The sequence below is a fragment of the Seriola aureovittata genome, chromosome 21, assembly GCF_021018895.1.
Source record: "Seriola aureovittata isolate HTS-2021-v1 ecotype China chromosome 21, ASM2101889v1, whole genome shotgun sequence".
Lineage (NCBI taxonomy): Eukaryota > Metazoa > Chordata > Actinopteri > Carangiformes > Carangidae > Seriola > Seriola aureovittata.
The window spans coordinates 13862064-13932858 of record NC_079384.1 but is presented as its reverse complement, the minus strand read 5'-3'; the positions used below and the strand labels follow the sequence as shown (position 1 = coordinate 13932858).

The window sequence follows — 70795 nt, the reverse complement described above, 5'->3', positions numbered from 1 at the left end:
TTTAGAGATGGACAGTCCCATTCTTTAATGTTTGCATTTTCAAATTCAAATTCAGATAAGCCTAATTGGCATGACGGATCAGAAACCTATATTGCCAACGCAGTACAGAAAATTATAAACATTGACAGATGATTGATAAATGATTATACAATAATTTGCAAATATCAACAATAATATTAAATACAATATAATAAAAGGCATTTTTTACAGATGTAATCACTATCACTCTCAAATTCAAGTTTGCTTTAGTGACATGATTGTAGGTCAGTATTATCAAAGCAGTTTGTAAGATATAATGTAGTCCAAAAAAGCAGTGGTGGAGGAAGTTTTCAAGTACAAATAGCAGTACTCCTATATAAAAAGTCCTGCATTGAAAATGTCACTTAAGCAAAAGTAAGCAATAGCAAAATTTACTTAAAGTATCAAAAGGAAGAGTACTTGCCCCTTATGTTTATGTTACATTATTAGATCACACAGTTTTGGTCTCAACATTGGTAGTGATGCAACAACTCCGCTACCCCTCCAAAACAAAGAGATTGGCTTTCTAATGCCATCAATCAAATGCTTTATTAAAACATGAGATCTTAATTTACATTCAAAAATGCCCATTGACAAATGTAATGTATGTACGGGTTATATATATCATACTATAATATAATAATATAATATCATATATTGACACAGGCCTATATATCTAGCTACATGTATTTTAGTATGTTTATATTATAGGTTTATACTACAGATATATGTTACATAAATATATATCAATCCCAAAGCCTGTGACTATATGTTCATTATATACAGTACATAAATAGAAAAGATAAACATGTGTGGTTACATTTAATAAGAAATTATTATTAAAATCATATACAATCCTATAGAATTTTAATAAGCATGTTGTTTTAATAAAGTCGAATTTTTATGTGTTATAATGACATATATATGGCATATTTGTCCCTATATCAATAGTGTTGTTAACATATATGTCATTGTATAGTAAAGTATAAAAATGTCAGAGTATTATAAGGCAAAAACACATTGTAGCATGATCAGAAAATAGCAATAATATCACAGTATAGTAAAGCATAAAAAGTAATAAAAACAGCACAATATAGTAAGACATAAAAAGTCATAAAAACGTCATAGTATAGCAAGGCATAAAAACGTCATAGTATTATAAGGCATAAAAAATAATGAATACATAATAGTATAGCAAGACAAAAAGTCATAAAAACGTCATAGTATAGTAAGGCATAAAAAGTCATTAAAACGGCATAGTATAGTAAGGCATAAAAAGTCATAAAAAAATCATAGTATAGTAAGGCATAAAAAGTAATAAAAACGGCATAATATAGTAAGGCATAAAAAGTCATAAAAACGGCATAGTATAGGAAGGCATAAAAAGTCATAAAAACATCATAGTATAGTAAGGCATAAAAAGTCATAAAAACGGCATAATATAGTAAGGCATAAAAACCATAAAAATGGCATAGTATAGTAGGGCATAAAACGTCATAAAAATGGCATAGTATATAGTAAGGAATAAAAAGTCATAAAAACGTCATAGTATAACAAGACATAAAAAGTCATAAAAACGTCATAGTATAACAAGACATAAAAAGTCATAAAAACGTCATAGTATAACAAGACATAAAAAGTCATAAAAACGTCATAGTATAACAAGACATAAAAAGTCATAAAAACGTCATAGTATAACAAGACATAAAAAGTCATAAAAACGGCATAATATAGTAAGGCATAAAACGTCATAGTATAGTAAGGCATAAAAAGTCATAAAAACGTCATAGTATAACAAGAGATAAAAAATTATAAAAACGGCATAGTATAGTAAGGCATAAAAAGTCATAAAAACGGCATAGTATAGTAAGGCATAAAAAGTCATAAAAACGACATAGTATAGTAAGGCATAAAAAGTCGTAAGGTCATAGTATAGTAAGGCATAAAAAGTCATAAAAACGGCATAGTATAGTAAGGCATAAAAAATCATAAAAACGGCATGGTATAGTGAGGCATAAAAAGTCAGAGTATTGTAAGGCATAAAAAGTCATAAAAACGTCATTGTATAGGAAGGCATAAAAATTCATAGTATAGCAAGACATAAAAAGTCATAAAAGTGGCATAGTATAGTAAGGCATAAAAAGGCATAAAAAGTCAGAGTATTGTAAGGCATAAAAAGTCATAAAAACGTCATAGTATAGTAAGGCATAAAAAGTCATAAAAACAGCATAGTATAGTAAGGCATTAAAAGTCATAAAAACGGCATAGTATAGCAAGATATAAAAAGTCATAAAAAATGCATAGTATAGTGAGGCATAAAAAGTCATAAAAAGTCATAAAAATGGCATAGTATAGTAAGGCATGAAAAGTCATAAAGACTTCATAGTATAGTAAGGAATAAAAAGTCATAAAAACATCATAGTATAGTAAGGCATAAAAAGTCATAAAAACGGCATAGTATAGAAAGGCATAAAAATCATAAAAATGGCATAGTATAGTAAGGCATAAAACGTCATAAAAATGGCATAGTTTAGTAAGGCATAAAACGTCATAGTATAACAAGACATAAAAAGGCATAAAAACGTCATAGTATAGTAAGGCATAAAAAGTCATTAAAACGGTATAGTATAGTAAGGCATAAATAATCATAAAAACGACATAGTATAGGAAGGCATAAAAAATCATAAAAATATCATAGTATAGTAAGGCATGAAAAGTCATAGTATAGAAAGACATAAAAAGTCATAAAAACGTCATTGTATAGTAAGGCATGAAAAGTCATAAAAAGTCATAGTATAGTAAGGCATAAAAATCATAAAAATGGCATAGTATAGTAGGGCATAAAAACGTCGTAAAAATGGCATAGTTTAGTAAGGCATAAAAAGTCATAAAAACGTCATAGTATAGTAAGGCATAAAAAGTCATAAAAACGACATAGTATAGTAAGGCATAATAACTCATAGTATAGCAAGACATAAAAAGTCATAAACACATCATAGTATAGTAAGGCATAAAAAGTCATAAAAGTGGCATAGTATAGTAAGGCATAAAAAGTCATAAAAACGTCATGTATAGTAAGGCATAAAAAGTCATAAAAGTGGCATAGTATAGTAAGGCATGAAAAGTCATAAAAACGTCATAGTATAGTAAGGCATAAAAAATCATAAAAACGGCATGGTATAGTGAGGCATAAAAAGTCATAAAAATGGCATGGTTTAGTAAGGCATAAAATGTCATAGTATAACAAGACATGAAAAGTCATAAAAACATCATAGTATAGCAAGGCATAAAAAGTCATAAAAATGGCATAGTATAATAAGGCATAAAAATTCATAATAATGGCATAGTATAGTAAGGCATAAAACGTCATAAAAATGGCATAGTATAGTAAGGCATAAAAATCATAAAAATGCATAGTATAGTAAGGCATAAAAAGTCATAAAAACGTCATAGTATAGTAAGGCATAAAAAGTCATTAAAACGGCATAGTATAGTAAAGCATAAAAAGTCATAAAAACGGCATAGTATAGTAAGGCATAAAACGTCAAAAATGGCATAGTTTAGTAAGGCATAAAAAGTCATAGTATAACAAAACATAAAAAGTCATAAGAGCGTCATAGTATAGTAAGGCATAAAAACGTCATAGTATAGTAAGGCATAAAAAGTCATTAAAACGGTATAGTATAGTAAGGCATAAATAATCATAAAAACGACATACTATAGGAAGGCATAAAAAATCATAAAAATATCATAGTATAGTAAGGCATGAAAAGTCATAGTATAGAAAGACATAAAAAGTCATAAAAACGTCATTGTATAGTAAGGCATGAAAAGTCATAAAAAGTCATAGTATAGTAAGGCATAAAAATCATAAAAATGGCATAGTATAGTAGGGCATAAAACGTCGTAAAAATGGCATAGTTTAGTAAGGCATAAAAAGTCATAAAAACGTCATAGTATAGTAAGGCATAAAAAGTCATAAAAACGACATAGTATAGTGAGGCATAATAACTCATAGTATAGCAAGACATAAAAAGTCATAAACACATCATAGTATAGTAAGGCATAAAAAGTCATAAAAGTGGCATAGTATAGTAAGGCATAAAAAGTCATAAAAACGTCATGTATAGTAAGGCATAAAAAGTCATAAAAGTGGCATAGTATAGTGAGGCATAAAAAGTCATAGTATAGCAAGGCATAAAAAGTCATAAAAACGTCATAGTATAGTAAGGCATAAAAAATCATAAAAACGGCATGGTATAGTGAGGCATAAAAAGTCATAAAAATGGCATGGTTTAGTAAGGCATAAAATGTCATAGTATAACAAGGCATAAAAAGCCATAAAAAACATCATAGTATAGTTAGGCATAAAAAGCCATAAAAAAAAATCAATACATATAGCAAAGCATAAAAAGTAATAAAATGGCAAATTATAGTAAAGCATTAAAGGTCATAGTATAGTAAGGCATAAAAATTCATAAGAAGGTCATAGTATTATAAGGCATAAAAAGGCATAAAAAGTCAAAAAAACGTCATAGTATAGTAAGGCATAAAAAGTCATAAAACGGCATAGTATAGTAAGGCATAAAAAGGTCATAGTATAGTTAGGCATAAAAAGTCATAAAAAGGTCATTGTATACTAAGGCATAAAAGGTCATAGTATAGTAAGTCATAAAAAGTCATAGTATAGCAAGGCATAAAAATTCATAAAAACGTCATAGTATAGTAAAGCATAAAAAGTCATAAAAAACATCCATACATATAGTAAAGAATAAAAAGTCATAAAAAGGTCATAGTATAGTAAGTCATAAAAAGGTCATAGTATACTAAGGCATAAAAAGTCATAAAAAGGTCATAGTATACTAAGGCATAAAAGGTCATAGTATAGTAAGGCATAAAAAGTCATAAAAAACGTCATAGTATAGTAAGGCATAAAAAGCCATAAAAAAAATCAATACATATAGCAAAGCATAAAAAGTCATAAAAACGGCATAATATAGTAAGGCATTAAAAGTCATAAAAAGTCATAGTATAGTAGGCATAAAAAGTCATAAGAACGTCATATTATTATAGTAAGGCATACAAAGTCCTAAAAAAGTCAGTGTAGTGAGGCATAAAAAGTCATAAAACGGCATAGTATAGTAAGGCATAAAAAGGTCATAGTATAGTTAGGCATAAAAAGTCATAAAAAGGTCATTGTATACTAAGGCATAAAAAGGTCATAGTATAGTAAGTCATAAAAAGTTGTAGTATAGCAAGGCAAACATTCATAAAAAGGTAATAGTATAGTAATGCATAAAAAGCCATAAAAAACATCCATACATATAGTAAAGAATAAAAAGTCATAAAAAGGTCATAGTATAGTAAGTCATAAAAAGGTCATAGTATACTAAGGCATAAAAAGTCATAAAAAGGTCATAGTATACTAAGGCATAAAAAGGTCATAGTATAGTAAGGCATAAAAAGTCATAAAAACGTCATAGTATAGTAAGGCATAAAAATTCATAAAAACGTCATAGATATATGACGCATAAAAAGTCATAGTATAGCAAGGCATAAAAAGTCATAAAAACGGCATAGTATAGTAAGGCATAAAAAGTCATAAAAACGACATAGTGTAGTAAGGCATAAAAAGTCATAAAAACGGCATAGTGTAGTAAGGCATAAAAAGTCATAAAAACGGCATAGTGTAGTAAGGCATAAAAAGTCATAGTATAGCAAGGCATAAAAAGTCATAAAAACGGCATAGTATAGTATGGCATTAAAAGTCATAAAAACGGCATAGTATAGTGAGGCATAAAAAGTCAGAGTATTGTAAGGCATAAAAATCATAAGAAATGGCATGGTATAGTAAGGCATAAAAATCATAAGAAATGGCATGGTATAGTAAGGCATAAAATGTCATAAAAATGGCATAGTATAATAAGCCATAAAAAGTCATAATAATGGCATAGTATAGCACGGTAAAAAAAGTCATTGTATAGAAACACGTTAAAAGTCATAAAAGTGGCATAGTATAGTAAGGCATAAAAAGTCAAAAAAACGTAAGGCATAAAAAGTCATAAAAACGTCATACTATAGTAAGGCATAAAAAATCATAAAAACGGCATGGTATAGTGAGGCATAAAAAGTCAGAGTATTGTAAGGCATAAAAAGTCATAAAAACGTCATAGTATAGCAAGGCATAAAATGTCATAAAAACGGCATAGTATAGTAAGGCATTAAAAGTCATAAAAACGGCATAGTATAGTAAGGCATTAAAAGTCATAAAAACGGCATAGTATAGCAAGATATAAAAAGTCATAAAAAATGCATAGTATAGTGAGGCATAAAAAGTCATAAAAACGGCATAGTATAGTAAGGCATGAAAAGTCATAAAGACGTCATAGTATAGTAAGGCATAAAAAATCGTAAAAACGGCATAGTATAGTGAGGCATAAAAAGTTAGAGTATTGTAAGGCATAAAAATCATAAAAATGGCATAGTATAGTAGGGGATAAAAAGTGATAAAAATGGCATGGTTTAGCAAGGCATAAAATGTCATATTATAACAAGGCATAAAAAGTCATAAAAATGGCATAGTATAATAAGGCATAAAAATTCATAATAATGGCATAGTATAGCACGGCATAAAAAGTCATAGTATAGAAACACATTAAAAGTCATAAAAGTGGCATAGTATAGTAAGGCATAAAAAGTCATAAAAACAACATAGTATAGTAAGGCATAAAAAATAAAAAAAACAGCATGGTATAGTGAGGCATAGAAAATCAGAGTATTGTAAGACATAAAAAGTCATGAAAACGTCATTGTATAGTAAGGCATAAAAGGTCATGAAAGTGGCATAGTATAGTAAGGCATAAAAAGTCATAAAAACGTCATAGTATAGTAAGGCATAAAAAGTCATAAAAACGGCATAGTATAGTAAGGCATAAAAAGTCATAAAAACGGCATAGTATAGTAAGGCATAAAAAATCATAAAAACAGCATAGTATAGTGAGGCATAAAAAGTCAGAGTATTGTAAGGCATAAAAATCATAAGAAATGGCATGGTATAGTAAGGCATAAAATGTCATAAAAATGGCATAGTATAACAAGACATAAAAAGTCATAAAAACGGCATAGTATAGCAAGGCATAAAAAGTCATAAAAATGGCATAGTATAATAAGGCATAAAAATTCATAATAATGGCATATTATAATAAGGCATAAAAATTCATAATAATGGCATAGTATAATAAGGCATAAAAATTCATAATAATGGCATAGTATAGCACGGCATAAAAAGTCATAGTATAGAAACACATTAAAAGTCATAAAAGTGGCATAGTATAGTAAGGCATAAAAAGTCAAAAAAACATCATAGTATAGTAAGGCATAAAAAGCCATAAAAACGACATAGTATAGTAAGGCATAAAAAGTCATAGTATAGCAAGACATAAAAAGTCATAAAAACATCATAGTATAGTAAGGGGATAAAAAGTCATAAAAGTGGCATAGTATAGTGAGGAATAAAAAGTCATAAAATACGGCATAGTATAGTAAGGCATAAAAAATAGAAAAAACAGCATGGTATAGTGAGGCATAAAAAATCAGAGTATTGTAAGGCATAAAAAGTCATAAAAACGTCATTGTATAGTAAGGCAAAAACGGTCATAGTACAGCAAGACATAAAAAATCATAAAAACGGCATAGTAAAGTAAGGCATAAAAAATCATAAAAACGACATAGTATTGTAAGGCATAAAAAGTCATAAAAACGTCATAGTATAGTAAGACATGAAAAGTCATAAAAACGTCATACTATAGTAAGGTATAAAAATTCATAAAAATGGCATAGTATAGTATGGCATAAAACGTCATAAAAACGACATAGTATAGTAAGGCATAAAAAGTCATAAAAACGACATAGTATAGTAAGGCATAAAAAGTCATAAAAATGGCAGTATAGTAAGGCATAAAAAGTCATAGTATAGCACGGCATAAAAAGTCATAATATAGAAAGACATTAAAAGTCATAAAAGTGCATAGTATAGTAAGGCATAAAAAGTCATAAAAACGGCATAGTATAGTGAGGCATAAAAACTCAGAGTTTGTAATTCATGAAAAGTCATAAAAACGTCATAGTATAGCAAGGCATAAAATGTCATAAAAACGGCATAGTATAGTAAGGCATTAAAAGTCATAAAAATGGCATAGTATAGCAAGATATAAAAAGTCATAAATACATCATACTATAGTAAGGTATAAAAATTCATAAAAATGGCATAGTATAGTATGGCATAAAACGTCATAAAAACGACATAGTATAGTAAGGCATAAAAAGTCATAAAAACGACATAGTATAGTAAGGCATAAAAAGTCATAAAAATGGCAGTATAGTAAGGCATAAAAAGTCATATTATAGAAAGGCATAAAAAGTCATAAAAATGGCATAGTATAGTAAGGCATAAAAAGTCATAGTATAGCAAGGCATAAAAAGTCATAAAAACGGCATAGTATAGTAAGGCATAAAAAGTCATAAAAACGGCATAGTATAGTAAGGCATAAGAAATCATAAAAACGGCATAGTATAGTGAGGCATAAAAAGTCAGAGTATTGTAAGGCATAAAAATCATAAAAATGGCATGGTATAGTAGGGGATAAAAAGTCATAAAAATGGCATAGTTTAGTAAGGCATAAAAAGTCATAAGAACGGCATAGTATATTAAAGCATGAAAAGTCATAAAAACATCATTGCATAGTAAGGCATAAAAAGTCACAAAAACAGCATAGTTTAATACGGCATAAAAATGTCATAGTATTGTAAGGCATAAAAAGTAATGAATACATCATAGCAAATTAAGGCATAAAAATGGCATAGTACAGTAAGAAACCAAACATCATAAAAATGTCACACTATAGTACGGCATAAAAACGACAAAAGCATATAGTTAAATTTTAATTCAATTTTATTTGCGTACTGTCAAATCACAATATGAATGACCTCACAGCACTTTACAGGGTAAGGTTGACATTGCTTTATTAGAGACGGAAAACCAACAGTTGACACTATGATGAAGCACTTTGTGATGGGGGAGGAAAAACTTCCTCAAAACAGAAAGAAACCTTGAACAAAACCAGGATCAGGGCGGGCGGCCGTCTGCCTTGATCGGTTTTATTAGTATAGTAAGGCATAAAATGTTATAGTATAGTAAGGCATAAAAAGTCATGAAAATGGCATAGTATAATAAGGAATAAAAAGTCATAAAAATGGCATAGTGTAGTAAGGAATAAAAAGTCATAGTATAGCAAGACATGAAAAGTAATAAAAACGGCATAGTATATTAAGGCATAAAAAGTCATAAAAACGTCATAGTATAGCACAGCATAAAAAGTCATAAAAATGGCATAGTATAGTAAGTCGTAAAAAGTCATAAAAACATCATATTATAGTAAGGCATAAAAAATCATAGTATAGCAAGACATAAAAAGTCGTAAAACTTCATAATATAGTAAGGCATAAAAGGTCATAAAAACATCGTATTATATTAAGGCATGAAAAGTCATTAAAACGGCATAGCATAGTAAGGCATAAAAAGTCATAAAAACAGCATAGTTTAATACGGCATAAAAATGTCATAATAATGTAAGGCATAAAAAGTAATGAATACATCATAGTATATTAAGGCATAAAAATGGCATAGTACAGTAAGAAACCAAACATCATAAAAATGTCACACTATAGTACGGCATAAAAACGACAAAAACATATAATTAAATTTCAATTCAATTTTATTTGCATACTGTCAAATCACAATATGAATGACCTCACAGCACTTTACAGGGTAAGGTTGAGACATTGCTTTATTAGAGACAGAAAATGACCAGTTGACACTATGAGGAAGCACTTTGTGATGGGGGAGGAAAAACTTCCTCAAAACAGAAAGAAACATTAAACAAAACCAGGATGAGGGCGGGCGGCCGTCTGCCTTGACCGGTTTTCTTAGTAAAGTAAGGCATAAAACGTTATAGTATAGTATGGCATAAAAAGTTATAGCATAGCAACACATAAAAAGTCATAAAGACATCATAGTATAGTGAGGTATGAAAAGTCATAAAAAGTCATAGTATAACAAGGCATAAAAAGTCATAAAAATGTCATAGTATAGTAAGGCATAAAAAGTCATAAAAATGGCATAGTATAGTAAGGAATGAAAAGTCATAAAAACGTCATAGTATAGTAAGGCATAAAAAGTCGTAACGTCATAGTATAGTAAGGCATAAAAAGTTATAAAAACATCATAGTATAGTAAGGCATAAAAAGTCATAGTATAGCAAGGCATAAAAAGTCATAAAAACGTCATAGTATAGTGAGGCATAAAAGGTCATAAAAACATCACGATATAGTAAGGCATAAAAAGTCATAAAACGACATAGTATAGTAAGGCATAAAAAGTCATAAAAAGTCATAAAAACAGCATAGTTTAATACGGCATAAAAATGTCATAGTATCGTAACACATAAAAAGTAATGAATACATCATAGCATATTAAGGCATAAAATTGGCATAGTACAGTGAGAAACAAAACATCATAAAAATGTCACACTATAGTACGGCATAAAAACGATAAAAACATATAGTTAAATTTTAATTCAATTTTATTTGCATACTGTCAAATCACAATATAAATGACCTCACAGCACTTTACAGGGTAAGGTTGACATTGCTTTATTAGAGACGGAAAACCAACAGTTGACACTATGATGAAGCACTTTGTGATGGGGGAGGAAAAACTTCCTCAAAACAGAAAGAAACCTTGAACAAAACCAGGATCAGGGCGGGCGGCCGTCTGCCTTGATCGGTTTTATTAGTATAGTAAGGCATAAAATGGCATAGTATAGTAAGGTATAAAAAGTCATAAAAACGGCATAGTATTGTAAGGCATAAAAAGTCATAAAAACGACATAGTATAGGAAGGTATAAAAAGTCATAAAAACGACATAGTGTAGTAAGGCATGAAAAGTCATAAAACATCATAGTATGGTAAGGTATAAAAAGTCATAAAAACGACATAGTATAGTAAGGCATAAAAAGTCGTAAGATTATAGTATAGTAAGGCATAAAAAGTCATAAAAACATCATGGTATAGTAAGGTATAAAAAGTCATAAACAGCATAGTATAGTAAGGCATAAAAAGTCATAAAAACGTCATAGTATAGTAAGGCATAAAAAGTCATAAAAACAGCATAGTATAGTAAGTCATAAAAAGTCATAGTACAGCAAGGCATGAAAAGTCATAAAAACAGCATAGTATAGTAAGGCATAAAAAGTCATAAAACGACATAGTATAGTAAGGCATAAAAAGTGATAAAAACGACATAGTATAGTAAGGCATAAAAAGTCATAAAAACGGCATAGTATAGTAAGGCATAAAAAGTCATAAAAACGACATAGTGTAGTAAGGCATAAAAAGTCATAAAAACGGCATAGTGTAGTAAGACATAAAAAGTCATAGTATAGCAAGGCATAAAAAGTCATAAAAACGGCATAGTATAGTGAGGCATAAAAAGTCATAAAAACATCACGATATAGTAAGGCATAAAAAGTCATAAAAATTGCATTGTATAGTAACGCATAAAAAGTCATAAAAACGGCATAGTATAGTAAGGCATAAAAAGTCATAGTATAGCAAGGCATAAAAAGTCATAAAAACATCATAGTATAGTAAGGTATAAAAAGTCATAAAAACATCATAGTAGAGTAAGGCATAAAAAGTCATGAAAAAAGCATAGTATAGTAAGGCATAAAAAGTCATAAAAACATCATGGTATAGTAAGGCATAAAAAGTCATAAAAATTGCATAGTATAGTAAGGCATAAAAAGTCATGAAAAAAGCATAGTATAGTAAGGCATAAAAAGTCATAAAAACATCATGGTATAGTAAGGCATAAAAGGTCATAAAAAGTCATAAAAATTGCATAGTATAGTAAGGCATAAAAAGTCATGAAAAAAGCATAGTATAGTAAGGCATAAAAAGTCATAAAAACATCATGGTATAGTAAGGTATAAAAAGTCATAAACAGCATAGTATAGTAAGGCATAAAAAGTCATAAAAACGTCATAGTATAGTAAGGCATAAAAAGTCATAAAAATTGCATAGTATAGTAAGGCATAAAAAGTCATAAAAACAGCATAGTATAGTAAGGCATAAAAAGTCATAGTATAGCAAGGCATGAAAAGTCATAAAAACGGCATAGTATAGTAAGGCATAAAAAGTCATAAAAACAGCATAGTATAGTAAGGCATAAAAAGTCATAAAAACTGCATAGTATAGTAAGGCATAAAAAGTCATAAAACGACATAGTATAGTAAGGCATAAAAAGTGATAAAAACGACATAGTATAGTAAGGCATAAAAAGTCATAAAAACGGCATGTATAGTAAGGCATAAAAAGTCATAAAAACGACATAGTGTAGTAAGGCATAAAAAGTCATAAAAACGGCATAGTGTAGTAAGGCATAAAAAGTCATAAAAACATCATGGTATAGTAAGGTATAAAAAGTCATAAACAGCATAGTATAGTAAGGCATAAAAAGTCATAAAAACGGCATAGTATAGTAAGGCATAAAAAGTCATAAAAACGACATAGTGTAGTAAGGCATAAAAAGTCATAAAAACGGCATAGTGTAGTAAGGCATAAAAAGTCATAGTATAGCAAGGCATAAAAAGTCATAAAAACGGCATAGTATAGTAAGGCATAAAAAGTCATAAAGACATCATAGTATAGTAAGGTATAAAAAGTCATAAAAACTGCATAGTATAGTAAGGCATAAAAAGTCATAAAACGACATAGTATAGTAAGGCATAAAAAGTGATAAAAACGACATAGTATAGTAAGGCATAAAAAGTCATAAAAACGGCATGTATAGTAAGGCATAAAAAGTCATAAAAACGACATAGTGTAGTAAGGCATAAAAAGTCATAAAAACGGCATAGTGTAGTAAGGCATAAAAAGTCATAAAAACATCATGGTATAGTAAGGTATAAAAAGTCATAAACAGCATAGTATAGTAAGGCATAAAAAGTCATAAAAACGGCATAGTATAGTAAGGCATAAAAAGTCATAAAAACGACATAGTGTAGTAAGGCATAAAAAGTCATAAAAACGGCATAGTGTAGTAAGGCATAAAAAGTCATAGTATAGCAAGGCATAAAAAGTCATAAAAACGGCATAGTATAGTAAGGCATAAAAAGTCATAAAAACGGCATAGTGTAGTAAGGCATAAAAAGTCATAGTATAGCAAGGCATAAAAAGTCATAAAAACGGCATAGTATAGTAAGGCATAAAAAGTCATAAAAACGGCATAGTATAGTAAGGCATAAAAAGTCATAAAAACGACATAGTGTAGTAAGGCATAAAAAGTCATAAAAACGGCATAGTGTAGTAAGGCATAAAAAGTCATAGTATAGCAAGGCATAAAAAGTCATAAAAACGGCATAGTATAGTAAGGCATAAAAAGTCATAAAAACGGCATAGTGTAGTAAGGCATAAAAAGTCATAAAAATTGCATAGTATACTAAGGCATAAAAAGTCATAAAAAGGTCATAGTATAGTAAGGCATAAAAAGTCATAAAAACGACATAGTATAGTAAGGCATAAAAAGTCATAAAAACGGCATAGTATAGTAAGGCATAAAAAGTCATAAAAACGACATAGTATAGTAAGGCATAAAAAGTCATAAAAACGGCATAGTATTGTAAGGCATAAAAAGTCATAAAAATTGCATAGTATACTAAGGCATAAAAAGTCATAAAAACATCATAGTATAGTAAGGCATAAAAAGTCATAAAAACGGCATAGTATAGTAAGGCATAAAAAGTCATAGTATAGCAAGGCATAAAAAGTCATAAAAACATCATAGTATAGTAAGGCATAAAAAGTCATAAAAACAGCATAGTATAGTAAGGCATAAAAAGTCATAGTATAGCAAGGCATGAAAAGTCATAAAAACGACATAGTATAGTAAGGTATAAAAAGTCATAAAAACATCATAGTATAGTAAGGCATAAAAAGTCATGAAAAAAGCATAGTATAGTAAGGCATAAAAAGTCATAAAAACGACATAGTATAGCAAGGCATAAAAAGTCATAAAAATGGCATAGTATAGTAAGGCATAAAAAGTCATAAAACGGCATAGTATTGTAAGGCATAAAAAGTCATAAAAATTGCATAGTATACTAAGGCATAAAAAGTCATAAAAACGACATAGTATAGTAAGGCATAAAAAGTCATAAAACCACATAGTATAGTAAGGCATAAAAAGTCATAAAAACGACATAATATAGTAAGGCATAAAAAGTCATAAAAACGGCATAGTGTAGTAAGGCATAAAAAGTCATAACAACGGCATTGTATAGTAAGACATAAAAAGTCATAAAAACGACATAGTGTAGTAAGGCATAAAAAGTCATAAAAACGGCATAGTATTGTAAGGTATAAAAACTCATAGTATAGCAAGGCATAAAAAGTCATAAAAACTGCATAGTATAGTAAGGCATAAAAAGTCATAGTATAGTAAGGCATAAAAAGTCATAAAAACGACATAGTATAGTAAGGTATAAAAAGTCGTAAGGTCATAGTATAGTAAGGCATAAAAAGTCATAAAAATTGCATAGTATAGTAAGGCATAAAAAGTCATAAAAACGGCATCGTATAGTAAGGCATAAAAAGTCATAAAAACGGCATAGTATAGTAAGGCATAAAAAGTCATAAAAACGGCATAGTATAGTAAGGCATAAAAAGTCATAAAAATTGCATAGTACAGTAAGGCATAAAAAGGCATAAAAAGTCATAGTATAGCAAGGCATAAAAACGGCATAAAAAAGGCATAGTATAGTAAGGCATAAAAAGTCATAAAAACATCATAGTATAGTAAGGCATAAAAAGTCATAAAAACGGCATAGTATAGTAAGGCATAAAAAGTCATACAAACGACATAGTATAGTAAGGTATAAAAAGTCATAAAAACGACATAGTATAGTAAGGCATAAAATCGTCATAGTATAATAAGGCGTGAAAAAACCCAATAAAAACCTCATTGTATAATAATTTAAAAAAAAAAGTAACAGTATAGTATGGCATGAAACGTCATAGTATAGTAAGGCATAAAAAATGACATAATATAGTAAGGTGGAAATAAACCTCATAAAAACACCACAGTATAATAAGATGTAACACATTAGAAAACATTACAGTATTCTAAGGCATACAAAACGTCATAAAAATGACATAAAATGACATAGTATAGTAAAGCGTGAAAAACGACATAGTATAGTAAGGCACAAAAATGTCATTAAAAACATCATAGTATAGTAAGGTATAAAAAAAACTTCATAAAAACACCACAGTATGATAAGATTTAAAAATAACAGAAAACATCACAGTATTCTAAGGCATACAAAACGTCATAAAAATGACATAAAATGACATAGTATAGTAAAGCGTGAAAAACGACATAGTATAGTAAGGCATAAAAATGTCTTTAAAAACATCATAGTATAGTAAGGTATAAAAAAAACTTCATAAAAACACCACAGTATGATAAGATGTAAAAATATCAGAAAACATCATAGTAATCTAAGCCATAAAAATTTCATAAAAATGACACAAAAATGACATAGTATAGTATGGCATAATAAAGTTATAGCATAGTAAGGCATGAAAACCATCATAAAAACACCATAATATAGTAAGGCGTAAAAAACGACATAGTATAGTAAGGCATTAAAATGTCATAGTATACTGAGGCATTAAAAATGTCATAAAACGACACAGTATACTAAGGTGTAAAAAAGGTCATAAAATCGTTACAGTATAGTATGGCCTAAAAAAGTCATAGCATAGTAAGGCATGAACAGCTACATAGTATAATAATGCATAAAAATGTTATAGTATAGTAAGGAATGAAATCATCATAAAAACGACATAGTATCATAAGACATAAAAACATCACGGTATAGTATAATATGCCTAAATTGGTTGTCTTGGAGATGTAGCCTCTTGGAGGGAACCTTGGAATGATCTAATATGACTTCACTTCAATCATAATGCGAATGAGTTCACTCAAATATTGGTAGGGACAATAGGACAATAATGATAATGATGCATTAATGGAGCTAATTCTTATACAATATACTGAGTAATCTTCTTTAGCAATGCATCATATTCTGTTTTCTCATAACATATTTGAGTCAAATTTTAATCTGCAGTTTAAAACAAACTACAGGTGTCACAAATAAATGTAGTGGGGTAAAAGGTACAATATTTTCCTGTGGTGCAGGTACATAACAGTACGCAATTTGTACATGCCACAGGAAAAAAAAGATTTTTTAAATAATGGCATGGACATTATACTGTAATGGAACACAAACAAAATAAATAAAGTATCTATGTTCAATCTCCTGTGTGAGGTTACACCACATTAGCAGGCCTGCTTGCTCTTTGGTTCCCACCCTTCAATGTATGTGTGAATGTATGTGTGAATGTGTGTGTGTGTGTGTGTGTGTGTGTGTGTGTGTGTGGCTAAGTGTGAAGGGTTGACGAGACAATGGGGCATCAGTGACATTTCTGGTGTGTAGTCATGCTTGTTCTATGTCACACCAATGCCAGAAAAGTAATTTACACAGAGTGTGTATGCTCACGTGAGTGCGGTTTGTCATGTGTGTTTTTCTGTGGTTGCGTGGTTCTGATTAATTCACTGTTCCCGTGGAGAAACTTGGTTCTCCATTGCACAGCCCTCATTATACAGCTAAAAACATGTGAATACATTCACATCTAAAGGAAACAATAAGTACATGAGCCTGTGTCACAAAATAATCAGATTTTTAATATCACACCAGTGCACAAATGTCTTAATTTTAAGGTGCATGTGAGTCATAACTGAAACATAAAAATAGTATTTCACAAAAAGTCTCATTCTGTCACCAGCTATTGAACAATGTCTGAATCTGCTGTTTGTGTTCATTTAACCTTAACAGCTGTGGTTGGCTGCTAATTGAATTGCTCTTAGTCACACACACACACAAATACACACCAACACAAACACAAAGAGTGGCTGCTCCATCAGCTTGGTGGGGGTGTTTCTAGGGAATCAGCGCTGGGTAATTTGTTGTTTCCTTTCTCGAGCAGAGCAGAGGATTGCGAGACTGAAAAGTGAATGACATCAGTGTACTGAGACTGATTATGGATAATAGGGTGTTAGCAGCATGATCTGCTGGTGCAGAGAGAGAGAGAGAGAGAGAAAGATAGAGAGAGAGAGAGAGAGAGAGAGAATGTGTGGCAGTAAGAGGGGTCTATATTGGCGATGTGAGTCTGCAGTGAAGCATTCTGGGGCTTCGTGTTACAGGCCTTATAAGGGCCAGGGCCCCTGTGTCTCTGCTCGCCTTGGCTATTCTTAGGCTGTCTGTCCCTCACCCTCAGCAACCCTTCAGGCAAGAAACTCTTCTGCATCTTAATACTGAGTTTATTGTTGATTTTTGAGAGTTTCCACTTAGTGATTGGAGGTTTGTTGGGAGAGCTTTTGATTTCAGTAAAAGTTTGAGGATGTTATTCAGCCATGTCTCAGCTTGACTCTGTACTTTCTGTGTGTGTGTGTGTCTTTCTGCACACGTGTGTATTTGTGTGCACAAATGCATGCCTGTGTGTGTGTATGTGTGTGTCTGTATTTGTGTGTGTGTCACAGAGGTTCCACAGCACCTGACCCACCCACCCACCACCACCACCACCACCACCACCCCAGGGTGTTTGTCCTGAGTGCTGGGAGCAGACGGGGATAGACGGTAGTGAAGCCAGGGCTGACGGACGGAGGAGGCGCCGGCTGGGACAAAAAGGATAGCAGGGGAGGAACGGAGAACAAGGGCACGCCGAGCAGGAGGAGAAAACCACACAGCCAGCAGGAGTTGCTAGCAGGAGGAGTGTTGACGTTTAACCGAAGATGAGTACGTACACAGTGACTCTGAATGGCCCTGCTCCATGGGGCTTCAGACTACAGGGAGGAAAGGACTTCAACATGCCACTCACCATCTCCAGGGTAAGGACAGAGTCACCCTCACAGACTCATATGTGTTGTGACAAAGCAACTTACAAGAAAAAGAAAAAGCAACAAGTGGTGTGACACTGACAAAATAACTCACAAACAAGGGCAAAGTGATAATCTGCTGTGCACCGGCATTGTCACGTTAGGATGAAATATGACAAAATAGTGCACCGACGATTTTAAATTGAAACTTCAGCACTCACCATGGTACACTGACTGTCTGACTTTGTCAAACTGATCTACTCAAAGATAATAAAAACCAACATACACATGCTCATCACACCTAACTCGTCCCTCTAACTTCAAAAAACTTCACCTTCATCACATTTCCTGCTAGAGTAAACGTCACGTTGATGATTTGCAGGTGAAAAAATGTGTAGGTGTCTCAGGAAAAACCACATTATGTTGAAAAGTTCATGTTTTTTTTTAGACATCTAGGTTATATCTAACTACTGCTTCAACTTTTAAATGACTGAAAGTGAAGCAGGTTTATAAATGGACCTCCTACAGAGTAAAATACAGTCCCTCAAACAATTAAATGTGACCTAGATGAGTGAAAACTGTCATTTGTCCAAGCAAATTTGGCTCAGTTTCAACTGGAAATCACCTTTTCACTTGGTTTGACTTTAATGCGTTTGCAAGTTCTCGGCTTCATCAAGCTCATGCCTATGCATGTGCATATGCGTGTGATATGTGTGTGCGCAAGTGTGATTTGTGTGTGCGTGTGAGCAGTGGCTGTACAGTGGCCAGTTATGTAATGTTGCTGTACATGATGATGGCAGGGAGGCTCAGATGTAATCTCCAGAGAGATTTCCAGAATAGACCAGCGGTGGAAGGACAGGAATACTTTCACTGGAGTGGAGGAGCTGCTGCTGCATTAGTTAACTTTTACTGCTGTTAGTTTTCATTAAAATTATACTTGGAACAAAAAAAAGAGTAAAACCGATACTTCGATTACTTTACATACAAGCTCAAATCTCTCCCCTCTTCCCCTCTAAATTTAACCTTGAAATATCGTAATCAACTAGAGTCACTAAAGTGGAATTCTTTTTTAGCACAGCAGAGTCAAAGAACGATTATTGAGGTTTTTGAGACTGATTGATTTATTTTAACTGTCAAGTCTCTTAAAAACTAAGACTAACTAAAGTTAAAGACTTGTTTCTACTCTTGCAAATGACAGCCGACAAAAATATAATTACTCTATTTTCTTATGTGTGCCATAAAACATCCTCCACCCTCAGTTTAGATAAAGAAGATATTCTTGAATATAATAAGAGTGCAAGAAAACTCGGGGCAAATAAAGTTCAGTCTACAAATAACAACAGCAGATTAGTTTTAACTTCTGCAGCAGATAGACAGGGTCTCTCTCTCTCCCTCTCTCTCTCTCTCTGTCTCTCCCTCTGGCAGGGTTGCTGGTGTATTTACAGCATTTCCTTTAAATAGCATGGGAGGAGATGTGGATGGATGGAGAGAGGTGAGCGAGGAAGCTAATGGCAGCTTGTGTTACCTTCAGTAAGCTTTATTCCTCGCTTATGGTCAGTTTCAGCTTTCGGAGCGGCTCCTGAGTGGACACCGTCACCGTGGAGGAACGGGTGGATGGATGGATGGACGGATGGAGGCTTGATAGAAAGGAAAGGAATGAGGTACAGAGGAGATGGTGTTTACCTGAGTTAGAACAGGGTGGATATTAACTCTCCACCTCCAGCTCCTCACTCCTCAGTCCTGCCTGATGCTCAGCTTTATTATATTGTTAGCCGTGCTATATGTGTGCTATATAGCTGTGTAGAGCTGTGGATCAATATAATATACTCTTATATTGTGTTAATCCACAGCTGTTAGTTTATTGTCTTCTGGTCCCAGTCTTAGGCAACTATAGGGGAAGTTTGATGCGAGTCTGGTATGACATTGTGTCACTGGATTTGTATTCATCCTGCGGTCATGAAAGGCTCTGGCAGGTTAACATAAAACACTTCAGCTTGACGTGACAACTCTGGGTGCTGTTACAGTTTGACGTAACTCAACCGCGGTTTGGATGTCAGCCTACTTTTGCCAAGAACTAAGAAAGGAAAGAGGAATGAAGACGGTGAATTCCTTACATCTTGTTAGTCACGTTGAAACGCCGGCCATGAAATATGTGACAAAACCAAACTGGTTTGCGCCTGTCCAGTGATTTTACATGAGTATGTTCGAGAGTGTGAGAGAGAGAGTGTCGTAGTTGCAGTGATGAAAAGCTGCTAAAATACAGTAGCACCCCTAATCCTAACCCTCTCAATATGTGTCATCCATGTCACTTCAGTCTATTTACATACTCTCATGAGGCTGAGATATTTCTAAGTGAATGAAAACAGCTCTCCGGTCTCTGATTGGCTGCTGTCATGAGCTTGTGCACGTGGGAAAAGTGAGAAAATATCCAGACTGACTTTGTGTCTTTTTATGGACCGATCTAATGCATTTCGACACACTATAAAACGTGCAAGAAACACAAGAAAAATGTCCTTGCTCAAACTCCAACACTGTCCAACACTATCTGTCCAAGGTAGCGCTGCTCTGTCTCTCTGTCTTTCTTCTCCATCTTCTGTTTGTCATCTGAAGTATTTGATTCATATGAAGACATGCATGGCAGAGTGCTCGAGTGGTGTCATGTGTCTACATGTGTGTTTGATTACACAGAGGCCACCGTGCTGAAATCATGTTATCACCTTGCCTTTCTGCTGTAACTTTGCTTTCTACACACACACACACATGCACACACACACACACACACACACACACACACACATAATGACTGGAATTAAAATACTAAAGAAAGAAACACGTGCAAATAGCAAACACCAAGAAGGAGAGAGTTTGACAGGGGGAACAAAGACGAGTGACAGTGTGAGAAAAGCACAACTGAGAGAAATGGAGACAAATAAAAGGGAAATGTGGCTTGTAGAGAGGAACACTATTATTAATGTAAGCAGAAAAAAGGGATAAAATCAAGGAAGTCGTGAATGAATGTCAGCAGCAGGTGTGTGGGAGGGGTGTGGTGTGTGTGTGTGTGTTTGGGGGACGGCAGTGGGGGCTCAGCTGGGTCAATCACAGTCAAGCCGTAGGCATCAACAGCGCTGCTTATTTTTAACTCTAACGAGTTGACTGTAAGCCTAGACCCAGTCCTGTATGCCCCAGGCCTCAGAGCTCAGCTCAGACCTCCTCTGTGTGTAGTTTAACCACTGAAGTCTGGCTTTGCAGCACAGCCAGCAGAGTAAGTACTCAGCTGAAGGTCAATAAAACATGGATGGCTATTGAAAAGAAGTGTAAAAAGAAAAAGTTTTTTGAAAACAGTTTTAGTTTAGTTTCTCAATCCCTTTACTTTATATCCTGTCCTCATCCTGTTTTAGCCTATACACCATTTTCACCTTCTCAATCCACATTAGAAATAAGATAATTCTGTCCTGCACATGCTATGGCTCTTTAAAAGAACTCTCGCTGCTTTTCTGCCCATCCATCTCAGTGATAAAGAGCCGTATTTGCTGCGGTGGAGACTGATTAGACTATGAGATAAAATGTGGTTCCACTCTGCTCATCACCCAAACGATGAACCTTTTATCCAGGCACTTCACATGCAGATCGGATGGATTAGTTTATTTTGCTTCATCAACTTTTTTTCTTCTTTACCTTTAATCCTCTTTCACTGAGCTGCTACATTCACAGCATAAGTGCTACGCGGAATGACTAAAAGACGAAATCACACATCAGCTGAGCTGTAAAGCTGTTTTGACCTGGAGTTTCAGGCAAAAATTAACAGTCAAATTAACAAATTTCATTTTCATTTTCCTGATATGCATCGAAGACTCTTAGGTTTTTCATTCACACCCACTTTGGGGAACTAATCCAGCATCCACAAATATTACTCATATATACAATATACTCACTCTGTAACATATTTTTGTGTTTGTGTAACTGCAGTTTAGCGTGCGTGTTTCCTGAGGAATCTGTGTCAGTGGTCCTTGTGTGACCTGCCCTGTTGACCCCCCTCCATAGATAACTCCGGGCAGCAAGGCGGCGGGCGGCAGCCTGACCCAGGGCGACATCATCTCAGCCATTGACGGGGTTAGCACTGATGGGATGACGCACCTGGAGGCCCAGAACAAGATCAAGTCTGCCACCACCAAACTGGTGCTCACCATGCAGAAGTAAACAAGCAGCACACTTACACCGAAAACACCCGTCCACACAAACTTCAGTAGATGATGCAGAGGGAACTTTCAAGGTCCTGGTGCTGGATAATGTTAACCTCAGACAGAAAAGGATGTGGGATAAATCAGTGTCTTCAAAATAGCCACAAATGCTGCTTCACACATGTTTTAAGACACATACAAATACAAAAAGAAGTTTAAGTTACTTTTAACCCTCTGGAAAATCCAGAATATACAGTAAAAATATACAAATATATTTCAAGTTTTACTGCTGGACACAATATCAGTAAAGTTACCAGTTTCATACTGGTCAAGGATTGGCTCCTAAACTACTTGTGATGTCACAAAATCTTATTTGCATACACAAGCTAAACTCAGATTTAACAGAAAAAACTTTACCCCCTCAACAGATCTGAAAACAGTCTTCAAAGTTTCACACATCACTCCGCTGTGAATACAAAAAAAGCACCTAGGAACAATTTAATTTCCTGACCCTGTCAACAAATTAATTTCAAAGGCTATAATACTTTGTTGTCTAATCTACAGATCAAGACGCCCTGCACCAGTTCCCACAGCAACTCCAAGAATGGACTCACCCATGCCAGTCATCCCCCACCAGAAGGTATAAACACCCACAGTGTCCTCAAGTAAACACATAGAAAAAAATCAACACACACAAAATACCACTTATCCATACAACCACAATATGTATGTCTGCATACTTGTGCATATTTCTACATACGTCTGTCATTCCTGTTCTGTATTCTTGTCCTGTGTTTGTGAGAACATCATCTTTACAACTCTTTAATGGTGCCACCAGGCAGTGTCCTGCTGCCCTCTAGTGTAAAATATTCACAGTGCAACTGCAGGGAGTCCTTTGCAGAGGTCAGAGGTCAGCAAACCACAAACACAAATCACATGACAGGAAAATTAGGAAAACACAAGCTGTTCCCTTAAGTCTCATTTAACTATATGGCTTTCTATCTACAATATCTGGACCTCCTCCTGTCTTTTAGGAATTTAGAAAAGATGAAAGGGGAGATCAGGCCTTTCGGAGAAGTTAAAATGAAAATGTCAGTGTCCTATGAAATTTTCCAGGATAAAAAGCCCTCCGAAAGGAATGACTTCCAAGTGCTTAAAAAAGATCCAGAGCTCCTCTCGACCCCGGTCAAGGTTCCTGCCTCTTCTGCAGCAGCTGCCATATCTCCACCAGGTCAGCGGGGGCAGTACAATTCCCCGATCGGCCTCTACTCTCCTGAAACTCTCAAAGAAATGATGCTGATGCAGGGCAAGTTAGGAGAAGGGTCGGCAGCTGCCGGGGGAGTTTCATCGCTGGGGTAGGTTACCAAAAGGACATTTAACCTCCGGTTATGTAACACTGAGAGGAGGTGATTTAACTCCTTCAGGGATCACCCCTAAAACCAACACACCCACAAGCTAATGTAAGAAAATTTAACATTAACTCTAGAGGAGTGGAGTCACGCCTTTGTTTAACCTCACATTAACAGGACCGTGATGAGAAAATATACTCAGAACTTTCCATCGCAATCCCAACATTCATTCCTCTCACACGTGGCACTATTTTGGGAGCGTACACACAAACATACCTGGACTGCATCCAGGTAACAGAATAGCAAGAGATCAGGCTACAGGGTCATTTGATGATCTTTATTACAGGCAGATCTGAGAGACTGAACTAAAGGTCGAGTGGCCTCAGCGCCCCATTCAAATGTTTTCTGATGCTGTCAAATTCGACTGAAATTCAAGTGGTCGTGGTTGGAAGACGATATAAATGAGCCTCTTGGTTTCATCAGTTCTTGTGAATGGTACAGACCCATGTATTGTGAAATACAAATGAAACTGGGAAGATGATGTTGCAAAAAGGAAATCTTTTTAAAGAACTCTTTTTTGCTGTTTCAGCTCCCTGATTTCCCTTTTTGTGGCTTTTTATCTTCGAGCGAACATGTCTCCCCCCGTCCTCAGATGCTGATGGGAACACAAAGCCCAGAGCAGAGTACTTATTCCTGTCTTGCCTGGGGAAGCAGAGACTTGCTTGTAAAGCCTTTTTTTTTGTCGGTTGAATTTGCTGTTGAGGTTACAGGAAGGTGAAAATTTGTAACTACGGCTGAGTTCATGTGAGGCAAAAGCATGAATACTTTGAGGTTATTAGAAGTCAAATGTGAAGAGACGTCTTCAAAACTCACAAAACTCATTTAGATTAAAAATTTCTGTCATAAAACTAAGAATAGCAGAGAATATTGCAAATGGAGCCAGTGATATTTTTGGACATTTTTGCCTTTATTTTCTAACTTCTTCATCTGGATGTTTAAAAATACACCACACATATTTTGTTTTATTTTTAAATAAGGCTCAGTAATTTCCTAAAACAGCTGGGCACTGTCATTTTAGCAGATGTTACTCAGACAGGAGTAAGTAGAGCATTTGTTGTGGACTATTTTCAGTTGTGGATTAATACACATTTGGAGCTGTGGGAAGACTGACTCAAAATACAGTACAGTGCCCATATTCATCATAATGTAGGATCTAGCTTTGATGCTCGCTCTCGAGTGACTTACTTCAATGCCTCTCTTCAATTCCCCTGCAGCGCCAGCAGTGTGCAACACTAGCTAATGTTAGCATAGAAATGGAGTCAGCGACCATCACCACGAAGATACAGTAGTGAATCCCACCTGGCCAAACAGAAATGTGACCAAAACTATAGTCAACATGGGGTCAAACTATAGTCTTGCAAAGCCAGACCTATCTTAACACTTTGTTTTAGCGCTATGCTAGTGCCGGACACTCAAATATAGTCTAAAATATCGTTTATAGTCAAACTATAATAGTCCAACCTTAGTTACCTCATCTATCAACATGATGCCGGTCAGTCACGTTCACTCTCATGTATGTCATGTTACTGTTTTGGATGCTGGCTGATGCCTATCTACGGAGCGCGAGCACATGCGCGAGCAACAGGATGCTGACTGCAGTTCAGTTAACGACCACCAGATCATTAATAACAAGGACTTTCTGAATGTTACATGAGTTTGGGTGAAGTCATGGAATACTTGTGGAGGTTAATTAAAGGCGTAATCTGCCTGGCCTCTGACATATAACATCCAGGTATCAGTCTCCACTAATGTGTTCCCCCTCTGGAGCTGAGCTGCTTTACAGTAAGGGCCAAGGATAAGTCAGGTGTCAGGAAATGTGCTCCAGAAACGACCGCAGGACGATGACGGCAAGTACCATGCCAACGGCCCCACCTCACCCGGTACATGGAGACTCTGATTCCTTTGGCACACACAATCACACACACACACACACACACACACACACACACACACACACACACACACACACAGGAGAGAGCAGCTGTTGTACATGGTCATGGAATGTTCCGCTCCGATTACACACCATCATCCTGAATCCCCTGAATGCCTCTTTTCCAAACCTGAGATAAGACCCCCCCTATCTGTAGGGAGATGTCTCACATGTGAGGTGCTGCCGAGCACGTTCCACCTCACCTACTGTACCCTGAACACATCTGTGTACTGTATGGAGAGCCAAAGTCATGACACTAGATCCAGGTTTTTCTCCTGAAAAAAGCCTGTTCCTGGACTTTACTTTCCATATTTTGAGACAAATCAGCATCGAATACAGCACTAGGTTGATAAAAATAAAACTCTTACCTCTAAATTTTTTTTTTTCCAAATTACTAATTGTAATTTCTGCTGTTTCCATTAAAAAACAAATACTGAATAAACTAAAACTAAAACTATTATATCATTTTTTGAAGAACTACAGCCCATACATACTGACAAACATACTGTTTGAAACAAGCCACACGACATATACTGCTGAGAAAGATGCCGAGGCTGTAAATTTTAATTATAAAATCTCAATGGGATTTTGAATGAGGTTTTCTCACCTCTGGAAGTTCCAGTTTCACTTTGGTTCCCTATTGACGCATTGGTCGGCTGATTTATGTGTTGCACTCTCAAGCACCGGCGTCATTACTGCAGTGGCAGCGTGACGACCAACAAATTTCACTGAGTTACTGACTCCTAAAGTGATAGTTTAAAACAAACATTAAGATACTGTCTCTTTTCGATCTCCGCTGTCTGGATGTGTAAGTGCAGGAATGACTTAGAAGTTGTTCACGATTTACTAATCAGGAACACATGATACTGAGATCTCGTAGATTAAAAGGTGAAATCCTGCAGTGCTGCAGTAATGGCAGCTTCTCTACTTCTGCCTGGATTCGTGGCTGCAGTTCTGACATAAGTGGATCAGGTGGTTTGTGTTGTGTTTGTGTATATTTGTGTCTGTTCTGTGCTAAATGTGTCTCTGCAGACCTCCCCGACCCCCCTCCTGCCCTGTGTCATGTGATTGAGACACTTCTGCCCTTGTCAGTCACTCCTGATGATGCAGGGGAAGCTGGGTTATATAGCCATTGCTATTCTTACCTTTACATGGGATTACAGGATAGCACTGATATTTGGATAGTTTCCCACAAACGCACGGTGCCATTGTTATCACCAAAATACCACTGGTGATTCATTACATTCTCTCCCTCTCTGTCTGCCTCTGTCTGTCCGTCCCTCCCTCTCTGGTGTGTTTCAGGTTATCGCAAACACAGCTGCAAAGTCAGTACCGTCACATTTGCCAGTATTCAATGTGCATGAAGTATGCCTCGGTAGAGAGAGTATACGTTTTTAGAGATCTGTCGCTGGTGATTCTGGTGTGAAGTGAAGTTGTGTCCAACATGGATTCATGTGTGTGAAGCTTCTATGTAACTGTAACAGCATATTGCGTGTGCTGCTCATTTGTTTCTTCAGGTAACGGCAACATGTTATTAACAGCACCTGGTCCCCTGAAGTGAAAAGTAAAAGTACATCTACTCAAGTACTGTACTGCAGTACGGTTTAAAGGTGCTACTTCACTTGAGTAAACTGTGCGAGACTTCCTACTTTTCCTTCACAACATTTCACTCATTCGTCTATATCGATAAAGATTTTACAAAACATAGTTTACGAAATCATAATTTATAAACTACCTACAATTACAGTATATGGAGTAGGTTGACTTTAACATACGTAGAGTAACATACATATTAACACAGTTTAAAAGAAGCAAAATTAATGCTTTTATTTTGAATACTTGAATATATTTAATGCCAATACTTGATGATATCTGTTTTTCACCTCTGCTGGTCCTCTTTAGCTTTCATATTCATTGTGTGAATATGAATCTATTTACAGTTCATACTGTGAATAAATGCATGAGCAGTAGTGTGTATCAGTAAAACATCCTCTGCGTCGTGTGAGTGTCATTATGCATCATTTGAAAAAAAAAATGTCCAGTGGTCCTGTCAGTCTGGCCTGGTGGTTGTTGTGATAAATTAGCATGTTTGGTTTTCTTTGGACTGGTGTGTCAGCTTTATCGCTGTTTTCCTTTAGTAAGTGTTAAGTAGTTGTTAAACTGTGAATCAGGTTGGATTAAGCCTCTGTCCCAGCTCCACACTACACAGTGATGTTAAACAGGATGCATTATGTACTAATACATTATATGTTAGTATATTTTTTTTATTTTAAAAGTTAACATACAACAAAATACATATTGTGCCCATTCACCGCTCCTATCCCTCCATCCACTAGAGGGTGCCTTCGTCAGCATTACTGCCATCTTTTTTTTTTAAGTGTAGATTTTTTTGTTTTCAGTTTTTCTATTATTCTCATTGTTGTCTCGGAAAATAATCTGCATCCTTGAGGGAAAAAAGTAACTTTAAACTGAATTTTGAGTTTTCTGAGTTTTCTAGTGGGAACACCCTTCAACCTCAAAAAATGCCTAGAATGTGTTTTTAGTATGGAACTGGGACATAGTTGAAGTATAGTGTGATGTGTATTTGCTGTGAGTAGGTGAATACAGAGAGTACAAAAAGTTAATATTGAGCGGTACAAATGCCCCCCCCCCCCATCTGTCAGTTGCATTACTTCACGCTGACCCAGTTTCCTCCCTTCACTTTGGTGCTTTCTCTGTCGTTTCTCTCCTCTCAAATTCCCTTCTCCTCCCCCTGGCTGTTAACCCTCTCATCTTCACCCCTGCACCTGAAACCTGCTCTTCGACCCATTGACCTCTGACCCCTCCCCCCTCCCTCTGACACTGACAGTGTGGAGTACACTCCCAGCTTCAACCCCATTGCTCTGAAAGACTCAGCCCTGTCCACCCACAAGCCCATTGAGGTGAGGGGTCCGGGTGGAAAGGCCACCATCGTTCACGCCCAGTACAACACACCAATCAGCATGTACTCACAGGATGCCATCATGGACGCCATCGCAGGCCAGTCGCAGGCCAAGGGACACGACAGGTGAGGTCACACAACCAAACTAACCCCCTCCCCAGTATCTTAGGCGCTCTCTCCACTCACGCACCTGACAACACATCACACTGATCAAAGCGGCTAATGCGCCGAAAAATTAAAGCGTTGGTTCACCCAAATTACAACAACAAAATAATCCATTCTTTCACACATGGGCTGCTACAGCATGTAGTCAAGCAGAGAGTTTCGGACCTCTTTGTCTAGGTTTTATCTTTGTCTAAGATTTGTGCCTCCACCCTCAATATAATGTTGCTAAAAGAAATGTCTCGTAGATACTTACAGCATTGAAAATCTATGTATAAAAAAAATTTGTAATGACACATCTTTCCAGAAAAAGTATCCTGGCCTCTCTCTCTCTCTCTCTCTCTCTCTCATTGACAAAAGTAAAAGTCCTGTTTAGTTTTTGTATAGACGGTGTTAAATGCAGCAGTTCCAAGTATGTGATCCTTAAACAAAAGTCTAGCTACAAAAATCTAAAACAAAACAAACAACAAACAAAAATTATTAACAAAATTAGCTGAGCCATTCACTGCCCCAAACTGATTATTAATGTATTATTATTATTAATGTATTACTGATTATTATGAGTATTTAAATAAAGTGAATATTAATTAAAACTGATGGCCATAACCTAAATCTTTAGTTTCATTAAATTATCCAGGATCCTTCCTGGACCAGCAGCTCAAATCTTGCAGATGGGTATCTCACAAGCTCTGCAAAAAAAAAAAAAAAAAGGAAGAATTTTTTTTTCTAATCTAGGTGAACCAACCCTTTAAGATACTTTGCCTGAGAAGCCCAAACAAAAAGCAGCTTTTAAACGTATAGAATACCTTGAGCTGCTACAACTCGGATGTCTACTCTACTGTACGTATGGCCGGGCTTTTCCTTGTTGTCCGTGTTCGCGCCACGTACTCCTCCCTGCCTTTCACCCACTTTCCTCTGCTCATTCCATCCACAACCAACCAACCACACCTGTGCTGTCCTGCACCCATCCCTTCCCATCTTCCCTTCCCGGTTGTGACCCCAGTGAGGAGGCGGGCTCCCCCCTGGCGTAAGTACAGCAGCGCTCCTTTTCCATCCTGCCTCGCCTCATACATGTGTCTCCTTCGTCTCATGATTTCATAACAGCTTGTGCATTGCTCCATATGTCACATACACTAATATCAAACTGAAAATGTTCCTCGGCATCTATTTATCTATTTTAATGTGTTCATGTTTTTACATCTGTTCCTGACGTGTTACGTGTCAAACCAAGGTGTTTGATGAATAAACTCACTAACCACAAGGGCATCATGGACTGGTTATATGTGTAGAAGTACTTAGAAGTACTTTGGTCAGAGTGTGAGAGTGCAAGTCGTGTTTGGGTCTGTTCTGGAGTCCTCAGCTGAAGAAAAAGCAGCCAACAGCATCAAAGCCTGAGGAACCTGATGGGATTTCATGGCATGGGAATGTTCTGAGTATCGAATCACAGGTTTTCAAACAACTACTGCCCGATCAGTATTGACTGACTTTTCTAACACTCATTAAAGAATGCTGAAAAAACACTATTCAGTTATGTTGCTGTGTAAACTCACTCCAGTATTTACCATGTACTGTACACTACTGACACCTCCCGGGATAAACCATGGGACAACACGTATACAGTGAATGTAAACGATGAACAAACAGACTGTACTGTTTCATCTCAACAACCTCTGCAGCTCTCATGTAACAATACATTGACGCTCCCTAGTGGTACTTTAAGGAAAAGGCACCATGACTGGAAAGCAACACACAGACTGCAACACTCTCACATTCACCAATATTATTGCTATAAACAAAAACCTATGTAATTAGAATAATTTGAAAAATGCATAAACACACCATGAAATGTGAAGTTAAAATACTTGGGAGCAACTTAACAGCACCTGAAAGTTGTAGCATTTCTGACCACACCAGTCATCAGTAATGATGCGTGTGGTCAGAGGTACATCAGATTTGAAACTTGAAACTACTGCTGAAATGTTAGTGCCAATATATATAATATCCCTCTACCATAAGTTAACAGGCAGGTACCATCCATTCTTTTTTATGCTGGAGGAAGGAAATGAAGTTTTGTCAAGTTTGAGGCTTAGGACAACTTGACCTACAGGGTAAGGGTCAGGGTTAGGGGTAAACATATTTGGTATCTTAGAAAATGCTTAACCCTTCCTGTATGTTATTAACTTTTTAATTCTCCCAGTTTGACACACAGAATGGACATACCCAAATATACTCAAAAAAAAGATAGACGTAATACAACTCTAACAGTACTCTCCACCCTGCAGTGTTCTGCCTGTCAAGGACCCTGTGGTAGACTGTGCATCTCCGGTGTACCAGGCAGTGATCAGGCCAGGAGAGGTAAACCAGGACATGTCTGAGTGGGCTCGTCGCGCTGCCAACCTGCAGTCCAAGAGCTTCAGAATGCTGGCCCACATCACTGGCACTGAATACAGTCAGTACATTGACTACTTTCTTTTTTTCTTTATTCCATTCTGTGGCTGTCCATACTTTCTCTCTTGACCTTCTTGATACTCATCTCTGCTAATCCTCACTTCTTGTTCAGACTCAGTTATCGTCTCATTAGTGAGTCCTTAACAAGTGTCTCTCTCCATACAGTGCAAGACCCAGATGAGGAAGCCCTGCAGAAGTCGAGGTAAGGGGGAGTTGTTACAGACTCCTCACTTTTGCAGACTGCAGCACTTCAGTTTTGCATGCAACTTTTTTTCCTGGATACATAATAATAACACTTGCTCATGTCCAACATTTTGCGAAATCTGCTTATTTGCTCTTCATTAGATGAGAAAATCAAATGTCTGTACTGTAATTAAGCTACGAGACTGTGCTCCCATAGGTCATTTGTGCAAGCAGCTTGTCACGACCCATAGTTAACGCTTTATTAGGTGACATCTAGTGGTTGTGTGAGACAGCATCAGTCTATCCAGCAAATGCCCCAAAACAACACGTTCATATTCAAGTGACAAAGATAATATCTCTCAAATATTAGCATTACATTTGAACCACTGTGGTATTTTGCCAAATACCTTCAGAGCAACGCTAAGTGTTTTTCATCTCCCGTTGGTTTTTCAAACATTGACAGGTAATTATTTTTCAGGGAAATGAATGCTTACCATTGTGACTCAAATGCAAATACATGAGACAAACTGGGGCTACTCGAGCTTGCTAATTAACTGTTGTGTCTTGTTTGCTGGTAGAATCATTTTGTTATGTGAAGACAAAGCCAGGCTAGCTGCCCGCCCCATTTCCAGGCCTTATGCTAAGATAACAATCTACCGGCTTTATGTGTACTGCACAGACATGAGAGTGCTATCAATCTTCTCATGGAACTCTTGGCAAGAGAGCAAATAAGTGTAGCTACTCCAAAATGCTGAGTGATTCTTTTAAAAAAGTAATTAATTGATTACCTGATGTAAGAGTCTTGTCCTTCCTTCCTCACCATCAGGGAGAAGTTTGAGTCCGAGGTGAAAGGGCCTCGCTTTGCCAAGCTGAAGAACTGGCACCACGGACTGTCTGCACAGATCCTCAACATCCAGGAATAAAGAGGAACAGGAGAGAAGAGAGAGAGAGGCAGAGAGGAGGACGACGACATGTATAGGAGGACATGGACAAAAGCACAGGAGTTAACAGGAAGTGGGGATAAATTATGGAGGAAAAAAAGGAGCAGCAGGAGGAGAAAACTCCTCAGCGATGTGAGATAGTGTCGTAGACTAGATTAGTAGAATGTGAGGTACTAACTGTTAGTGTGAGAATGCTCTGTGTTCATAAGCTCAAGGTTACCTGTCAAATGTATCTGTCCACTGCTAAGACCTGATGTCGCATTTGGGTTTTTCTTTCTTTCTTTGTTCCCTGTTTGTTTGGGTTCTGTCTCTCTTACATGAAAGGGAAATTGTACAAAAAATAATAAGTATTCAAGTGAAAATGCAGAACTGATGTTTCTTTTATGTATCCAGTACATAAACCGCATACACAAACTTAGGAATTCTAACACAATCAGCATGCTTGTGAGAAGGCACACATGGACAAACACACACACACATAGAGGTTTATCTACATGCACATATACAATATGTAAAAAAAAATGCACTCAAAAATGTACTGATATCAATGTGAATAAATGTTTTCTTAAAACTATAGAGCTGAGTGAACTGTTGCAAACCCACAAATGAAATGATCGTGTCGCCCTCTGTCTTTGAAATCAAAACTGGAGGCATGGTGCAGTGTCATGATTGATAGAAACATTCCTCAATAAATGAGTCACATTTCCTGTCACTGCTAGTGCCACTGGGATACCAGATGGGCTGTTTTGACTTTGCAAATCAGAGTGTCATTCAAGAGGAGCATCTGATAGCTTTTGACAGGATAATATGATTGCATATTAGCTGGTGGCACCATGGACAGTGACATAGTTATTGTGGCAGGGGGGACAAAGCCTCAAATATACCCTGCATGAGGAGCTGAATATTACTGCTGCTGCATTCTCAGTTTGTCTCTGTTAAATGAATGTGTGGCACAAAAGAAAGACATTTCTGATGATGGAGCAGATGAGTTGGACATTCTACCTCTGAGGATTTGATTCATCATCATCATCATCATCAACCTTTATCTATTGTCTTGGGAATACATTGAGGAACAAAAACAAACAAAACAAACAAAAACATTAAAATTTCAAAGATTTGAAAGCATTTTCTAAATTGTCCTAATGTTATCAGGGAACTGATATTTAGTGTGCGTTGTAGGTTATCCCATGAGTTTTAAGCAACTAATATCGATAAGCAGCCTTTCCAAATCAGGGAATATGCAGTGTGATCCGGTCCTGACAGCGGGTTTGATTCAATAGAATTAGCCAACAATATAAAATCATGTCATCTGCATATAAATGAACGTTAGTTATTTAACGATCAGGTAACATGATGATATAAATTGTGAAAAGGACAATTGAACACTGAAGCTGATTGAACATCACCTGTTCGCATCCATAAGCAATCGGGTCACAACCGATATTCAGTAGGTTTTGTAAGACGCTTTTGACAAGTCGATGAACAAAGCAGCACAATGCTTCTTTTCATCCACCACAGTCACAATATCATTTAAAATGAAATGTTTACTGTACACCTCCAGCAGACACACGGAAACATTAGCATCAATTTTGAGTCATGTTTCTGGCCATCTGTCAAATGTTAGTGTCCCCACCAACTCCTGAGGGACATATCTGGCGTTTAGCTAACTAGCTTACATATCTTTGACTTTATTTAGCTTGAAGTCAGCTACTTTTCAAAAACTTTGTCTGCATGCCATTTGGTGCAGGATTTTTAGAATTTCTTTTGCTAAAAACAGTTGCCTGCTGTACATGGAAATGACTCTGCTGAGAACAGTGAGACCAAAACAGTGAAGTTGCAGACTGAAAAACCAAATCAATGAGCTGAAAGATACTAAACTGCTCTATAAATCTGAAGGGAATAGCAAAATCGAGGAATAATTCTGTGTGGGTTTGGCACCACTAGCCATTTGACCCATTATTATAATATGGATTAGTGCAGCTTTAAGTCATAGAAATGGGGATTTGAGACTTATAGGACATGGCTGCTATGATGTTTTACTTCCTTAATACCTGACTCCCTACACACTTGACTTGAACCACTGAAAGGACTTGTTCTCAGGTATGTGAAAAAAAAACAAAAAAAACATTACCACAACTTAAAATGAAAACAATCATATTCTGTGCATCTTAATGGTCAGCATGACTTGCAATTTGCTTATGAGGATTCTTAACTTGACTTGGATTTGCCCTCTAAAAAGCTTCAGCTCTTCAAGTGATGATTTTTACAGCTTATAATTTGACCAATTATAGTCTGAATAGTCTTTTACATTCTAACCAGACCATCGTTACAGCCACAATGCTGCGTCATGATGTTAAATTTCTTGTGATCACCAGAGGGCAGTACAATTCTGAACATTCAAAGACCCAAAAGACTAGACGTCCTCCATGCAACAGTAAAACAGCACTTCATGGCTCAGTGAACTCCAGATAAATCACTTTACCCTTCTCACTTTTACTTCATCAGATATATATGTATACAAGAGAAGTGCCAAGAGTATTATTACACAGCAACAGATTTTATTTTTGCCCACAATTATTTCTCTCTGCATGCTCCCTTTTGATTAAATGGAGCTGTGGACATATTAAAAGCATCCACAGAATTGCTGTGCTGCTGAGTCGGCAAGTTTGGCAGAAAAAGGACGAGGATGAGGAGGAGGAGGAGGAAGAGGAGGAGGGCGGCAGTTGTGACTCATTCAGGTGGAGATGACAAAGCATTTTCTCTTCTCACACAACAATAAAAATGCTCTATTTTGTATTAATCCAATGTAATTCAGATCAGTAATGCTTTACTGACCTTCCATCTTCAAAAAGCATAATGTATGAATAGAATAATACATACAACAAACTACTGAAACACAATATATAAATAACTGCATGAAATGAATGAATCAAATCTTTCAGACAATCTGTGTGATGCAGTTACAGATTACATGACAAAATCTCACAAGGCATATGATGTGGAAAGAAATCCTCTTCACTTTCCTGTGCTGAAGCTCGGTTGGTTATGTAACAGTTCTCACAAGCTCAGCATCTAGAAAGGTGTGTCCACAGCAACGTGTCAATCAAAATATGCAAACAGCAAACCGGAGGCTGCGCTGAGCATGAGTGAGAATCATCAGGAGGAAGATGGATGAGAGTGGAGGGATGGCTGAGGGGCGGGGTTGCAGCATGACTTGAAAATGCTGCAGCATCCGGCCGTCTCTCCTCCTCTTCGCTCCATCTCGTGCATACCGGTCGTTCCCTCCCTCCCTCTCTCTCAGTCTGCGTGCTGTAGCCCTGCTGTGCGGTCCTCTCAGCCCTCTGTTGTAGCACCAAAGGGAGGAGGAGCCACCGGCACACACACTCACACACGCATACTCACACAGACACACACGCTCTGACATCTCACATCATCTCTTTCGCACACTCACTGTAAGCACCAGCCAAGCCAGCCAAGGCCCGTTTGGAGCAGGGGAGCCCAGCCGTCTCATCGCCCAAGATGGATGTACTGATGAAGGGGTTCTCCATGGCCAAGGAGGGAGTGGTGGCCGCCGCAGAGAAGACCAAAGCCGGCATGGAGGAGGCAGCAGCCAAGACCAAGGAAGGGGTGATGTATGTAGGTATGTAACACATCCTATCTGTGGAAAGTTGGTAAGTCTTGCGGGGAGATGCATTTATTTTATGGCGCATGTCGTTGCATCATGTGTTTTTGCACCGTTTGAGGTGGGGTCCCATGGGTGTCCATGTCTGGGACATTTTTGAGAGGGGAGCAGAACAGAGGAAGGAAGAGGAAGAGGAGGAGGAGGAGGAAGAAGAAGGGAAAAAAGAAAGAAAGGAGGGGATGGAGTGAGGGCTGGCAGGATACTGCTGCAGGACTGGTGCAGGGCAGAGGGTGGGGGTCTGAAAGACAGAGGGACAGACAGTGTTAAATTAAATACAGCACTGAAGCCCCCTGAGACTCTGCTTATCTGCCTTTTTAAAAATTCATGATAGAGTTGACCTACATTTAGCAGAATCCCATACATTCTTTTGAGGTATATTCATATATATGTTAAAAATAAATGTATAAATTCAAAATAAAAATGGTATAAATAAGTATATGAGGACACAGTATTTAAAATAACAAAAAAATTGTGAATTTATACTTTTTAAAGAAGCTTCAGATGCTGTGTGTTCCTTCTGTTGTATGCTGCACGTTTATATTAGCTCGAGCAGCAACTGCGTCACATCTCAAGGTTACCCCGAGTGCTAGGCTTTTTAGGCCGCTTGAGAGGGGAGGGAGGGGTGGGGGTGTAAAAGTAAGAAGGTGGGTGAGGAGTCAGCGGAGTGGAAGTCTACGTCGTGGTCGCTGTCGTCTGCAGTCTGTCTCTTCAGCACTTTGACTGACTGTCACACGGCAACAGCTTAATGATGATGATGGTGAGAATAGACAAAACAAAGTGTCAATGACACAAGTTGAAAGAGTGGGGGGGGGTGTAGACAGGGAAAGGATCACTCTTGAGCACTGCAGCAATTTGTCCCCCCCACCCCCCACCCCTCCTCAGTCCACTGGATTTTCCTGCCAGTGCATGCTGCTTTGATGACTAACCACCTTCCTTCCTGACAGCTTTTAACCCCCCCCCCATCCCCCACATACCAAAATACCACCAACCTCACCAACCCACCCATTCCAGGGAAAAATGGAAGGATGCAGAGATGCAGGGGAAGAGACATAGACAGAAAAGATGGAGAGAGAGAGAGAAAAAAGGGAGGGGTGTTATGTCAGAAAAGGCTTTGAGCTTCTGGTCTCGTGGCTCCGGGATGAACAGATGGAGGGACAGAAAGAGAGAGACAGGTGACATGTCGTGATTGGGGGTGGGGGGGTGGATGATGGAGGCGGTGGAGGGATGAAACTCGCTAGAAAAATGGAACCTGGATGTCCCAGAGAGTACAGGGTGGTGACAAGCTCAGGTAAAGGAGGGTGGAGGAGAGACGGAGAAGGGGAGAAGGGGAAGGAAAGAGGTGGGCGGGTGGGAATGCAGATCACAGGCGGAAGGAGCAGGAAAAGAGAGAGGGGATGTGATCGCTGAAGTGAAGAGGGTCGATGGCCATGATAAACCACTGTATCTGCCTGCAGCAGAGTGCATACGTCAGCATGTGACAGTATCAAGGTCTGCACGCTCGCTTTGACACACAGGCCAGACGTGGACAGACAGCAGGACGTGATTAAATGGAAAAAAAAAAAAATTAAAAAAATCCCTGAACACAAGCTGCCACAAAATAGCTGCAATGATCTGTTTTTTATGATGTTGTTTAGATGGTTCTTTTTAGAATTATAGTGTTTTTTATTTATAGTTTTATGTTATAGATACGGATATAAGGATATAATCAATTTTGATGAATCTAATGGAAGAATAAACTCAACCTTGAACCATAAAAATCCTGAAAAATCTGATTTTTCTTTTAAGAAATCCTCAGTTATATACAATAAAAGGGTTCTAGGTCCTAGATCTTCTGCACTGATATTCAAATAAAGCTTTAGTAATTTTTCCAGAAAAGGATTTGTGCTTTAGCTGCCCTGCTATTTATTGAAAAAGATCTATTGGATTTTTTTTTTTTTTTTGGGGGGGGGGGGGGTATTTGCCTTTTCATTCCTTATTACTTATAATTAATGCACTATTTAAAAATATAATAGATAAAAAAATTATATTCTTTGAGTTTATAGGGGAGATCTTTCTACAAGCCATCAGCTTGTCACCTCTCATGCACAGCTTCCTTTTTATCCGTCTCAGTTCATATTATACATTTTACATTGCAGCAAACACATAAGAAATATCAAGACAGATAGGATCTTTCATTAAATATGAGACAGCCTGAGCTTTCATCTCATCAGGACTGTTAAAGCACAAATCCTCCAACGAAAGCCATATTTCTGCACATTTAATACATTATTTCATTATAGGAAAAAGCGTTCACACACTGTAATCCGTGCCATCTTCATTTATTGAGGCAAGCTTTTGATCAGGATTATCATTTATTATCAGGATTATTTCAACAATTGCTTTCTTGTTCTTATTATATGCTCTGCAGTGTCCTGCGCATCACCTTCTGCTGGAATTGTTGCAGTTATCTTTGATCATTTGCATGAAAGTCAAGCTCACATTTCATAGTTTGTTCTGTATGATGGTGACAGACAGATCACCACAGGCTTACATACACATATTCAGGGCTCCCTCTGTTGACTGCGAGAAAGAAGCTGTGTCATTGCAGTGTGTGTGTGTGTGTGTGTGTGTGTGTGTGTGTGTGTGTGTGTGAGAGAAAGAGAGAGTGTGTGTGTGTTGGGCTGTGCTGCAGTACTGCTCAGTACTCAGGCACGTGGCTCATGTACCACGGGGAGCGTGCGGAGAGATGGAAGGAAGCGGGAGACAGAGAGAGAACGGGTGGATGCAGGATACAATAAATGGCAGCATCTGCGTAAAAACTACAAAGATACAAAGACAGAACAGTGTGTGTGTGTGTGTGTGTGTGTGTGTGTGTGTGTGTGTGTGTGTGTGTGTGTGTGTGTGTTCACATGTTATTCCTCTGATATATTCTTCTTCTCCTTCCTTAGTTTCTACCTTCCTCTCATTATTCCCTTTCATCTTTCAGAGCAGATATTTCTCCCCTGCTATCCCTCACTCTGGCAGATTATATAACCACACTTTAATCTGCTTGGGATCATACTATAGTGAGCACAGGGCTGAGCAGAGAGGGAAACACAGAGGGATGCTACTGTTCGCAAGATATTTCCAAAAATAATATTTCCATAAAACACAAAATTGTCAAGTCAATTGAGCTTGATAGAACAACTTAACTGAGCTCTAAAGGCTGAAAGGGAAAGTTAACAGGAAATTTAGCAATCCAGGCAGAAAAAAGAGGAACAAAAAGAAGAAAAAGGACCAAGTTATCTTTAAACACGCAGGAAAAAGCTTCAGTCACACTGAGCGGACAGTGAGTGAAAGTAGGTCTTTCCATGTATTTTTAGAAAGAGCGATGGATGGGAAGGTTATGTCAGAGTCTAAAGCAAACAGCACACAACAGCAGCTGAGAACTGTTCCAAAACAAACAAACAAAAAAGACAAGTCTCATCACACAATTTCAGTTTCTGTGATAATCCTCAACCTGTGTGGTAATCTAATAAATGTCTTTATCAAAATACAGGTAAAATGAATGGGTGAGAACTGTTAACGCACTGTTAAATGACATTATTATGCTGGCATAATAAGTGAAACCCTTGAATCTAATGATGGAGTTATGATATTGAGGATTAATATTATAACCAGTTAATATCGTAAAGAATACATTTATAGCATCACAGGTCGGCTGTAACAGACACAGTTTCAGTTACTGATGAATTAAAATCAACGTACAACACAAATACAAAATATATTGGACAAATGTAATTTAACAAAAAAGCTAAAAAACAAACAAAAAAACAAATGTAAAATATGTTGTTTTTCTATTTAAGCAGGACACATCAGTTACATACCTGAGTGAATGTACATGAATGTGACTGTAATCTCTCTCTTTGATCCACAGGCAGTAAGACAAAGGAGGGAGTTGTGTCATCAGTAAACACAGGTAAGAAAAGTCCTCGGCCACATAAACTTCACAGTGCAAACCTTGGGAAGGAAATACAGATGTTACTCTGCAGCAGTTTCAGAGGTTCAGAGGTATTTTCCTGTCTGACTGTGACTGTGGACATAATGTACAGCTCATACAGCAAAGAAGGGAACACAGGTACCATGTCAGTCCTGCTTTTACTGAAGCGCTGAGCACAGTGGATAGTTCCCTAGAAAAGCTGAGAGAAACACGTGTGCGCGATGCTCTTTGACAGAGGTGTGGAGGTTAACCAGACGTACCAGAACAACGTTTGCCAAAACAACGAGTTAGTCTTCTTCTCTTAATCTTTGTCTGTCCTCTAACTAAACCAAATAATACTATTTGAAAACACCAGCGATGAAGCATAAATCTCGCATTGTTTGCTGAAGGATGTATTCGAGTGTGGCATGGGCTAATTGTTGCCTCATGTGGTTGTTTGGGGGGGAAACACCCACTACTACTGCTAATTAGCAGCGGGTGATTCTGCCTTCCAGCCTCAGGGGGGCAGTAATGAGACTTTTTACACCATTATGCGGCGAAGAAGAAGCAAAACTAGAAAACGTATTTGGGCAAGGACACAAATGTGAGATTTATGGGTTACTAGAAGTATTTTCAAGCAGTATTTTTTGATTTTATATGAGACTACACTTGACAAGGACGAAGACTGAACAGATTATTTTGGCATTTCTGATTTCCAGCTAACGCCACTAACTGTACGCTACGCCCAGCGGTACAATCTGTGGAAATACTGTATTTAAATGGGAGTATGGCCTCAGCAAAGACCTTTTTTATCCTGGTTAACATACCACAAATATATGCAATAGTCACAAAGTAACATACAGAGCACAAAGGTCACACATTGGACCAATAGACTACCATATATATATATGTGTGTGTGTGTGTGTCTGTGTGTGTGTGACTTGTCAAGTGAGTGTGTTTCTGTCTCACTACTAACCGTCCTCCATTCTGCCTCCCAGTGGCCAACAGGACCGTGGATCAGGCCAACATTGTGGGAGACACAGCGGTTGCCGGGGCCAACGAGGTGTCACAGGCAGGCGTGGAGGGAGTCGAGAACGTCGCCGCATCGACCGGGCTGATCAACCAGGTCAGTAACCATGGCAACATGGGGTTATTGTACCAATGGCATCCATAGGATTTTAGTCGTTCACCACCAGTAGCACTACTTTTTCAGGGATGAGAAAAGTATTACAAAAACATGTCATTGCACAGACCAACTTCAAACCTGAAGTTAAAGTCCAGAAGTTAAATTCTGCCATAAACTGATACTGAATGATCTTTTGGAGACATCTGGTTTAAGTTCTGCCACTAGATAGAGCTGTTTGTCAAAGAAATCTTATTTTCACTGTTCCCTCACACAATGTCAATTGTTGATTGTGAAAGTAACACACATCTATCTATTCTGATCATGAACACTGGTTAAAATTATTAATCAGAAGTAAAATGACCAACATAAGCATAACACAAAAAATGGATACCGAAACCTTTATGTATTTGCACTTGCAGTTTTTGCCAGAATTAAATCTGGGATCGTTGAAGTTGTACTGTGATTATACAGTTGTTTAATGGTTCGATTTAATTTGCAAGACTAAAGATGTTGGCCCCCCCTTCTGCTTTTATAATTTGAACTCTGTTGTCAAACCTTCTTTTCAAATGTTAGATGAGAGAGAATCTAACATTTGTGTCTTTCATGCACGTCTTTCTGTGTGTGTGTGTGTGTGTGTGTTGCTTCCTTTGTTGAAATATTGTGGCAATGCTTCTGTGTTGTGTGTCGTTCTCTGTAGCCGTTGTTCTCACTTTGTTTATGCTGTTTGTGTCTCATCTGTGTTTCCCTGATAGGAGGAGCCTGTATACGAGGTGCCTATTGGACAGAGCAGTGTGGGGGTCATAGGTCATCCTGGGGTGGGCTGGGGTGAAGGAGAGACAAAAAGGGGGATACCCTGCATGCTACATGCACCATGTTATCAGTTTATTAGGTACACCTGTGCAATCTAATGCAACAAACCTGCAATAAATCTGACTTTTTGTGCAGAGTCATCCTGTTTTGAGGTTGGATTTACTGCAGGAACCTTGCACTGGATTACGTTACATTGCGCAGGTGTACTTAATAAACTGGTAACGCAGTGTATATTAGCTAATAGCCCACAACAGAGTAAGTGAGTGTCGAAAGAGAAAAGGAGGAACAGAAGCTGCTGTGATGCTTCCCAATTAAAAAGCGCAAATTTCTACAGTGTTTTAGCTTTGGATAAAAAAAAAACTTCCATTAAATAAAAGCATAAAAACATATGACATAATATCTTAAAAGCTTTTACTCTGAGTATTACAATCATTTTCTTCTGACCTCTCAGACGCTCGCTCATTCACGTGGTTTAGGCAACAATAAATACTAAAATGTCTCATTTCTAACCATGTAGCTGCTCCATGTAGCAATAAGTGACACACAAGCTCTAAGCCACATCTCCAGCACGTCGGACAAGCCAGCGAATATACAGTGTTCATGGCATGCGCCAGAATAGCCTCATGCACTGCTCAGGCTGAACAAGGCCTGTGCAGCTGGAGGTTTTATTTCACTCGTATATGCTGTAAAACTCTAATCAACTAACTGACCCCTCCTGGGAAGTGTTCAAAGCATGATAATAAGAGTAACTCAGTCAGCCATACAGCATGGCCCTTGTAGTCATAACTGCTTTATTATATCAGAACTGGAGAGAAACGAAAGCTAGATAGATGGCCGTTGGTGCTTTTTGGCCCTCCGCCCTGCCATTGCCTCATCCTTTCATCCTCTCAGAAATCCTCCACCTCTCTTCTGTGTCTAATGTATTCTCACTCGTCCTGTTTCCTCGTACAGGGAGAATACGGGGGAATGGAGCAGGGAGGCGAAGGAGGAGAGGTAAGAGAACAAGTCAGTGAGCTGCTGGGACTAAAGCAGGGCAGGTCATTTATAAGCAGCTGCTCAGTCAGATCAAATTATAAGTGACAGTTTAGTGCAGCGGTAATAAGAATGTTTCTTATTTCTTAACATTGTGCTGCACTAACATGTGTGTTGGACATGTCTCTGAGAAGTCCACTCTCAGTATATGTGCACTGGGAGATACAAATTTCCATATCATGCTTACTTAAGTTGCCTACTAGATATATTATAAATGGCTTCACCAAATCCTGCTTGTCCTATTCCCCTTCGCTGAGATTTAACGTGAACACGGAGAAACTCTCCGCTCCTCAGCAGATGAATTTGAAAAACAGATTTCAAACTCTGCACTAACATTATTGTGCACAGTGAAAGTCAAACGTCCAACTGAAAAGACAATAAGCAAAATACATTTTTAAGTGGAGGCAGGACTTTACAGTATCAATCTATGATCCAGAATCAAACCAAAGATCTATTAGTAAAACACAGAAATTGATGTTACAATACTCCAAAACTGACTGACATGTTTTGTTAAATGGGGAAGAGCAAAAAAAAAAAATACTGACTGGGACTTTAACACTCTGTAAGGGACCATTATTTTAAGGAGTGCTTCCAGTTTTGATATAGAAGTACATTTTTTTGCTGCAATTTTTTTTTATCAACTTACAAAAACAAATTAATACTAGTTAACTGTCATTTTGTGGTGATATATTGGCTCAGGTTTCCTATCTGAGCATCAAACATTTCCCTTGCTGTTTTTATTCAAATAAAGAATCTAAATAATTTCTCCACCCCTGACACATCTTTCTATCTTTTCCTTCCTTCCAGGGGTATTAGTCGTGTTCAGGACCTCCCCTGCCGTCCTCTCCAGCAGCCCCCCGCTCCCCTCGCCTCGCAGACTCCAGATGTTCAACATATTTTTTTGTGACTTTACGGAACCAAAATCAACTAAAACAGACTCTTCCGGATGCCGCACCTCAGCCCCCTAACCACCCCTCTGCCTCCCCCCCTGTTACACCTCCCCCGCCCCACCCCACCCCCCAGCAGCCCTCCGTCAGCTGTCTTCACCCCCCCTTTTTCCTCCCTTCTCTGATCTTCTGCAGCCTGTAGCTTCTCCTCCATCGCCCGACTTACCCTCACCTCACCTGTGTGTTAGTGTCGTCCTGATATGAGCCCTGATGTTGTTACTGCCCCCACCCACGCCTACCGTTAAGGAAACCTCACGCACAAACACACACATACACACAAACAAAAAGAGACACACCTTCATTAGGCACATGCATGAAACACACACATACAGTACATACTGTAAATGCCAGCACAGACGCACACAGTGATGAGTGATAACTGCAGGAAATTAAATTTTGGTTGCAAATACAGTTAAGCCTCCGCAGTCCGCAACAATAACTCACTGTGTGACTGTGAGGCAGGGTGTGAGAGGGTGTGAGAGCTGCTGTTTGTGTGCCTGTGTGTCCATGTTTGCTTATATAGGTGTGTGCATGTGTAGCTGCTGGCGTACAAAATAAAATAAATCTCCAGAGGCTTGGGCAGGGAATCGTGCATTCGATGGCAGATACCATCCTGTGACGTGTGCAGTAGTTAGTTAGCCACAGTAGACTGCATGAACAGATGTGTAGAATGACTTGTCACGTGTTGAATCTATAGAGTAGCAGCCGTTCTGTGTAGCTTTGTATGGCTTAGTGTGCGTTTCGCCTCGGCATTTAGAAACAGGGTTATTACAGTGTCATTAACCAAGAAGCAATACACAGTCCTCATTGTTCTCAGATATGATGCATGAAAACAAAAGCAGTTGTGATTTAGTGTCAAATTTTCAAAGATTTTATCCGTAACATTAAACATTTGTGGCTAAACAAGCAAAGTTAAAGTGTGAAGAAAGAACATATTAGCTGTAAATTAATAACATTTAACAGTCAATAATTGCTCAATTTTGATTGGTTCATGGAAATCCCTGGTAACTCTTTTTTATTTGTCAAAATCGAGCCCAAAATCATTTGAAATAACCAGCGTTGCTCTGGCAGAAAATAATGTGTTCAAATGTGCACTCAAGCCGATTAGCGTCAACCCCACCGCTGTGTCTGTCATCGCAAATTCTAAATCTACAGAACTTTATTTCAGATCCGAGTGGAGATCCCAAAGTTTCCAAACATGTCAGGGGGAATTTTGGAGAAATGCTGCACAATACATTCAGAATAGAGTTTTCCCCCTCAGTACAAACATCAAACAGCTTCAGCGAAGAGCTACAGTAAAACAATCTGATACAGAATATGTCAAACAAATTGAATTTGAAAGCTACTTAAGGGGAAATTAAAAAGGGAAAATTCAAGTTTAAGGGGTTGAAAGGGGACTACAGGGAGGAAAAATGAGCAGCTCATAATGATCACCTCTTATTATAAAGTTGCTTTTTGGTCTTGGTGAAGCTGGTTTGCATGCCATCGAGGAACTAGAACACCTCTGCCAACCAGTCAAGTTGCAGTTTACATCCATGTCTGCCCAGACTCAGTAGTAGTGTAATGTAGTGATGACTTTGAAGGAATTAATTAAATAATTAGTGTATGAATTCTTCAAATATAACCAAAAAAAAGACAGTTTTTTGAGGACACAGTAACCTTGATGTTTGGACTCTAACCTCCATGTACAACCCAAAAACAAGCAAAAGAAAAAAACCCGACATGAGTCAGGTGTGCAGATTCCTGTGATGAGAAACAATCACTCGGTGAGAGAATCAGTCCACTAAGAGAAAATGAAGGCTTGGGTTTTATCGTAGATCAGCTTTATGTGTAGTTCTGTGTACAGCTTGAATTCTGGGATATGTAGTTGTTTATAGGATAGAGTTTTTATTTCACACCAACTTAGTCTGAACCCCGGCTGCTCTGAAGCTCCCGCTCATCAACTGTCTCAACCAATCAGACGATTCCCTCCTCCTGTCACTCAATGTCATGCCACCTTTCACTGCTCGTCTGCCCGGCGTCAGTGTGTGTGTCTGTATGCACTGTATGTGTGTGTGTATATCATATGTGTGTGTGTTAACATAGGGTTCAGCCAGCAAAGTGTGCGTGTGTGTTTGTGTCTGGAGCAGGTTTGTGTGTTTTTACTTTGAGGCCAATGGAAACTGATGACTGCATGTTGCCTTATCAAGCAATCTGACATTCACACACACACACACACATAGACAATACAATACACCACACTTGTACTAACACACACTTGAACACACACGCACACCGCACACTCAAAACAACACACAATCACACACCCCACCTCAAATACGCAAACACAGATCACACACACCATGTTTAAGTTGGCATCAAAGCAGACTCGCTGATTTTATAAACAGTACCAGTGAAATTAAAAAGGTTTTGTTGAAATCCAGCTTCAGTGTCAAGAATTTATTTGAAGAGGTGAAACGTTGGTTGTTGAGTGAACAACTGATTGAAAATACAAGGTTTGCTAACCCAGCACATTATTATCACAGTCAGCGCCAGATTAACTCACTAAGGGGCCACAGGACGAAAAAATGACCCTCAGCTGAATTTGCTTGTTTGCTTTTTCTTTTTTTTTTACCAAGAGTGAGACATTTTGTCTGTGCTCGGAGGTGGCTAACTTAGCTTAGCATAAAGACTGGAAACAGGAAAATTAGCCAAAAAATACACCTATGAGATTCTCTAAAGATCACTCATTAGCATATTGTGTCTCATTTGTTTAAGCCAGACGCAAACAGAAAAATTAAAACAGACAACCACGGGTTGTAGGGGGAGTCAGAAGCAGGAACTATTTCTTGATGAACAACAGTTTATCCATCCGCCCAGTACTGCTGTGCAGCATCTCCGCTGATTGTCTGGCAACATCAAGCATGTAACTCTCAACACAGAGCTACCATGTGTAGTAATTGATGTAGATGTGCTGCTCACCTTATTTCTGAATGTTGGACACAGACTGTCTCCAATCTTTATGCTAAGCCTAGCTAAGCTAATGACCTGCCGGTTCAAGATCAATAACGCACAGGCATGAGGCAGCTATCAATCCTCTCATGTAACTCTCAACAAGGCATCTACTTTGTGTCAGTTACAGCATTTTAACAAAATATCAACAGACATATTAAGCTATTAAAACTAGATTTTAACACAAGGCCCTTCAACAGGACCAGACTTCAGGACAAGTAAAGACACAGGAGGCAGCTTCAGGCAATTAAGATGTCTACGGGCATCGGGATCCCTTAGAGTCTTTCTACTGTTGGTAATGCCTGAGAACATGTGTATTAAAAGAGAAAGAGCTGCACCCCTGTCAATGAAAACAAGGGTGCGACGCACACACACACACACACACACACACACACACACACACACACACACACACGGTCCTGTGACTCATTTGACACACTGTTGTATGTTGTTTTCTGAACATTTTATTGGTTTCCACAAAATGCATAAAATAAAAATAAAAAGTAATTTCCTCCAAAACGATTTGAGGAACTGGACGGTTAAAACTGAGGAACATTCGACCAGGGAACGGGCGGTCACAGTGACACCTCGCCCCCTCCCTGCTCCCCTTTCTTGGCCAGCGGAGGAATCGGGGAGAAGCTGCTTTTAAGATGAGAGACAGCAACGGGAAAGGAGGGAAAAAAAGCCAGGAACAAGGAGTGGGAGAGCTACTATCGAAACTTGAAAGGTAAAAACTACCTATCAAAAATAATAATAATCCTTGTTGGGAATCTTAAACCTTGGCAACTTCACTACTAACCTTTACATCTTAAAGAGTGAGAGGACAAATTCAAGAGAAATAAAATTACTATTCTCATATTCACATAAAGTTAAATCTAAATCCCTTTTGATTAAAGTTAAACTGCTCCCTAATAGAACAGACCTCTTTCTGAAATAAGGCATCTGTAGTGCTGACAACTGAAACAACCACAGCAGGAGGGTCACACATGCATTCAGCGATCACAAAAAGGGCGCTTTGAACATGGCTGCCGTACAACAATATCATGAACATTTATACGAGGGCTGAGGGAGGGACAGGGTGTTTCTTTCTCTCCCAGGATGTAGCTCTTTATCTGCTTTTTCCTCAACATAACCTCAAAAACGGAAACGAGAACAATATTCAAAAAGGAGATGCAGATTCAGTATAATGGCAGCACAAAGATCACAGGATAAATACCAGGCTAGCCAATGTGTCGCTGTAAATGTGTGTGTGTGTCTGTGTGTGAGAGAAAGTGTGAAAGAGCAGCGGTAAACAGTGATATGTTCTGAAGGCTGTTTAATAGGTGGAAGAAGGCAGGAGAGGGTGATCAATAGCAGGAGGGTGGTGGTGGTGGGAGGGGGGGGGTCGGGGGGTAAGTGTGGGTCGTGATTGGCCGTTTATGTGAAGGTCAGCCCGGCCTCGTTGTAGACTTTGAAGACCTTCTCGATGGCGTTGACGTAGGCGGCCGTCCTCAGGTCCAGACCCAGGTTGTACTTGCTCGCTGTGCGCATGATTTGCTAAAAAAGGCAGAGGAGAAAATGTTTCACATGTTGGCTGACACCAATGCCGACAGCCAACAACACAGGATGTACACGCTTTCAGTCAAAATGTCAAGATGACCTGGCCTTACTTCGTAATGACTTTCTCTTATTCTTCATACATTTGAACATCTCAAACATCCCTTTAAACTCAGAGCAGGAATTTCCCCTCGCAAAACCTTTCCTGGTTTACAGCAGGATGAGGATTATGACCGAAAAGGTTTTGAGAACCACTGTACTACACTGACATTTCCAGGTTTCTGAAGTGCAAGTCATATGTTTCATCTCAATTTACTCTACAACAGGTTGGACTGTGTGATGTCTCGCACGATGGCTTACCCGGGCAGATCTCTCCATGGTGTAGGCCAACCCAGAGTGAACAATATCCTTCTCAGAGGCACCCTGCACAGAAACAAACATTAGCTTTCATATGAATGTAAATCAAATGCTTTCACTTTCACTTCATAAGACAACTTGGCTGTGGTTACTTGTGATGGACGTTTGTCTTTTGTTCGCCTTTTGTTACCTTTAAGACTTTTGGAGGCCTTTGTTACATGTCACTTAGAATTAGTCTTCTTAGTCAATCAAGGGGATTAAAACGCTTCAAATGCTGTTCATTGATTTGAGAAGGTTCGGGACACTCCTACTCTCTTTGTGTGACAAAATGTCAGAATGTCCTCTAGAACAAAGACGATCAAGTATCAGAACTGGGAACGTTCGCATGTTATGTTATCATGGTATACCTGATTCTAAATGTATGCAGTATTTCTGGTATTCCAAGTTTTGCAGCATTGAGTTTCGGGTCAACACAGTGCAGGGCACACTAAAAAAATGTGTGGGTATCACGATAAACAATCATCCTCTCATAATCTGTAGCTCAGACTACATGAAGTTGATAACTCATGAAATCAAGAACTGTTTCATTTTACTTACTGTGTTGGTGCTATATGTTCATCATTTTTAACTCATTTTACTCAGTAAATCATATCTATATTTTATCATGACAGTGTTAATCATAGTTTTTCATTTCAATTTGAATACATTATCGTCAACAGGTCATTTTTTATTTCTCTTACTAACAGGCACCAAAAGTTGTCAGACTATCAGCCAAACTACGACTTATATGTATTCTTTGGCAAACGGGTGCCAGAGTTTATAACCGTTTTCAGGTTGTAACACTTTAATTAATATGGCTGACAGTTAGTTTGGTAACATATAAAAACCGAAAAGGTGGGAGACAGAGAAACCTTTCCACAGTGTTGGATTATGGAGGGGGTACGTACCAGTTCAGACCTGATACGTATCAAACTCACAAAAGTGTCAGTACATTCCTGATCACCACCGGTCTCTGCTTGCATATGTGTGTGTCAGCAGATGTTACTCACAGCAACTCGGGCCTGGAAGTCAGCAGTCGGGACAACGGGAATGGGTCCCCCCTGTTTGCCGAACTTCCTCTCTAAGCTCTCCTGCACAGACACTGCAAGAGACAGCAGAGGAAAGGGAGAAATTAAAGAAGATGCCTCTTTGTTTCTGTATCAATAACAAAAATGCCAGCGATGACACACCCTGAGGGTTCATCCAGTTAATCTAGTTTTTAAGACATACTTCAACTGTTTTATATTTATTACCATACATGGTGAAAAATGACTCCTGCCATTGTATGATTGGCTGTATGTGAGCAAGAGAGAAAGTATAAATACAAAGGGAAAAAGGTTTTCCAGAGCAGTCTTTTGCCTTGGACAGACATTCACACCAGCTGACACCGACCTTACACATCACCTGAACTGACACAGATTCGGTAAGAATTAATCTATTTATCCATACTTCAAATTCTTGTTGACTGATTTGTTAACTATCTTACAGCTATATTAAAACAAATTAACCTTTCATTTAAAATACATTAGCAGCCTTGTTACTGATGCAGTGTACTGTACTGCACTGCACTGCTAGCCAAGGACTGAAAAATACATTTTTAAGGTTTTAAGAATACTATTTTGTTAAAGCTCATTTCAGCAAAACAGAATGTACCCAAACAACGTGAAATACGTGCTGCAGTAGAAGAAAAATTACATTTAAAATTTGAGTTTTCAAACAGGAGCGTAAAGCTGGCGAGGTAGACTTGATATACAGGTAAGTTCATCTTTTTATTGTGCACATCTAACACAAATCCTGTCCTGAGGTTTTTCTTGTGCTTTCAGGAAGCAGCTGTAGGACCGGAGTAGGAACCATCCCAGTGAGAAAACCAGAGCATCACAACAAGAAGAGAAATACAAGGTATAACACCACAGCAACCATTATACCATTGTACCATTTATCATTAGCTTGTTCATTCGCAATTACTTATGGTTCTTTTTTCTTTAATATAGATGACTGCTCCAATAATTCCATACACTACAGACATGACACGTTACGATAGAGGAAAACTCAGAGACCAAACTGTGAAATCTCACCCAGATGTTCTTTATAGGGACAGAAAGGAAAATATTACAAAAGAAAACCTCATTTTCCATACTGAAAATATTGGGGCATGGAAAGAAGCAATACGGCGTAAATATCAACAAATCAAAGAAGTTCCTACAAAGACAGTCAAATTTGAACTCCCTGGTGACGGGGGATTTGTAACCATACACTCTTCTGGAAAGGTTGTGATAGATGGTTCAAAAGAAAAACTAGATGCATTTGAAAAAGTCTTTGAAGATCTCCGCATCGAGGTGAATACTGAGGACATAATAATACAAACAGAACAAATAAACCTGATCGAATCTGATCCTGACGGTGAAGGACATCCTGGTGAGGCAGGGATTGACAGTACCGAAAATAGAAATAGGGAGGAATAACAAAGCCTGGACTGTCTGTTTATTAAGTTCAAACAGACTGGAAAAAAAAAAAAAAAAAAAAAATGGATCATTATACATTAAATAACTTCCAATTAAAGTTTTTCTGATCATTTTATGTCATGAATAGGTGACTGGGTTGTAAAATCAGTTACATATTTTTGTTTTTTGTTTTGATTTGCCTGTTATGTACTGTAGTCTATATCTTCAACAATTTCTGGTTCTTGTGTTTACTTATTGTTTTTAAATGGTGTAAGAGGAGTTAAACATGAAATATCAAATGTAAAAGGAATTATAATGATGATGTATCTTCTGTCTGTGTCTTACAACACTGGCTCACTATAGTCTGTCTGCGAGTTACAGAGGAATTACACAGCAGTCTTGTACTCACTGAGCAGGTGGTAGTTTGAGTCCCTCTCATATTTGAAGGTCAGTCTCCCGTAGCTGACATGGTTGAGATTCTTCAGCCACTCGAAATAAGACACTGTCACACCACCAGCATTCAGGTACATGTCCTGCAGTATGAAACATCACATAACTCAGACTATCTTCACTCCTGTGTTTTTATCAAATTTCTTCTGTACTGCAAAATGTTTTTATGGTTTGATTAAGGAAGGACATGATTTTTCTGACAAATAAAGAATAAACTGTCAAAGAAATGCTTTTGTGCGCTTATTAATTAGACAAGGCTACATCAAAACAGGTGCAAGTGAAACTGAAAATTCACATGTGAGAGCAAGTAAAAGCTTGGAATAAGAGTTTGTTGCTTGAACAATAAAGGCTGAATTATCATTTACATGACTAGTCACGTTTCTTGTTTTAAGAATAAGTCATTCTGCTCATTATTCAGGGTTAGATATTATATTCACATATTTGTGTGTAAAGTTTCAATTAAAGTTAGATATTCTTAGGTGTTATTTATTAAGAATTTGATACTCCACAAACTTCGGTTAGTTTCTTCAGGACTGTGTGGGTGTGCTTTGGTCACATTTTATTGACAGTGTTGTAAACATAAGAAAAACCCCACAAGTAGATTTTGACTCAACTGTTGCTAAATCCTGATTAGTGGGTATGTGACATTCTGTGTTACTGAGCTCCGCCCCCTTCAAATGAGTGAGAAGAGCTCAGAGGACAAGAGAAACTGTCTGTCTGTCTGTCTGTCTGTCTGTCTGTCCGTCTGTCCGTCTGTCTGTCCGTCTGTCCGTCTGTCCGCTTACAGGAATAACCATGACGTTGTTCTCCAGGAAGACCTTGTCAGCATCTGGGGTGGTGGGACCATTGGCACCCTCAGCAATGATCTAGTACAAACAAAAACACACACTTCACATGACTGCGACCAAGTTATCAGTCCTCACTCATATCGATCCAAATGACGACTTAAAGCTCAGGACTTGGGTGAATCAAATCGAGTGTTTACCTTAGCCTTGATCCTGGGGGCATTAAGGCGTGTGAGCTGCTTTTCTCCTGCAGCAGGGATCAGGATGTGGCAGTCGGCTTCCAAAATATTCCCTTCGTAGGGTTTGGCTCCCGGGAAACCCACGATGGTGCCGTGTTGCTGCAGAAAACACACGCACGCACGCACGCACGCACGCACGCACGCACGCACGCACGCACGCACGCACGCACGCACGCACGCACGCACGCACGCACGCACGCACGCACGCACGCACGCACGCACGCACGCACGCACGCACACACACACACACACACACACACACACACACACACACACACACACACACACACACACACACACACACACACACAAATATTAGAAGGTTAGAAATCAGTACCTCCAAAAGCAGAAAAGATGGTTACATTGGTAGGTGAGAATAAATTAGCAAAATAAAAAAAAAAGGAGGAGTGATGTATTTTAGGCATGAAAAGCAAATCAACAAAGAGAAAAGAGAACAACTCTGAGTTAAAGATATTAGATTGAATATACAGATATTAGAAAGGTGAAAGTGAGGGGAAAGCAATTGTGCTCATACCAGTTTGTAGTCCTCCAGCTGCTTGGGGTCGATGCCCTCTGGGTTGTAGATGGCTCCATCAATCTCACCAATGCCCACACACTTGGCCCCGAACCTGTGCAGGTACCTCATGGAGTGGAGACCCACATTACCAAAGCCCTGTGAAAGGTCACAGCAAGGTAATCATCGCCACAGTCCAACATCACTACGATGATCACTTTTAGTAAACATTTCTTTCTTGTTCTACCCATTTTAAATAAACTGATACAGTATAATTCAGCTGCATGTAATGATACAGTACACTCTGGTGCCACCATGTGGCCAGTAAAGGGTAGGTGATATGGATAATCATATCACGAGATACAGTAACACGATGTTGCTATAATGATATATATTTAATTCCATGCAAATTCTAGATCCAATATAGAGGAAAAAAAAATAAGACAAGAAATCAAGATACTTAATTCCACTGATTCCAAGTTCCTGTAAATGTAATACTGCTGTAAAGAATTAGATTTGATTACCCACCATAATCTCATACAACCAGAGATATTAAATGATTTGAACCTCTGTATGAATTATATGGTAAAACCTCTAATGGGTAACAATTTTCTACAGCAAGGTTGAGCTCCGATTTAATCATCTAACGGTATGTACAGTGTCACACACCCCTGGCTCAACTCTAACTGAACTGCAGGATAACGGGGATACGAAAAGCTGACTCCACAGCCGACTTAAAAAAAAAAAAGAAGAAGTGTGATAAGGGAGTTAAATGCTCTGATCCTGATACCATGCTAAAGTTCTGCTGTCTCCTCCCTCAACAATAAATCTCTAAGAAAATCTAATCTCGGCACATTGTAATCCTCAAACACACACACACACACACACACACACACACACACACACACACACACACACACACACACACACACACACACACACACACACACACACAGAGAGGGATTAGCTTTTTGAACAACCACATCACGATTCAGCTGTTGTCACCACTTCTTCACCTCCTCAGTGACACCCTTACCCCCATCATCACTCAAACACCCCCTCCACAAACTTCCTCTCCTTTCGACATCTCCAATAGTTCCTTTATTATTGCAGAGAAAATATTCCTGTTTGAAAATCTCTATGAAACAAGTACAGAATATTTGCAGGTGCAATATGCATCCTGTGAGGAAACAACAAGCAACTAACCTCTTTTATGTGTTGTTAATCATGAATACCAGATAATATTGTTGTCATGAAAAAGTGGTAATTATAGAAAGAATTCCAGGAAGGCCAGTGCCTAGGGGTTCTTTTCTCTGTGTGTGTGTGTGTGTGTGTGTGTGTGTGTGTGTTGTGTGTGTGTGTGTGTGTGTGTGTGTGTGTGTGCGCACATGACACGTGAGGAGCTGCCATGTGACAAGTGGAAGTGAAACTGCTTCTCTCACTCTCACACACACCTCTTCTAACAGATTTACAGTTTAAATCAGTGGTACACTTAAAAAAGCAAAACCTTTCCATGATTTCCATGACTGAACAAACTTTGAGCTCAATAACATAATTGATTTTTTTTTTTTTTAAACTCACAAAGCTCAACATGCAGGAATTAATTGTTGGTCTCCCACAGCTGTTGGTCCCAGTTTTTCTAAGTGACTTATTTCCCTTGAACAAAGAAGGGAAACTCCTTCAGTTCACTGCCGTCTGCTTGGTAAGAGGAGATCAGATCCAGGCTAAAACAGATGGCGTGGCTTTGATTGAAGCGCAGCTCTAAAACCCCTCATCACGATTTCAAATGAAAACTTAAATCCTGTGTTAGTATCTGTGGGCAGATATCTGCAGTACATTTAGGATCTCTTTCCTCTTGAGCAAAATGCCTCTACTATGATCAAACCAAGCATGCATGTGTACCTGGATAACAAAGGTCTTGTCCTGGAAGCCAGGGGTGAAGCCCAGCATGCTCATGTAGGACGCCTCGTTAATGAAGTTCTCAATGCCGTGGAAAACACCACGACCGGTGGCTGAGATACGTCCATGGATTCCTCCCTGGCTGATGGGTTTTCCTGTCACGCATGCATGGGCGTTGATATCCTGCACACACACACACACACACAAAGAATATTAGAGCACATAAACTATTGAACACAGGTATCATTGCCCAGTTTTTGAAGCCTCAGTCAGGCAAAGCAACTCTTAAAGCCTCCAATCATTCTCAAAATATCCAATATCCATAGGAAGTCTTGAAACTAATGCCAACACTTTTTGCTGGAAAAAAAGAAAATCTACTATTTTTTTATTTTTTTAAAAAAAAAAAAAAAAAAAAGGAAATTCAATGCAGCCCAAGATTTTTGGAAACTTGTGTCTAGTGGTCGTCACTGGTACTGCATCTTACGGCCCTTCCTGCCCCAGCTTTAGTTTTTGACCATGGTGTTAAATGCTTGACATGCACACAGTAAAAAAGTTGTGTAGTGCCACAGCCACAGAACCAGGCAACAGCTGACCGAACGTCAGTACGCACAACCCATAACCCCCTGCCCTCAGATACCCAGAGCAGGAATGTCTCACCGAGTCCTGCCAGGGGTATCTGGAACAGAGGACACATGACTGGATAAAGTGAGAGGAGGTTAGAGAAGGAGAGTGGAAAGGGAAAATGAGTATCATGGGAACAAGAAAAAAGATTGTTCCAAATGTAGGTTGAATTTGTTTAAAGTAAATAAATGATGATTTATGTGGATTACAATGTTTGTAGGCATTAACAATTCAATGAGAGATATATAGAGTGCTTTGTTTATATTAATCTGACATACATCACAATAACCTCTATCCGTTTGTAAGCTTATAAAACTATAGCAAAACACTCTATTGCGCTATTGTGGAACCTGTTTACAACAGATACCCTGACTCTCACGCTACATTAGTCGACTGAAATACTTTCTTCATGGTCAAGTTTCATAGATGTTAAGAAGGGACATTTGGTTCCTCATGTTCGCTCGTCTCTACCAAAATTGGAAAACAGCGACAGCTAGCATAAAGTCACTGCAACACAGATACACAGATTTCAGTGGAGTTGAGACCTCAGACAGTTTCAAATTTAAACTTGATGATCCAACACAAAATGTTCTCTGGTTCCAGGTTTTCAAATGAGACTGTTTTTGAACATCTTTGGGTTTCAAACTTTGGGTTGAACAATACTCGATGAAAAGGTCACTTCGTGTTCTGGGATATTTCACTATTTTTGACATTTCATAGCGTAAACAATTAAATAAATACAGATAACAGATTGATGCATAATGAAGTAATCATAAATTGCAGCCATAAATTATATAACCGCTATTGCTGCACGTAACATCATTTTCAATTTCCCAGAGCCCAATGCGATGTCTCAAGTTGCTCATTATGTCTGACCAACATACCAAAACAAAAAGACTTTCAATTTATGAAGAGCAAGAAATCCTCACAATGCAGGAGTTGGAACCAAGGAGTGTTCGCAGGATGGTAATTTTGTCCATCGGCTGGTCATTTCAGATGTAACAATCACCAATCTTATGTTCACAGTAGAGACATTTGAGTTCTCTTAAAACTGCAGCTGGCTTTTCCTAACTGCTTCTGAATTCATCTTTGTACTTTTCCCTGACTTCAAGGCAGTTAAAATCATGGTCAAGTGAGAGTTTTTGACCATTATCATTTCGAGAATTTGGATCTAACTTGTACACATGAACACACAAGGGCAAATATTTTCCATATTTAGTCAAATAAGCCCTGTTTGACAGGTTTTGATAGGAGAATGATTAAGTGATAACATAAACACACACACACACACGCACGCACGCACGCACGCACACATGCACGCACACAGACACACGCACACAAACACACACACACAGGCCTCTGTCCGTAAAGCTGCCTTTAATGGAGCAGGAATGTCTCTGTGGTGGGCTGGGAAGGGAGAGGCAGGAAACCACTGTTCATGGTTTACATGTGAGTCACTCCTTGTTTTTAATTTGGCCTTTTTTTTTTTTTTTTTTAAATTCGTACCAAAACCCAGTCAAGTCACGCAGATCGGTTCTGTATGTCGGAGAACTCACAGTGTGTGCAATGGTGTTGGCGTATGTGTCGGCAATCCAGGACATTTCCCTCTCTCCTGTGCTCATGTCTGGGGCTGGGACATCGATGCCAGGCCCTGGTGAATAAAGACATGTCGGAGAATAAGGGAGGGAAAAGTGGGATAGTTCTGTAAAGCATGCTAGTCACTGTGTACCTCTGCCGATCCTAAAAATTTGAATGTACTTTATGTCATTTACAAAACGGATCTGGACGTCAGGGGAAATGTGAGCAGCAGGCTTTGTGCCCTTGTGTCATGTATACATGTGACCTCAAGAGTCTTGGATCTTGGAATGAGGTCCAAAAACAGAAGCAGGCATGCAGAGAGACGGGGGAGGGGACTACTGAGGGAGCAAAAGATGACTGGATCTCTCAGTAGGTGCAGTTTGACATGTTACACTCACACTGACACAACAGGGCAGTGATGTGTGCAGTGGGTGCTGCTTTACCCCCAGGGTGTATAAAAATTCACTAGTGAAGGCCGCTGCATAAAACCTCATCAAATGAGTCAACTATTTCTGTCTACAAGCATATGAAAATATTAAAATACACATAAGAGATGGTGTCATATCTTTGCTGTGTTTGAACTGGACACATTATAAACATTAACATGCATCCAGGCAGGGGTGGAGAAAGTGCATGTATAGGGGCCGTTAACCTGCTGAACCAGTGTATATGTTTATCTGTGGCCTTGATCAAAATGGTTAACACTAATCTTACAACTTCCAGCAGAAATGAACTGAAATGATCATTTTTCTATTTGTGTAATAATGTTAGGTTTACAGTCAAAAAGCTAGCACCTCTTTAAATGAATGATTCTGATGATTCAAGATGAACATTTATCCCAGTCTTTTTCACTAGTATTAATCGTTTCCGCTCTTCAGTTGACACAGGCACACCCTGAGCTACCGCAACCTGAATAAACAGCTCTACATGACAGGAAATGTTTACTTCTCTGGGTGGAAATATATCCATCACTACAGCTACGGTCTTTTTACTGAGTCAAATAGCGATGAGGACACTGGACATCAATTTTGCACGGCTGAATGAACCAAATACAAAGCAGGGCAACAAATGCCTACTCACAGAAATTATAAAATGTTTTTAACTTTAAATTCACACACAGAAACTCACCAATGAAACCCTTCTTGGCCAGCTCAATAGTGAATCTCCTAGTAATCTTCTCCAGCTCATTGTCCTGCAGGAGACAGAAAGTGTAGAGTTTAGGAAAACAAACATGTCATCACCTTGGTTACATTAATTCTTTGAAAACCAAACAGTGTGTCCTCCATATAAAGCAATAGTTTCAATCATTTAGAGCGATGCTTCAGGCATTTTGATAAAACTGTTTTTGTTTAGGCTTTCCTTCCAGTCAACTGTGAGCTCAGAGGCAACAGCCAACGACCTTTAAATCTGTTTCTCTCTCAGTATCCACCAATAGACACATTAACAGCCCTATCTACAATCCAGTAAAAAGACAGAGCCGTCATCATTTAAAGAATTAAGTACATTTGACTTAAACCACTAAAAGCTCATATTTTATATATCTGGTCATTTACTGGCTCTGCAGCTCCTCTAGCCTTTAAATCAAAATTCAATCTAGAGGAAGATACAGAGGCACATTTGATGATCTGCTTCGACTGCTGAATGTAAACAAGCATCTCTTTCACATCTTGATCTCTCTGTCTCTCTCTTTAATTATTCTCTCTTCTAACTTAATTTCCCCTCGCTGTGTGAACGAACCAATACAACATGAAAAGATGAGACTCTGCAGCCCTGCCTTGTGCATTCTTGTGTGATTGAATCATCCACTGGGTTTGTTTGGATTTGAAAAAGAGGCATAGGAAAAACTGATATCCCTCACATACACAATGTCAGCCTTGTGAATGTTAAGCGCTCATTTTTAGGCTTTGTTGCTTTATATTATAGCACACAGTTAAATGTGTCTCTACATGTTCGCGTGTTGCGGAGGAGGTTATTAGAAGGCTTACAGAGTAATTCCTGGGGTTGATCTTGACTCCAGCTTTGGCTCCCCCAAATGGCACATCTGGAGGAAAATAATACAGCTTAAAAACCATAGGGACATACATATGATTGTACCAACACACAAGACATTAAGATACACATGCAGAAGAGGAAGAAGCTAAACAAAACACTGACAACAATTCTCTAATTCTGTTGCATGACCAATAACCTAACGTCCTGGAAAATTAAGTCAAGAGCAGTGTCCAGAGCATTTAAACATTAAACATGAGGTGGATAAATGACAAGAGGTTGGTAAGAAGTGCATGTTTAATATGTATGTGGAGATCAGACAATAACCACCAAGAGGCTTTGTGGAAAGCTTAGACTTTAATACTCACCGACGACAGCACACTTGTAGGTCATCAGAGAAGCCAGGGCTTTCACCTCATCCACAGACACATCTGTACTGTAACGGATACCTGAGGAAACACACACAAGCACAGGGGGACGTTTAAAACATACAAATAAACTTGTTAAAAAATGTGCAAAAGGTCTAGAAGTTTTGTTATGATGTTTTGTATGATAAAACACACATTTCTGTTTTTACCAATTGATATTTAGATATTTTTACTAGTTGATAAAACAACATGCAAGATGGGGGAAATCACCACTGTACGTGTAGCTCAACAACAGAATAAGGTAATGAACAGCAGTGAAAGACCACTGTCAAAGCTGCACTGGACCAATAATTGCACACAGTATGTTCTCCATAATCACGCCAGACCACATGCAGAGGTCAGAGTTCACCAGTTGAGTCTGTCAGCCAGGAAAAGCGACGGGCGGGTGGAGACAGAATGAGCCAATCCCAGCCATCCATTCTGACCCCAGCCCTCGAGTTGCAGTCATTTCTTCCTGTTGTCTAGAGTTTACTACCGTTGCCAAGGTAACATGTGTGGGCCAACCCGTGTGCAACGTTAAATGAGATCATATAGCCAGCCGCTAGACCAGCCAGACTGCCCAAGTCACACTACTCCATCTCATTGGCACAGTGTGTGTGTGTGTGTGTGTGTGTGTGTGTGTGTGGCCGGCAATACCAAATATAGCATATCCAGTGTTAGCTTACACAGAGAAACCCAAGGGCAAACAGCACAAAAACACTGCAGAGTGTGTCTAGTTGTGTGTTCAACTGCAAGCACACCACAGGAAGCTCAAGTAAAATCCCTCCTACTATGATACAATCTTATAGTGCCACTTAATGACATCATTTTATGCCCAACTACTTCCATCTGTGTAATTGCATGATAATAGTAGTACAAAAGGAAAAGATCAAAATATCCTGAAAACAAAGCTCCACCTTTCAGAGCGCTGCTGTGGATCTCCCTCTATCTTCATTTCCTTTCATCCACAGATCAGCTGAGGACCTCGGGCCGTCAGAGGACAATCTTGAGCTCAGTGATCAAATTAAATAGGGAGAAAAAAAAAAAAAGCTTGGCTGCCCACCCATCCCCCATCCAGCCATTCATTTATCCACCCAACCAACAGAACCACCACAGCAACGAGAATCAAAACATATCTGTAAACACATTCCTCTGAAATGGAGGGCAGATTTTTGGAAATAAAGTGAGCCAACGTTGAAATTCAGAGTTTGTGCAGCCGTCAGAGCAGCTGAATTTCTTCACAAGGCCTGAGGTAATGGAGCCGCATATCTAGACTCCTATTAAAACACATTTTGAGGCTTTTGCTTGAATAATTGTGTGTTTGGTTTAAATGGTTTAAAATCATTATTGTTTAAATAATTGTTTTAGTTATTCAATGCATTTGCGTTGCTTTTTTTTGAGTATTTTTCCTTTCACTATTAACCGTTTCTTCTTATTAATTTTCTTCAATGCACACATAATTGTTTGTAATAATTCTCCATGGTTTTAAATGCCATACTAATACTAGTGGCATTTCAGTTTTTATTTTTGAAAAAAATAAAGTGAAAAAAGTTAAAATTGTTTGGATGGAATGATCCATAAAGATCCAAAGGGATTTTGATTAAGTGGCCAGGACTCTGACGCTGCATTTAATTACACCACGTTGCATTAAATATCCATTTAGAAAACATTTATACTGAATGGATTTTATTACATATCTATGCAACTTTCACAAAATGCTGCACTCATTGTTTCCAACGTGACACTAGTGACATCCCACAGATTTATTCCACTTCTGCACAGAAAGGAGAAGGATGTAGACTATTTAGCAGACTAAACAAAACTTGAGTGGCTTGTACTTTTTAACTCAAACTCTCTTCTAGAGGTTTGCAAACACCCATGCATCTACACAAGAACCATGCATTGTTCTTGAGTTAAGACGATCATTCAGTAGTCAGTAGCGAGCAGTGCAGCTCTCAAAGCTGGAGCATGAGCACCACACGCACACACAAAAAAAAAACATCCTTTGCACTTTGTAGTTTGATTTGAACACAGCCAAGGGTCTATGCACTATATCAATAATTAAACCCACTAGCAAAATATCTACTTTTACTCCTATTCCACCCCTATGATCCTGGAATTCAGCATGAGCGACTTCACAGACTTGTTTATTGAGCCACTTGAATCAATAAACTGTCAGTTAAGTGAAAATTGTGTAAACACCATGTTTATTCATGTGCAGGCCAAATAAAGATCTGAGACAAATGACTCCGGAGTAAAGTGTAGGATCAGTTCTAGTATTTGCTGTGATTTCACAGTGATTCCTACATGATTTTTTTATTATGTACAAGATATTTTAACTGCAATTGGCTGACTGAGCAATAAATCAAAACGACTAGTTTTATCATATGTTTGTTGGTTTTATGCATCTAAATCTAAATGCTTCAAAAGTTAACACATGCTGTGATCTGTGTAGCCTATCATTTTTAACAACTGGTTAACTATCACAATGATCATGACATGAGAGGAAGCTTTTTAGTAAGACAACAGCTATAGAGGCAAGCTAATGGCAAGCTGAATTTTGATACAGCTTTGGATCGAGGTGATGCTTAGCTCTCCTCAGGCTTTTATGAGGAGGATAGAGGCAATGATGCTCTTTCACTGGTATTGATTTTTACCTCTATTGCCTCTCTGAGTTACCTCTCACTGATAACTGGTTAGATAGTGTGTGGTACTGCAAATTCATAAATAGGTGCACTGATCCATTACTGTAATGTGGTTTGATGGAGAAAAATTGTAATGGATATTTTATCTGGCTTACATAAATGATACCACTCTGATTCAGCTTCTCAGGCAGGTTTCTATTTTTTTTATTTTCTTTTTTAAATCACTAAACCAATTCTTGTGTATAGCCCACAAACCAAGTGCATGTCTTTAGCGGAAATATACCTCCAAGAATAGGCCTACATTTACTACATCAAGCAGGTGCAGTCGAAGGTTTCATAGCATTAATACCAGGCCAATGTCCGCTCCACAACATTCAAACATGCCTTTTGAGTGGCTGACTGAATGGCATGTCTTTTTCTACTGAGAATGCCTTCACTCCACAGCACCCTCCCCCACCTGTCACACTGCTGACAAATAGGAGTGCCTGGAAACACAGCCACCCCCCTCCCAAAGTCTCTCACCTCCCATCTTCCTATACATCATATCCCTCTACTCACAATTTACCCAGAGTGCACTGCAGCAGTAGCCCATAATGCCTTTGCTTTGAACCTTGAACTCTGAACCAAAGACCATATGTCACGCTGTCATATTATATTATATTCTGCCCAAGCCCAAAACACTGAACAAACAGCTTATTTATACAGTGGATTTCAGTATTTGTCTATAGAGTGGGTGAGGACCACATTCTGTGTATTTGCCTTGCTTGGGTTTGCCTGTGAGCATGAATCACCTGACAGAAAAGTGCATGAGCAATGCTTCTTCAATGATCAACCATGTGCCTGCCGTTTACATCACATCATACATCTGTATAAACTGGAATAAGAGAGGACCCCATTGGTGATAGTGACAAGAAGTAAACTGACGTATCCGTCCAGTTTTAAACTAGATCAAAGCGATGGATTCTGACAAAGTGCTGGCAAAAGTATTGTTCATGAAAGATGACAGTAAAGATTCATATAGTAGTTTGACGGCTAGCTCACTGCTTGCTCTCAGCACAGCCACAGGTGAGCAGGAAGGTCACTGACTGAACAAAAAGTCTCATAAACAGTCTCATGTAAACAAATAAGCATCTGTTGAAAATACGGGCGTAACGTTGGTAAGCTCCGGATAAAACCGGTATAGGGCATGTAACGGTAAGCTACGGTTGCAGCTGTTGACAGCAGCCGCCTTATAATTTGTGCTTTTAAGTAGCTAACAGTGCTGCTAATGCTAAGTAGCTGGCTACAGCTAGCTGTCAGAGAGGCCGGTCAGGGTGGGCTTGCCACATTCTTACCCCCTTTGCAGGGTGTCCTGTGCTGGCTGTGCTGGGCGCGGTAGCCCTCCACAACCTCCCACTCTCCGTTATCCCTCTTGATGGGGAAAGACACGCTCAGGACGTGGTTACAGGGCTTGATGATGCGCAGGATGCCCCGCACACGGTTCCTTTTCTGCTCGGGGCTCTCCCTGGTCCTCAGATCCTCCACCAGCTTGTCCTCCACAATGGTGGCGCCGCGGTCGAAGAAGCCCTCGACCATCCTGAAGAAGTTGGGGTCGTCAGGCTTGTCCGCTGCGTCGGCATAGTGACGGACCCGCATCAGGGACGAGGACACCGGGAGAGCAGAGTCCACGCACCCAGAGGCCAGGGCGCTACCCGCAGAGCGGGTAAGCAGCTCCCCGAAATAACGATACATGACTGGAATTAGCTAATTGTGTAAACGAACAAATAAAAGGCAACTAAACAACAAGGACCATGGGGGTGACGACAGGAGAGAGGGGTAGAATAAGCAGCACAGCAACTCCTCACCGTGTCCCGTCCTCTGGCCGAGTGGGAAATGGCATGCTGTGTCCGTTTGCTTTAAAAGGCAGCGGGGGCTCCTCGGGATGCACGCGGAAGAGGAGGATCATAGGATGCGCGTGCCCGTGCAAGGCAACTGACAGCGCGCGCTCTTAAGTTTGCACCATTTGTCTGTTTATTAGGTACACCCAGCTAAGACTAATGTAGCCTAATAACAACTGCCCCTCGACTAATCTTACGCCCATGAAGGTTATAATTAAACTGCACTGTAGCCATTATGTTTACAGATATTCCTATCATTTTGTTTACTTCATTCAAATCAATGAGTGTAGGCTAAACAACTGACACAACTCTTTATACAATGCAATACAGTTCAACAGGACCACAGACTACAGCCTCTAAAATGATCATATAGCAGCTCAATCAAAAACTTTTTGTTGATGATTTGTTGATTGACTGTTGCATTAGACTCATTATTTTTATCCAGGTTTCCGTAATAAAGTGACAACTGAGTGAACACATAGAAGTAATTTGACTGGTTTTTAGTTGTTCTCAGTCCATTTACATGCATCTCCAAGACAAAGAAGAGAGAAATAGAGAGACAGCTAAAACCCTAGCCCTAACAAAGCCAAACAAAGATATGTGGACATAAACATATAAGTATTATGTGTAATAATAATATGCAAGTATAGTATAATATGCAATGTGCTTACATTTCTATAACTTTTATTTTGATAAACTCTTACCTCTTGATTTGAGTATTTCTAGTTTATACCCCTTTCTACTCTTCTAGACTACATTGTAGTATTTAATACATAATATATTACAAAATATTATGCTTTTTAAACCACTTAATTTATTAGGCAGCTTTAGTTACTTTTTACTTTTCAGAATCATTGATAATGATCCAGTTAAATAAATAGGAATCATTCTGCATAATGAGTACGTTTATCTCTGATACTTTAGGTACGCCTACATTTTGTTGCTAATACCTCTGTACTTTACTAAGGTAAAATTTTGAATGAAGAACTTTTGAATGAAGAATTTTTAATTTTTGAGTGGTATTGCAACTTTTACTTCAGTGAATTATTTAGATATTTCCTGCAACTACTATATTAATAGGCAATGTGCAAAACAAAAATTATATGTTGTCATTGTTATATAACACAAAAATGCATTGCATATTATACACACTGTTTTGTAAAATAATTATTACAGTCATCAAATAAGTTTGATGACAGCAACCACAGTGCTACAGTTTTGTACTTTGTGGCTTGATCAAAGGATCTCTGCCAGGCCTGCTGTCATCAGCAGTTCCCTGATCTGCTGTGAGGGAGGAAAGAGAGGGAGTCAGCCCACTGTGTTTGCATCAGTTATTAACCAACCTTTTTGGCAGCTTAATGGGTGAGTTGATCTGGTGATGATTGATCTTGTGTGTGACTATCAGCAGAAATAACTATCAACAGGTTCCAGTGAAAAATAAAACTCTTCACATTAGTGGCTGAATGCTAACATCAGCATGCTACTAACCTGGCCACACTGACAATCCTGTGCGGCTCAAGTGTAGCAGTTGTAATGTTTTCCACATTTACCACATTATTTTAGCATGTTAGCATGCTAATATTTGTTAATAAGAACTAAGCACAAATATCAGTTGAAAAATATGAGTATTGGCATTCAGCTTGAAACTTGGAGGAGCCGATTATTTACATCACTGGTTGAGCTGAATCATATAACAAGAGGCCTGGTAGAGAAGCGTTCTCGGTTCTCTGTAAAATACAAACCAGCCTGCCTCATATAAATGCTCTGTGCAGATGTGTGTGTGCTGTGGTGCATCCATGTGTGTGCTTATAAGCTTCCTGTATGAGAACAATTATATGTGTCCGAGTGAGAAGGCATCATTTAGGGTAGCAGGTCATATTTGTGTGTGTGTGTGTGTGTGTGTGTGTGTGTGTGTGTGTGTGTGTGTGAATGGGAGTTTGCTGGAAAGCATTTCAGAGACAGCTGGAACAAGACAGACGGGCGTGTGTGTGTATGTGTGTGTGTGTGCGTGTTTGTGTGTGTTTGTGTGTGTGTGTGTGTGCGTGTGTGTGTGTGTGTGTGTTTGTGTGTGTGTATGTGTCTCTGTATGTGTGTGTTTGTGTTAGTGTGTGTGTATGTGTCTCTGTGTGTGTGTGTGTGTGTGTGTGTGTGTGTGTGTGTGTGTGGAGGAGAGGGAGGGTTGGTGTCTTCCACTGAGCTGCGACGGCACTACCACGTTGCTCAAGATAATTTCCATCAAAGGGCCTCTTGATTCATCAGAGGGGCAAGGTATCATGGGTACAACCTACTGATCAGCCAATCAGCAGGGCTTTGTTTTATACTTTGCACACACTGCGTGCAGAGCGATGTTTTCCACATGAGCAGAGACTGTAGCATCATTGAAAATCTGCTGTAAATTTTTGCTATGATGCTGATGTCTACATGTGAAAGCAATTTTACAAATCTGAATATGACTTTAATGGGAATGAGCCTGTACAATATGCTCATCAGCAGCTATGGTAGCTTACCATGAAGTGGCTCTTATGTAAAACTACATTCATGGCATATTAACATTATTTCACACATACACTACATGCAAACATTGTCAACCACTGTACATGGCATAGAGATATAGAGTCTTAGTGCTGAGCTGGTCTGAATGGAGGCCCTGACCTGGGCTTACACCTGTGGACTCTGCACAGGAGATAAGATTAGATCCTTCCCCCCGGGCACAGGTACAAATACACATTCATACTGTATGCTTAAACGGTGGTACAAACACATGATTGCACAATATGAAAGGCAAACGGATTTATGGATCTTAGTTAGGTGTAATTTTACACTCACAGTATGTTAAACATATTGAAGTGCACACAGGTTTGGTGCAGGTGTGCATGGTCCGATTGCAAATGTTCTGAATGTCCTGTATCGTCTCTCTGATGTTAAATAATCAATGGTAACCATCTCACCCCTACTGGCACAAAGTCAAGGCAGTGTTTCAGTATTACTAATGCAATAACGGAAGAGCTTATCATCTTATTGTTCCATCAGTCGACTACAGGGCCATATAGCTTTATTGACTTTTCAAAGCTGATATCCTGCCTGAGATGAAACTGCAACAATTTTAGAGCAGACAGAAAGAGAGGAGGAATATAACATCTGAAGATTCTTATGCCTATTTGTTCTAATAAGCAAACAGCAGTAAAGATAATCTGAAGCTCTATATGCAACTCAGGTCCCTGTCACACCTCAGAAATTTACCCCGCACACAACAGCCTTTTGTATATTTCATCAGGTACTTTATTAACTATTAATTTTGTATTACTCATGCATCCAGATGCTTTCAAAATAAAGAAGGTGGATGTGCACACCCAACCCCTGTCAGGTAAGGGTGCAAGACAAAAACAGAAATTTGCCAAAAATATATTGAAGGAAACCTTTTGACCCACAAGATCCTCATCAGACATCCATGTGGACAAAAGGCCGGAAATATATACAGACCGAAAATGGCAGCTGCATCTACAATTAAGAAATCACATGATATTAAATAACACCCATTATCCATAAACAATTTACTATGCACATAAAAAAACATGTCCTAAAGAAAGGACTCTAGTCAGTACAGGACATATATGGTACACAGTTTTGCAATACACATTTTTCAAAAGGAGAGATTTTTCCCACATGCATGTTTTCCTGACGATGACCTTGTAGGTCAAAATGTTCTCTGCTGTATATGATTCGTTATCATAAATGATTAAAAAAAAGACAAAAATGAGACAAACAAAGCATTCAAGGTGAGTTTTTCATACAAACAGATGGTTTTTATCTGACAATTCTGGAATAATTGAGCATTGATCTGACTGGAAAGTGGTCCAAAGATTTGAGAGATTTGTCTTATTAACCACTTTACCTACTTTCAAACCAGCCTTAAAACACCTTTATTCTCCTGCACCTTTATTTCCTTTAGTTCATATTTATTTGTATAATTTTTTTGTTGTTACTCATACTTGATTATTTTTTGCTTTATGGTAAGCTATTTGAATTGCCCACAATCATGCAAAAAATCCTATGTAAAGTTCTTGAGCTGGATCTTATTCATCTGTTTGTACACCGGCCTGTTTTTTACATGTCATGTACAACATGAATCAGTTGAAGGACTTTGAACTGTGAACTCTGCGCCAAAGGTCAGGTTCAGTCAGCTCTGTTTTTTCTAGCCACAATAAAAAAATGACTGCAATAAAATTAATTAATAATTAAATAGACACATGAAAATTTAGCACTTAATTTGATTTAATTGTGTGCCCTCTCTCTCCTTCATCGCTGCACCAGTAGTTCCCTGCCTGTGTGACTCTGGTTTATCTTTAATGATGTTATTCCCCCTGTCGCCGCCTCTCTGTGTTTTCCTCCCCACACTGCCAGACACTGATTTATCATGGTTGCATTTCAAAGGGTGAGCACTGTCATGTCATTGGCTTACGGCCTGACAACACCCACCCGACCATAGGGGTGTGACTGGGGGAGGGAGAGGAGGGTAAGAAGTCAGAGTATAGGGGGTTGGCGTAAACAAGGGGCCTGTTCAGTCAGGTCACATGGGGTTTTCACTGGAAATGCATGAGAGGAACAGAGGCCATCGTCTCGTCTGTGTGTGAAGGTTGTGAAAGTTTTGTGTCCGAGTCTGCCCCTTTAAAACGGGACCTCATGGTAGTTTGAAATTAAACCTTCAGCCCACCAGCATGGCACCCTCCACCTCTTACCCCACCCCTCTGTGTTTCTCATACTCGGTCATACCGGAGTGATCAGGCTTCTGAAGCAACGGTGCAGTGACACAAATGCCCTCAACAACTATCAGGGTGACCTTGAAAACCGGCATGGCCAACCAGAAAATGGTTTGGCAGACGAACACAACATGCTGAAAAAGATTTCCTAGAGTCAAGTTAATAAAGCACTTTGGACACAGAGGACAAAAAACTATTTTTCCATTTTGGAAACGCTCGTGCCACTTTCCTTGGCTGAGTAAAGGCTCAAAATCAGCTGTGATTTCATGAATGAACCAATATTTAGATGGTCTGGGGGTTGGATAAAAAGATTATTCATAACAAGCCTTTTTTATGCCCTTTAAGCAAAGAGGGACAGAGCAGGGGGGGTGAGATTATTCATGTTAAATGATCAGTAGAGACTGAAGATGAAAGAATAGACTCAGGATTATTCAAGGATAAGGAATATGATACAATAAGATTTGTGATACAACACACAGAATCAATCTAATTCATAGCACATCTTGGGTCAGTTTGAATCCAGAAAGATTGAACTTTTGATTTCTTACTCTTTGATTATTAATTTTCATACACAAATGTACATCTTTTGTGTGTTAACAGTGAGATTCAGCATGATTAATATAGTATGACATATTTAACTTGGAAAAAAAAAAAAAACCCCAATTACAACATTTCTGATGGACATAAATTCTACTATATGCTGATTTTACCAAGAAGCTGTTGGATTTTATTGAGAGGCTGAAGTGTCAGTGTGATTTAGTTTCAGTTTTCTGATTAGAGTATAAACTACAACTGTACCTTATTTGATTGGATTTATTGCATATGTATACGTATGTACCACTAGCCTACTTTCACCTACTTCTATTTACATAATCACATGAAATTGTTGTAGTAGTTTTTTTTTCCATTGGATGGAAGGAAGAGTAGGTGTTGCACCAGTAACAGCTAACAGGGATCCAAATAAACACACAAATAAATCAACAATAAACAAGCCTATAGTGGCAAATCAATGCAAACTTGATTATACAATGATTCTAATGGGCACCAGGCAGTTTTGACTGTTTCTGCAGAGCACACATTTGCATCAGTATTTGTTTTGCAGTCACACAGTGCTGTGTTCTCTGACATATCTGTACAGAAAGATTATTAGTGGTCTGATGAAACAGAAGGGTCTTAGGAATCTTTTATGTCAAATTCTTGTGAGACATACCTAACCCATGAAACTGTCCTAAACAAAGTCCAATAGACCCTGATGAAGGCCACAAGCTGAAACCAGTTGGTTTGACGGTAAAATTGTTCTTTAGATCACGTGTTGCTGGAGTTTTTACCTTTTCCTTCCCCATGCACCGTGAAAGTAGATGAATTTTTCCCAGTAACCCCATCTTTGCCTCTAAGCAAAGCCCAAGCAAGGAACATGGCCGCCACGTGGAGGCGGCTGACTCTATGTTTTTGTTTCACTGACGACAGTCACTGACCACTAGATGGAGCAAGTATCTCTCCCTGTAAACCGTGGTCTGACTGCATCAAAGTGAGGGTGAGAATGTGACTCCGCTTGAGGTTGACAGGCAAAAAATAATAATACTTACACACACTATATCATTAGCACATGTGTGTGTTAAAGTGTGAGACAATAGAATTGACAATGGATTCTGTCATACTGAAGGGTCCATAAGAATCAGCCGTCAAATGGTGTCAAATAATTCGTATTGAAATGCACCACAGGATTTAGCCTTTGTGTTTCTATCTATTTTGTTGCGTTACTTAACAAAGGCTCTGGGAACATTAAAGGGTCAGATCAACATCAATTGCAAAAAACATAATTTCTCACTGGCATCTGAAGATAATGGAGCAGCGCAGACAGATTTATTTCCTCAGTCTCATCAGAATA

The 70795-nt window shown here is 38.4% G+C and overlaps 3 protein-coding genes and 1 long non-coding RNA gene across 6 annotated transcripts; 3 read left to right on the top strand and 1 right to left on the bottom strand.

Annotated features, from left to right (window-relative positions):
* Positions 1-17763: 17763 nt before the first annotated feature.
* On the top strand, positions 17764-32824 carry ldb3b (LIM domain binding 3b). 2 transcript variants are annotated; one of them, XM_056366442.1, is made up of 9 exons: positions 17764-18089; positions 22119-22270; positions 22820-22895; positions 26897-26919; positions 28443-28640; positions 29680-29703; positions 30959-31125; positions 31290-31326; positions 32134-32824. In XM_056366442.1, exons 1-9 carry the CDS (start codon positions 17994-17996, stop codon positions 32228-32230), a joined length of 870 nt encoding a protein of 289 aa, XP_056222417.1. In that variant the 5' UTR covers positions 17764-17993; the 3' UTR covers positions 32231-32824. The 2 variants fall into 2 exon arrangements, with proteins under 2 accessions (XP_056222417.1, XP_056222418.1); XM_056366443.1 differs by lacking the exon at positions 29680-29703.
* A 2662-nt stretch (positions 32825-35486) lies between these two features.
* Positions 35487-46204, top strand: sncgb (synuclein, gamma b (breast cancer-specific protein 1)). Of its 2 annotated transcripts, XM_056366444.1 has the most exons (6): positions 35487-35888; positions 39826-39867; positions 40866-40993; positions 41746-41763; positions 42755-42796; positions 43643-46204. In XM_056366444.1, exons 1-6 carry the CDS (start codon positions 35768-35770, stop codon positions 43649-43651), a joined length of 360 nt encoding a protein of 119 aa, XP_056222419.1. In that variant the 5' UTR covers positions 35487-35767; the 3' UTR covers positions 43652-46204. The 2 variants fall into 2 exon arrangements, with proteins under 2 accessions (XP_056222419.1, XP_056222420.1); XM_056366445.1 differs by lacking the exon at positions 41746-41763 and having other exon boundaries at positions 35489-35888.
* A 1010-nt stretch (positions 46205-47214) lies between these two features.
* Positions 47215-64176, bottom strand: glud1b (glutamate dehydrogenase 1b). The gene is made up of 13 exons (XM_056366441.1): positions 63608-64176; positions 59590-59670; positions 59218-59273; positions 58361-58424; positions 57211-57305; positions 55037-55216; positions 53156-53293; positions 52582-52719; positions 52382-52462; positions 51556-51679; positions 49716-49807; positions 48670-48732; positions 47215-48309 (listed from the first exon to the last, which is right to left on the bottom strand). Exons 1-13 carry the CDS (start codon positions 64002-64004, stop codon positions 48190-48192), a joined length of 1629 nt encoding a protein of 542 aa, XP_056222416.1. The 5' UTR covers positions 64005-64176; the 3' UTR covers positions 47215-48189.
* LOC130162669 (uncharacterized) lies at positions 49831-51549 on the top strand. Its single transcript, XR_008826297.1, has 3 exons — positions 49831-50128; positions 50529-50604; positions 50697-51549. It is a non-coding gene; the product is annotated as an uncharacterized LOC130162669 (long non-coding RNA).
* Positions 64177-70795: the final 6619 nt, after the last annotated feature.

What these genes read in the sequence shown, in the direction of transcription:
- ldb3b (XM_056366442.1), top strand. Translation starts at nt 17,994, where the DNA reads ATGAGTACGTACACAGTGACTCTGAATGGCCCTGCTCCATGGGGCTTC. An exon ending in CATCACTGGCACTGAATACA is followed by an intron (nt 31,126 to 31,289) that starts GTCAGTACATTG and finishes CTCTCCATACAG; the next exon opens with TGCAAGACCCAGATGAGGAA. An exon ending in GAAGCCCTGCAGAAGTCGAG is followed by an intron (nt 31,327 to 32,133) that starts GTAAGGGGGAGT and finishes CCTCACCATCAG; the next exon opens with GGAGAAGTTTGAGTCCGAGG.
- sncgb (XM_056366444.1), top strand. Translation starts at nt 35,768, where the DNA reads ATGGATGTACTGATGAAGGGGTTCTCCATGGCCAAGGAGGGAGTGGTG. An exon ending in GGAAGGGGTGATGTATGTAG is followed by an intron (nt 35,889 to 39,825) that starts GTATGTAACACA and finishes TTTGATCCACAG; the next exon opens with GCAGTAAGACAAAGGAGGGA. An exon ending in TGTGTCATCAGTAAACACAG is followed by an intron (nt 39,868 to 40,865) that starts GTAAGAAAAGTC and finishes TCTGCCTCCCAG; the next exon opens with TGGCCAACAGGACCGTGGAT.
- glud1b (XM_056366441.1), bottom strand. Translation starts at nt 64,004, where the DNA reads ATGTATCGTTATTTCGGGGAGCTGCTTACCCGCTCTGCGGGTAGCGCC. An exon ending in ACAAGACCTTTGTTATCCAG is followed by an intron (nt 53,294 to 55,036) that starts GTACACATGCAT and finishes GACCTTTCACAG; the next exon opens with GGCTTTGGTAATGTGGGTCT. An exon ending in CCCCCAGGATCAAGGCTAAG is followed by an intron (nt 52,463 to 52,581) that starts GTAAACACTCGA and finishes TGTTTGTACTAG; the next exon opens with ATCATTGCTGAGGGTGCCAA.